Raw genomic sequence first — 69,371 nt, forward strand, 5'->3', positions numbered from 1 at the left:
CCTGAGCCTCTGCTTCTTTTGGTAGCCACGACCCACTGTGACCGGAGGCTCTTTTAGAACGTGTGTATAACCACCTTCCCTCCCCTACATGCTCACACTGGGTCTGGAAACTCCATCTTTCTGCTTCCCCTGACTTCTGCAGTCTGGGTCTGACTGTCTCGAGGGCCCTGCTTGCTAGAAGAGGTGGAATGGGATGGCTCGCCATAGCCTGAGGTGGCCGAGGAGCCAAGGTTGGTGGGGGCATGAGGGGTGTAGGAATCCCCCTCCCACCAGTGGTGCCCAGCCCAGGCACAGACCCCGTCAGTGTTGGATGGGGGTGTACAGTTCTAGGTCTCTGAATCGGACTTGGCTCTGCAGCCTCCCTCCTGGCTCAGCGCCCCCAGAGCAGAGCCTTCCCCCAGCAGAGAGGGTGTGAGGGAGGACAGTGACAGTGCAAAGGGGAGCTGGTGGCCCAGGAGTGGGGGGGGCACATGGGGGAGCTCCCCTCTCCTCCCCAGCCCCCACCTGCACCGGGCCTCGCAGCCGTTTGGTCCCTGAAAAGGCCTCCCTGCCCCAGCATGTGAATATGGATGTGTGCCTAAGGACTGGAGGTGCGGCCCTAATTAGAGCGTGATGACTGCCTCCCGCCGCTGCCGGGAGCCTGGGGCGGGCGTCAAAGGGGAGCAGCCCGCTAATCCCCCCTTCCAAGGGCAGCATCTGCTCCCCTCCCCTTGTCTCTCTGTCGGCAGCCGTGAGAGCCCTGGCTATTTAATTAGGACAGAAAGTTCCCCCAACCTTGGGAAATGATTTAATTTCAATATTTCCTTTGCTGAGCGTGAGATCCTTCCCCACTGCCTGCCCCGTCCTCAAAGGCCTTTCATCTGCAGCCCACCCTCCCCCTGCAGACCCTCGCACTCCCCTCTCATTCCGGATGTCGGAGCGTTTCCAAGGGATCGCAGGGAGGAGTGAGGCTGGGCTGGGGGTGCTCCCTGGCTGCGTGCCCGGCTTCAGCTTCGGCTGGGACCAGCTGCTCGAACCACCCCTCCAGCCTGGCCTTCCTGCAAGCACCACCCTCAATGCCGCCCGGAGTGCTAGGCAGGGCCCTCTCCAGGCATCCACCCAGGCAGGAGCCAGGCCTGCAAAAAGCCCCCATGAAGCCTTGGCCCCAGAGATTGCGCCTCTGTAGCTCTTCCCTGGACGTCGCCACCTTCACTAACGGGCCTTTGTTATCGTCTTTAATCTGGCCTGACTCATTCTGCCCCCAGCATGTGGGTGTCTGCATGTGTGTGTGAATGTGCACATGTGTGAAGGGGAGCATGCCTACGCCTGTGTGTGCATCTGAGTATGCTGTGTACACGCAAATGTGCATAGTTTTGTGAGTGCATGTGCCCACAGTCTGTGTCAATGTGCACAAATGTGCGTGTGTGCACGTTTGTGTGTGTGCATGTGTGTGCATGTGTGAGCTGAGAGTCCCCTGAAGTCTAAGCCTGCTTTCTCCCAATTCTTTTTAGACAAGTGGGCGCTCATGTCCTCAGCTGACACATCCAGGGCCAGCTCCAGGCTAGGCACATGGCAGGTGTGGGGTACACTGGCAAAGCAAACATGTACATGCTCAAATGAATGGAGTCAGCCCAGCCCAGGCCTGGCAGGTAGGCAGAGGGGGTGGGTGGTGGTGCTGGGGATGCTAAGATTGCTGGACTTGGGGACAGAAGGCCCAGTTGTAGTCACTCTGTCCCCTGCTCTTTCCAGACTCAGTGTCCCCATTTGTGCAATCACCTCAATCCCAGAGATCAGTGCCCTGTGCACAGCTGGGAAAGCCAGGTTAGCAAGGATTTCTCGTGACCCTGGGGAGCCGGCCCAGCCCCCAGGATGGTCCTCGGCCTGATTTCCTCCAGCAACGCCTCCTCACAGCCCCCTCCCTGAGCTGGTCTTCACCCTCACTCTCCAGCCACTCTCCTCCTTCGTCCTGTCCTCTCCCATTTAGGACAAAGATCAGCGTCATCCCAGCTCTCAGCTGGGAGGGCCTCAAGCCCAGGCACAGGAGGCGGCTAATGAGAGGTATCAGCTGGGCGGCTCTGCCAGGAAACTCGCCGCCCTGAGCAATTTCTTAAAAGGAAAATTCTAACCTTAAAGAGTCCTTTGAACACGTTGTGAATGAACAACGGACTCGGTGGAGTTGGTTCCTCAGAATTACTGGGAGATGGAGGTTACAGAAAAGAGAAGATTGATTTCCATTTGGTCTCCTGAATATATTTCCTGAGTTCTTAAGGAGCTGTTTATCACGCCTCACACTGAGGGCGAGGTGGGAATCCTTGGCTAACAAATTATGATCACTGTTATTCTCCCTCCCCTACCCATCCCCCACACGAGAATTTATGCATTTTCCAGACAAAACGTGCTTTCGCAGAGAGGCACTGGGTCGTCCTCACCGCAGTCAAGTATCGACAGTATTGATCAGACGCTCCCCGGCTAACAGGCACCAATGAGTCTGTGCCGCCCACGGTGATGTTCTGGCGGCTCGTGGGGACCCCACCCACCGTCAGCCTAGCTTATGGTCCCCGTGCCTCCTGACCCCACCTAAAGATGAGCCCCAGCAGGGGCCCTTTAGTGCATATTCATTCCCTGTTGGTCCACTCGCCAGCCAGGCGCTGTGCCAGCACGGGCTTAGAACACCAGTCACTCAGAGGACGCTCAATGCATGCGTGCATGAACGAGTGAGGGTGTGAATGAATGAATGAGTATAGGTGTAGTTTGAAATAGAGCTGGAAACAGAAAGCCAGGGCCACGTGAGGGGAACTGCTCCAGCTTGTTGGAGATGGCCCTTTTGATCCCCAGGACAGGAATCTGACATTGATCACCCCAGAGACCCCTCTCTGGGCCTCCTGTCAGGCTCCCGGAGGTCCCGTGGGCCAGGCGGGCCTCCTCTCTCTGTCCCCCCAGTGATGGCACTGGAAGGGCTCTGAGGACGGCTGAACAAGGACGCATGACTCTGCTGTCCAGAGGCACCGCTGGCTCCTGGTGAGGAGCTTGGAAAGCAAATTTGCATGGAACTTTGAGAATTGCTTTCTTTCTGTTTTATGAAATCCTTCTCTAAATGTCTGCATATTGCTCTCCTGAGGGATAGAGGGAGAAAAATAGCAATTAAAGTCTTGTCATCCGACTTGTTCAGGCCGTTAAGTTGTTCAATCTTGCATAAGAAATCTGCTAGTGTGCTTAAGTGGGAGGGAGCACCTGGAGCCGGCTGTAAATGTAAATCAATATGTAATGATATGCGCCCAGGCTGCACGGCCTGTCACTTGCGGGCGCAACCACCAGGGGCCCAGGTGTGTCCTCCGTGTGCGCCTGGTGGAGCCGGGCCTGGGCCCTTCTGCCCGCAGTGGTCTAAGCAGACGGAGAGAATGGTCCCATGTGGGCACACCCTGTGGCGCGGCCTCTGAGCCATCTCCCTCTTCACCAGTCTTGCTGGGAAGTCCAGATGAATCACATTTGGAAGAAGCTACTTGCTGGGCCATTGGCCTGGACAAACACAACGGCATTCCTGGGCAGCATGGCCAGGGCGTGGGGGCTGCGCCAAAGTGCCAGGCCGCCCCCTCGCAGCCCAGCAGGGTCGGGTGGTGGTGAGTCCAGGCCCCGGGCTCCGATGGGAGATCGGATGGGGCGGGCTTGCCACTGACAGACAGATGTAGAGCCGGGCAGGTGGGCAGGGGCAAGCCTGGGTCTTTGAGGTGCGGCAGATGTGAACATCCCATTTTCCAGAGGAGGAAGGGGAAGCAGAAGCGCCCTGTGCCCCTGAGGTCCCTCTCTGCTGCCTCCCGGACAGCTGTCCGTGGCAGGCTGGGAGCCAGGCCTGGTCCTCACTTTATGTCCCCATTTTATGGCGTCTCAGGAGAAGGATATAAAGCTGGGGAGATTCATCCCCTTTGCAAGAGGTTCATTTATTTTGACACTTGTGGTTTAGTTTCAATTATTTATCATAACACTAGAGAGGGCCCTGATAAAAGCACCCAAGTGTGTTTAACAGCAGCCACGGTGAGGGTGACCAGTGGAGCAGGCACTTGGGGAAGGCCCCTGGGGACCAGGGCAGGAAGGTGTGGGTGGGAGGGAGCCCCTGGTCGAGGGAGCCCGCATGGGCTGGACGGCACTGGGGTTTTCCTCTTGGCTGGAAACACAGGAGGTGAAGGAGATACGCTCCAGCGTGCTTGGAAATGACAACTTGTTCCAGTGCTGTCTGCAGAGCCAGATGGCAGCCAGGAACCTGGCGATGGGATTTTAGGAGCGAAGCTTCCTTCTCTTCAGTGGATACAGTTTTTCCACCTGCTTGAGCTTGAGCGCCAAGTGGGAAGGCCCAGCCCCTCGGCTTTGGTGAGATTCCCTCAGCCTGTGGCATCTGCACTATCTGGGCACCCACCTGCCCTCACGTCTGTCCATCTGCCCACTTACCTGTCCATCCGTCCACATGTCTGCCTCCACTGGTGACGGTGCCTGCAGCAGACGCCACATGGGGATGGCCGACATGGAGGCGCATCAGGCCTGGCACTGCCTGGGAGCTCCTGGCCTGGGGAGAGGTGCAGCTCCCAACACAGGAACAGCTAGTAAGCCCCTGCTGGGCCCAAGTACTGTTCTATGACCTGTCCACGCAAGGGCCATCCAGCTCCAGGGCAGGCCCATTGACCTGCATCCTGTATGCAGACAGGTTCAGGCCGAGCCTGAGGACGGACTCAAGCCAAGCCGCTGGGTGGTGTCCTGCCTGACGGGGCCTCCTCCTAGACACTCGCCCTCAGACATGGGGGCTGAGGTGCCCGCCTTCTCCCAGGGGCCATGCCTCCCGCCCTTCCCAAGGCTACACCCTTACTGCCTGGTTGTGGAGAGGTTCATTTCTGAGCCATACACAGCCCCTCCCTGGGTCACACCCATCAGCTCTGGGCGGAGGAAAAGTGGGCATAGGGGGAACACAGCCTGCCTGTTCCTCCCTGAGCGGCTGGGTGTGTGTGGCTCCATCTTCCAGAAGAGGCAGACTGAGTGAGATGGGCGTGCAGAACCAGCCAGCTCTGGCATTTCCTACGGCGGCTGGGAAATCGGAGGCTCCAGAGAGGAGAGGGCCTGCCCGGGGCACACAGCAAGGTCCCTGGCTCAGGAAGCACACACAATGGCTTCCTCTGGCCCCGGCAGGGGCTGGGGTGCTTGGAGGGCCCCTTATGCTTCATGGCCCCGCAGCGTCTGCCCCAAAACAAGCCAAGATGGATGAAAAATCGCTGGCGAAGGTCACTACAGGACAGCCGCGGACCGGTTGATTGCTCGGGGCGGCCCTCGCCCCGTCGGCGACTCCATCGGCAACTTCGCCGCGCTCTGATTTATGATGGGAAGAAAATGGTCCCCTGAACCGCCACCGGCTCTGGTTTGGGATTCTGTGTGACTCTCTGTGTGGCCGGCCCACCGTTTATTCACACCACTGAAGTGTGAATTCTATGAATAAATTTTATTATCTTGGGGCTTTGGGATGACAAAAACATGAAAGCCTCCGGAATTGGTGAGATGCCCGCCTCTCCTCATTACGTCGGCTGGGGCTGGGGGCGGGGGCCCTCCTGGGAGCCTCATTTAGATTTTAATTAAACTGACTTTTCCCAAACAATTTGCAATAAATTAGTGCCAACCAGGCTTGCAACATCCAGGCGCGAGGCCGTGCCAGGCTGTCACGGGGGACGCTGGCTCTCAGTTGGGGTCACCCGCATGGGAGGCCATGCACACTCTGGACAGGCCGGCGCTGGCTCACTATGCTGGCCCCAAGGTTTGCGTGGCCAGGGGTAGCCCAGGCACACACCAGACTCCCAGCTGACACCTGCTCCAGGAGAGGGGAGCGGCCATGTGCTGGGAGGGGCTGGCGTCTTTTCACTGAATGCCCACAGCAACCTGGTGACGAAGATGTCAGCATAGCGCTCAGTGGCACCCTCAGGGCAGAGGATGCTGAGCGCCCAAACCGCAGCTTTGAGGATGCAGTGTGGTGGAGGGTGGCCGGCACGGTGTGGGGGTGTCCTCAGCACCCTCCGCCCTGGACCTTCCTGTTCCAGGTGGACTGAGCATCAGTGGGGTGCAGGGTCCAGGACAGACGGAAAGGGAGGCTGGGCCCCGGGTGCCAGCCGAGAGATCCTGACATCCCAAGTTCCCTGAACCTCACCTTGTGTTAGACATGTGGGAAAAACCGAGGCTCAGAGAAAGGGAGGTGATTTGAACCCCGGGCTTCTTCCACTGCAGGCCCCTGTTGCCATCCCCAGCCTGCCCAGGGAGCACTCCCTCAGCCAGCACATGGCCAGCCTCCAGTGGCCATCCGTGGGAAGGAGCAGAGCTGCTCTGCTGATGCCCAGAGAGATGTGGGGGGAAAACCTGCTGCTCCTCGGCTGGGAGAAACCCCCAGAGTGGCTTGCCTCCCAGTGACAACACTCAAGGTCCCCAGGAAGAGGGCGTGTTCTTAAAACCGGAAAACAGCCCAGTGCAGCCCTGGTGTGTGTCTGAAGGCTTTAGGATACTGAAGCTTGGCCCACAGGCCCTGGCCTTCCTGGAGAGAAGGGGCAGGGAGGAAGGGAAGGGGCCCTGGAGGGAGGCTGTGTGACCTGAGGGCTGGGTTTGGCCAGGCTGGTGCAGGCTCCGACAGCAGCCTCTCTCCAAGGGCCTGACCCTGACCTCCAGGATGCGAGGCCCACCAGGAAGCCCCCACCTGCCTTGGCCCTGCCTGCTGCCCACGTCGGCAGCTCCCACCTGGCTTCACCACGGCCTCGGGGAAGGGGGTCCCTGCATTTGTGTGCCCCAAATCCCCGAACGGCAGGTATGGAGGTGACAGCCACAGATGACCTTGAGGTGGCCCCAGGGACCTCTCTCCCCATCAAAGGCTGTGCAGACAGGCATCCTCCTGCTTTCCAGCATCGACGTCTACGTCACAGGTGGAAGGCACATCACTCTTTCTAATATTCACACCGACAGTGGTCCCTTTGTTCTTGATTTTCCTGTCCCGTGGATTTGTAAAAATGAATCTGCGTCTTTTATTGTGGTCAAATATACATAACGTACAGCGTATCACGGTAACCACTCTCGGGCGTAGTCAGCGGCGTTCAGCACAGTCGCATTCGTGCAGCCGTCACCACCATCCACCTGCAGAGCATCTTCATCTTCCCAGTCAAAGTGCCGTTCCCATTCAACACTGACGCCCTGTTCCTCCTCCACCCCAGCCGGGAGAGGCGTTTATGTTTTATAAGAGGCTTTGGGGCTGCGGAGACGAACCCCCAGGTTTGCCAGGCCCAGCTGTGGTTAATTCAGGTCACATATTCCAAGTTCCCGATGAGGAGGATCTCTGTCCCAGTGAGGCACCGGGGACAGGGTGCAGGGGACACAGGCCCTTGCCAGGGGCTCGGGGAAGAGGTCGGCACAGGTAGCCACCGTCAAGGGCCACCGCAGAGCTCAGGCAACGATGACGATCCTTCCGTTTTGCTCAATGCTCCACAGTCGACAAAGAGCGTTCTGGTCCACACACGACTGTGTGCTCGTGCGAGAGCCTTGGGGATGACATTACACAGTGTCTGTCCATCAGGCCCACAGGTATCCAGCAAGGTGGCGTCTGCACATGCTGAGTGAGGGGAAGGTGCTGGTTGAGGAGGGAGCGAGGCTGTCCCCGGCCCTGGCCAGCTCCCAAAGCGTCCCTCAAGGCCAGCGATGTCCCAGGTCTTGGCTCCCTCGTGGCTGGATTGGTCTGGGGACTGGTGCATCCTCACTCTGAAAGGCTGCTGGGGCCTGGACTGGGCACCTGAGGATGAGAAAGTCAGATGCATCTCCCTGGGTGCCTGCTGCCGCCCTCCTGGGAGTTTGTGGTCATAAAATAGGATCCTGGGAAGAAGCGACTCCAGAGGGAGGGCTCCGGGAGAGCTGGTGGGCTGCTGTCATGGCCTTGTGGGGCTCTGCAGCTCTTGGGGCAGTTATGAGCACAGCGATATACGGGGCCACTGGGGCTCCATGTAGCTCTCGGAGACTCTGAGAGAAGGAGCTGGCCCTTTGGAGCTGGAGAGTAGAACCAGCCTGGCTCCCCAGTGTGCCGGCTCCAGGGAGGCCCTGAGGCGGGCCCAGCAGGCCAGTCGCTGCTGCCATGGGTGGGCGTGCAGTCGGTTCTGGCAAGTCCTGCCTGCCCGGGAGGCCTGGTGCACACACTGGGGATATAGGACAGCCTCACTGCTTCAACTGTGGGGTTGGTGGCGGGGGTCACCTTTCCTGCTTTACAGATGAGGGAGCCGAATTGCACTGGGGAGAGCCCTGGCCCCTAGTCTGTGTGTCCAACATTCTAGAGCCTGGGTTCTCGAGGCTGGTGGCTACAAGGTGGCTATTCTAGATTCCCTGTGTCTGGATGGTGTGGCCGCAGCACCCAGCCTGAAGGCTGATGGATCCCACTCAAGAACCCGGCCTCCTCATGCTATGTGCACACAGAGGGGCAAGGTTGGGGAGGGAGAGGGGCGAGTCCCAGGCTGCAGGTGGAGCGACCCCAAGCTCCCACCCCAAACAGCACAGTCCAGGACGCCCACCCGGAAGGAAGCTGCCAAGAGCTTCAGCACGTGGCTTTGAAATAACACAGTGTGATTTAACGGCCCGGGTGGTGTGGAACAGCGGCACGGTGGCTCCTCAGCAGTGGAGGCTCCGGTCCTGGCTGGTGCATCTGCTCCGGCAGCTGGCCGCCCCTCCATCCGCGGCCGTAACATTTCAAGACAGTTTTGCTTGCAAGGAGTCACAGTCCATTGGTTTTATGGAAACACTCTCTGAGTTTACTTCCCGCGCAGGGGAAAGACAGCTGTTTTATATGCACTTGGAGGAACACCTAAAGGGTTTTAGTGTTAATTAAGTTGGGAGGACGGTTCTTAACAAGCACCTTTTTGTAAATGTCAAGCTGCTCTGCTGTTTCACTGTTGTTATGGAAGGTGGAAATTAGGCAGCGCCCCCTACTCCCTCCTGCGGCAGGAAAGGGGGCACCACCTGTGTGTGCTGGGGCAGGTGTGCTGACACCGGCTTGCTCAGTAGAGCCACTTCCTGGAATGATCCGGAAAGTATAAGGGCAGCCCAAGAGGGCAGAAAAGCCGCAGCATCCAGAGAGTAATGGGGAGGCTCTGAGTGTTGGGGGCTGGTCTCAGGGACTGGCTCCATCTGGGGAGAGCTCACAATGTGAGGGCTGCAGACACAGCTCCCACCCAGAGCCCTGGCAGGACCCCCTCATGGGCAGGTCCGGGCAGCACATGGGAATCCCTGTCTCAGATGGTGGATGCCAGCTTGAAGCTCCCAATTTCATCTTTAGATTTGGGCCTGGACGAAAAGTCCGACGTGCGGGGCGGTCAGCGCTTCGGCTGCGGTGGGTTCCCGCCCCTTGCTGCCTCCCCAGGATGGGTTCTTGGCCTTCTGGAGCTCCAGGCCCTACCCGGTTTCCCCCTCTCATCAAAACATGCGACCAGGCCATGTTTGCGGGGAGGCCAGTGCCCCACAGCCCCTGACTGTCCCCGGTGGGGCCTGAGGTCGATCAGGAGCAGGGAGAGATGAGGCGTGAACACCTGGCTGTGAGCTGGTCCTTCCACGTGGAACACCCTGGATGGATGGGGGCTGCAGATGGGCCCCGGGGCACACGATGGGGAAGGGGAGGCTCCCAGGAGTATCTTCAGGGCCCACAGGGAACCCCCAGGGAAGGGGCTTGGACGGGTGGGGCTGTGGTTCCCGAGGGCCTGGAAAGCTGTGTGGACCTGAGGGTGTGCTGGGTCCAAGCCCAGCTGATTCCAGCGGGTGGGAAACCGTGTGTGAGGCTCTGGACGGCCTGTGGACAGGGCAGAGGCCCGGGATGTCTGGGAGGCCGGGTGGGGACACAGCCTTTCCCTGTCGGCTCAGGAGTTGGCACCGCTGAGGAAAGGGGGATGTTCAACAAATGAGCTTCAGAGAAACCCCCCAACACCACTACTCCTGGAGGAGGCATCCTGAAGACTGAAATGTTCCCGGGTCTCCAGAAAGGAATCCTGGGGCCAGCACTGTGTGGGGGCAGCTGACCTCCCAGGGCCACTGCTGTCGCTGCACCCACTGGCAGTGGGACAGGAGCCTGGGCCAGGACCCAGAGACCTGAGTCATGTCAACCCCACCCCCTACCCCCAATTTCTTGACCACCGGGGCCTTCACCAGACCTGCCTGGCTCCGGCCTCTGTCATGTGGAGACTGGAAGTTTCAGGGCTCAGCCTGGGTGAGCACGTGGGAGCCCTGCGGTGAGTGGGGGTGGAACCCCGGACTCCAGGGACGGCGCTCCAGGAGGGGTCTCAGGCACACCCCAACCTCCCAGCGGCCGTGACGGGCTTGGAGGCCTGTGTCAGGCCACAGCAGGCCAGGCCCGGTTTCCGGACCCTGCTGAGAGCCACAGACCCAATGACTTCTGCAGCTTGCCCCGTGAATGGAGCTCCATGCCAAAGCTTGGTCTCCAGGGTGCTGCTTCTCCAGCACCAGCGGCTCCCAGGCTTGCAGGGGCGGCGTGGCCTGGGCCAGCTTTCCCAGCCATTGTTCTCCCTGTGTGAAAACCCCAGGGCTCCCCAGCCGGCACCACCACACCCCTTTGCCTTTCCCCTCCTGCGGCCCCTCTGCTGGGTCACAGCCTTGGAGATGGGCCTGCAGAGGCACCCACACACCCTGGCCAGAGCTGACATCCTAAGCAGGCTGACAACCAGCCTGCAGGCTGAAGGACCCTGGAGAGACCTGGCCAGGCTGGACCCTGCAATCAGAAACAGAAGGCCCTTCTAGTGGGGGAAACTGAGGCCCAGAGGAGGGTAGAAGACTGCCCACAGCTGCCCGAGGGGGCTGAGTTCTGAGTCTGGGCTCTGGGTGGCCTGAGCAAGAAATCTGCTCCTGGGCACCCGCGGCTGTGACGGCTCCTGTGGCTGGGTCCTGGAACTCCTCCTGCCTCAATCATCGATTGGGCAGAAGGTCTGGAGCATGCTGGGCCTGGCTGCTGCCTGGGCACGAGTGGGGATAGCTTCAGTGTCACCTCAGTCACCCCAGGAGCCCTGCGGGATGGCTGCCCCACTTCACAGATGGAGTCTTGAGAGAGCTGATCAAGAACGGGGTGTGGGCCTCTGTGGTTTCCGCCTCCCGGATGCCCCATGCCTCTGTGTCTCAGAGGTGCCTGGGCCTCTGGGCTGCTGCCAAGTCCAGGACTAAGTGTTCTTCCAGAGCCCCAGATGCATCCTTCTGGTGTGTGTGTGTGTGTTTGTGTGTGTGTGTGTGTGTGTGTGTGGTCTCTGGGGGCAGTGGTAGGAGCCTGGGTTGCAGGGGCTGTCTTTGCTAGATCTCAAACTCAAAGGGGACCCTCTCTCTGGTTGCCTGGGGAGTCTGCTGCCCCGCCACCCCCCCGCAACAGTCCTGCTTGCTGCTCCTGTGCCTTCCTGCCCCCGAGCCCCGTCCCCAGCCCCTTTCCCTGCCCAGCCCTCTCTGCTGCCTTCCAGGCCTGCTCTCTTGACTTCAGAGGATGAGACTCGGGTCTGCCTTCAGGCTCCCAGGGGAAGGGTCCCAGGAGCTGCACTCTCCTCCCTGCCTGACAGTGCAGGAGGAGGTCGATGCCGTAGGAGGAGGGCAATGCCCCGGCAGCAGGTGCTCTCTGGCTCCAGCTCCCCATTCGTGCACCGCCTCAGCCCTGCAAAGTAGGTTGGTGCAGTCTTACGGGGGGATGTCTGCAGCCAGGCATCACCATCCGCAGCCAGGCAGAACGTGAGGCTGGTGCTGTGACCTGGGCCAGCACTTCCCTCACACTCTCCTTGTCCTTCCATGCCTGGCCTCAGTGAGGAAGGGTCCTCCTGGAGATGGGGCTGGGCAGACGTCCCTGGAGGGTCCCAGGAAGGCTCTGAAATCTGGCACATTCTGCAACCTATGTTCCAACCACTGACTCCAGGAACTGGTGCATGGGCTGAAGCAATGAAGAAAAGTCACCGTCCCATGAGGCAAAGCTGATTTAAAAGCTCACTTATTCTTAGTGGGAAAAATGGGGTTAGCAACCATAACATTTGAAAACCAACTGGAAATAGGCTGGTAAATAACTTTATGGAATTGTTGGTTCGGGAATTATGTTAGGAACTTGGAGTCTGTGATTATCAAGCAAAAAATGTCTCAGCATTTCAGGCCAGGGTCAGGGAGAGGGTAGGGGTGGGAATGGGGTCTATAGAGGTTATAGGAAAAGAAATCTGAGTGGTTGTTTAGGAGACTGAGGAGACTGAAAAGACCCTGAAACCCCACGGAGGTGATCAGGGACACTGGCCTGCCCTGAGATGCCTCTTCCAGTGTGCCTTCCTCCCCGCTGCCCTGCCCAGGCCAGCTCCCTGGAAACCCACTAAGAGGAAGGGTGTCTTGTGACCAGCCACATCACGAGATGTCCCACATCGCAGATTTCAGGTGCAAGGATTGAGGTGTCACAGCAAACAGAGGAGGGGCTGGGGTAGGTGTGGTTCTACAGCAGCTCTTAAAACAGAATAAACAAAAACTACAAGCGGTCTGCCACGGTGGCTCACACCTGTAATCCCAGCACTTTGGGAAGCTGAGGTAAAAGAATCACTTGAGCCTGGGAGTGTGAGGCTGCTCCCTCTGGTGAGCTGTGATCACACCACTGTACTCCAGCCTGCGTGACAAAGCGAGACCTTGTCTCTAAAGAAAACAAAACAAAAACCAAGTGTAATCAACCTTGCCCTTGAAAATGCGTTAGTCCACCCACCAGGTCATCTGGAATCTATCTTGGGATAGGTGGTGACCTGGTAGGACCAAGGGTCTTCCGAGGCACTGAAGAACTTGGGTTTTGCTGTAGATCTGAGTGGGGAGTTTTGGGAGGAAGGGGCGGGAAGTACCTTGATCTCACTGCCAGGGCCCCTTTGGCTGCTGAGGGGACAGCAGCTGAAACAGGACGGGCAGTGCACGTCCAGCGAGGACACCCTGGCCGCAGGTCTGCCCAGCGACAGGAGGAGGGCTGCATCTGGGGTCCGTGGTGGAGGTGGACACAGCGGCCAGCTTCTGGGAGCGTTTTAGAGTGAAGTCCACAGGACGTGTGTGAGGGAGTGAGCCGGCATCCAGGGCAAGGTCCTGAGATTCAGACGGTGGTGCTGTTTGGCAGTGACCCTGGGTGTGGGCGTCCCGGGTGCCGGGGAGAGCTCATCTTCAGAAATGAGGAGGCCGGGGGTGGCACAGACTGTCCACACAGGGGTTCTGTGGCCTGGCGTGCTGCCAGTCCAGAGATCCCAAAAAAACCTGTGTCCCGGCTGCTGTCCTTGGCCCTGCTCTGACCCCTGCTCTCCCCGCTGCTTTTCAGAATTGCTGCTCCGTGAATTTCTGAATTGCAGTACTCGCTGTGCACCTGTCTCTTCCTTCGGGAGCCATTGTCAGGTGGGATTGCGTAAATGTCCTCCATGGCGTGAGGCCCTGACTCACCTGAACAACATTCCCCAGTGAGCACGGAGCAGCAGCCCGCCCGGCTCAGCAGTGCCTTGCCCTGGCCCTTTCTCTCCTCGCTGGTTCATCTGCATTAAAGAAACAGAAAGCTTCCTTCGCTGGCCCGCTCATTGCCTGTCTTCTCTCCCTGCCTCAGCTGCGGTCAGGCTCCAGGTGAGCTGCACCTGGCCGTCTCAATTACACTGCTTCTCTGGCATCGGATAGGAACTCTATGGCCAACTTACCCACAAGGTGGTCTGCAATATCTTTGAATAAATTAATGATTGAATGAATGTCTTAGTCCATCCAGGCCACTACAACAAAACAACACAGATGGGGCAGCTTAACAGTGGACATTCATTCCTCACATTTCTGGAGGCTGGGAGTCCAAGGTGAAGGTGGCAGCAGGGTTGGCTCCAGAGAGGGCTGCTTCCTGGTCCCCGGACAGCCTCCTTCTTGCTGTGTCCTCTCATAGCAGAGAGAGGATGTTCTGTCACGGGCCCTCATGACCTCCTCTAAGCCTCATCAGCTCCCAGGGGCCTCACTTGCAAATACCATCGCATTGGGGTCAGAGCTTCCACATAGGAAACATTTGGTCTGTAGCAACGAGTGAATGAATCATTACAGATTTCTCTATAAGACCACCAGGTCTTAATGTATTCAAAGATATTGCAGACCACCTCTTGGGTAAGTTGGCCATAGAGTTCTTATCCAATGCCAGAGAGGCCGCGTAAATGAGACGGCCAGGTGCAGCTCACCTGGAGTCTGACCGCAGCTGAGGCCGGGAGAGAAGACCGACGACGTCTGAGTCGTCAATGTTGTGAAAGATCTCCAGAGTGATGAAATTAAGGGTATTTATTTCTTTAGTTGTTGCTTTTGTTGTAGCAAACAAAATGAAACAAACACACATGCACACAAAACGACCAAGCAAAAAGTGTCCGCTACTTGTTAAAGTGAACCTCTAGTAAAGTTGTCTCTCTTTTTGTCACCGAGGATGAGAAACAGAGATGGGAATTCTATCCTCATGGAAAACAGGAGGCACCCACAACTCTGAGCCCCTGAGAGTGTGAAGGCCTTGCCGAGTGACCTCGCTGCTCCAGGGCGAGGCGGAGGCCAGGCTGCGGGGCTGCACAGCCAGCCAGGGAAGCTCCCCGCCCCAGGACTGCCCTCCCACACACTGCAGACAGTTGTTTCGGGAAGAACTCACTTTATATGCACAAATAAACAATGACAGAAAGGAATGAAAATAGTGTCCACTGAAAACATTACAAGAAAAAGGAAGAAAATAATAGAAAAGGTAAAAAGCAAAGACACAAAAAATCCTCGCATTGGGGAAGATGATGGAAACCTTCTTAACAATCAGAAACTTAACGATCTAAATGAAAATGTCTTTCACGTAAAACAAAAGCCAAGACAGACTTCAATAAGAAACAAAAAGATGATAGGAGATTTCAAAAATAGGCAGGCAGAGCTCAAGAAAAGAAGCAGAATTTTAAAAATCACAAAATGAAGGCCACACTAGAATCAAAGAAAAAGAGAATAGATTCTCCTAAAACCATTGCCAGGGATGTGGAGTCAAGCTTGGAAAAAGTGAAAAAAATTCACCAGAAAAGAATAAAGAGTTGCGATGGTTTAGAGGAAAGGATAGAAAAGGAAAACACAAAATGCCGACACAACACACACATAATTGGTGGCCTTGCAGGAGAAAATCAAATATAAAAGAAAAATAATTCAAATAATTCAAGAAAATGTGGTGAAACTAAAAAAGATGAAATCTATGGATTAAGAGGGTATATCATGTTTCTACAAAAATTGGTGCACTTGATCAGCACTGAGACTTGGGGGTCAAACACGAAGAATTTGTTTGGCACCGAGGCAAAAATATGAAGGCCCTGACATGAGAAGAGAAGTCCAAGCTGGCTTCAGATTTTCTACGGCAACACCTCATCTTAGAGAAGAGGGAAATAATGCCTGCAAAATCTCCAGGAAAAGAAAGTATGAACCAAGAATTTTATATCAGAGTAAAATTTTAGAACAGAATAAAGCTGTTACTCATGCTGAATCATAAAAAAGCGCTTCTGAAAATATTCACAAATGGAGGAACTCTTGTCTACTGAAGTTCCTTTTAAATAAATAAATAGAGAATGAATTTTAGTCCACCAAAAGGCAAATGAACAGGCTGTGAAGGACTAGGTCAAAACAACTGAGAGACTTAGGCCGTGGAGCGTTAAGTAGTGTGGAGTGTGTCAGTGGAGACAGGCGGCAGAGCTTTGGTGGCCTGTGACAAATAAATCCGGACAGCTCCTCCTCTCCCTGTGGGTGCAGCCACTCACCCAGGAAGTCCACTTCCCTCCACCTGACTCTAGGCTGGCCTCATGGCTTCTTTGGCCAATCCAATGAGGCAGAAGGGGTGTCTTGTGAGTTCTGGAACCTGGGTCTTAGGGCGTGGTAGCTTCAATTTTCACTGTCATGGCAAATCCTGATGCCGGGGCGCCTTCTGATATGGTTTGAATAAAATCTCACCTGAAATGTGATCCCCAATGTTGGAGGTGGGGCCTGGTGGGAGATGTTTGGGTTATGGGGGTGGATCCCTCATGAATGGCTTGGGGCTGTCCCCATGGTAGTGAGTGAGTTCTCACTCTTAATTCACACAAGAGCTGGTGTTAAAAAGAGCATGGCACCTCCTCCTATCTCTCTTGCTTCCTCTCCCATCATGTGACATTCTTGTTCCCCTTCCACCTTCCATCATGAGTGGAAGCAACCTGAGGCCCTCACCGGAAGCCGAGCAGATGCCAGTGACATAATTCTGTACAGCTTGCAGAACTGTGAGCCAAATAAACCTGTTGTCTTTATAAATTATCCAAGCTCAGATATTCCCTTATAGCAACACAAAACAGAGTAAGACATCTTCCCTGCGCTGCTCCCGCCACCCCTTCTCCCCGGAGAGCAGCTTCTCGGAAAATCACCTGCACCTGAATCTTTGGCTCAGCATCTGCTCTGAAAAACTTGATCTAACACGGCATCTAAGATCCAAAGGAAGTTAGCTCAGCCTGACGCCAGCTTTCTCTCTAAAAGCACCCAATCCAAGCACATGGCCTGTGGCAGGATGTGGAAGCAATGCCCCTGGGTCTCAGGACACTCAGGGTAGGCAGGTGGAGAGCTCTTAGTATGGCAGGAGTGATGGGGGTGGGGGTGGGGATGCTGGAGGTGGTGCTGAGAACACAGGTGGCACAAAGACCCAGTCCACTCCTCCTGTGACCTTTGCCCTCCAGCTCCTGCCAATCAACTTCTCAGTCAGTGTCTAGGCCCAGCCCTCTATTGCCTCCGTGCTGCCATGGCCTCCCTGTCCATCTCCCAGGCAACAGAGGAGTCGGTCTGAGGCCTCCAGCCTCACAGCCAGTGTAGTTGCATGTTAGGTACCACTTCCATCCTCGGCTGTCAAAGAACAATGCTCCTTATCTGAAGAATGTGGTCTGGAGATAATTAGTTCTAACGGGACACAGCCCTGTGGCTGCTGTGGATGGGGCTTTGTTGTGGCTCAACAATGCCACCATCAGCCCAGATGTCGTGCACAGGCTTGGGCAAAAGGCAGGTGACTGCAGACTCACAGGGGCTCAAGAAGCACACCACATGGGAGAGCTGTGGAGATTCACTAAAGGATGGAACTAAACAGATCGACAGAGACAGACTAAAAAACAGCCTCTTCAGCCTTTGTCTGCAGTGTGCCTAATGCCTCCAGCCACCAGCAAATCAATAACAATAATAACAAAACCATCACCAGTGACGACAGGGGGCCCTCATCAGGCACTCCACCCATGAGGCACTCACAGTAACTCGATAAAGATGATGCAAATTACATATATCCCTATTCATAGGTGAAGGAAAGGAGGTGGGCAGTTTACCTGACTTGCTCCCAGTCCTGGAATTCTGAGCAGTGAAGCCGAGATTCAAACCCAGGATGCCTGGCTGCAAAGCCCACACATGTGCACAGCTGGCACCATACCCACCCGGTGCTGCCCACACATGTGCACCTGGCCCCATACTCACCCTGTGCTGCCCACGCAAGTCCCCACTGATATGGTTTGGATTTGTGTCCCCACCCAAATCTCATGTCAAATTATAATCCCCAGTGTTGGAGGAGGGGCTTGGTGGGAGGTGACTGAATCATGGGAGCAGATTTCCCTTTTGCTGTTCTCACGATAGTGAGTTCTCATGAGATCTGGTTATTTTAAAGTATGTTGCACCTCCTGCTTCCCAGTCTTCCTCCTTCTCTGGCCATGTAAAATGTGCCTCCTTCCTCTTTGCCTTCTGCCATGATTGTAAGTTTCCTGAGGCACCCCAGCCATGCTTCCTGTACAGCCTGCAGAACTGGGAATCAATTAAACTCCTGTTCTTTATAAATTACCCAGACTCAGGTAGTTCTTTTTTAAAAATTTTTTTCCTTTTAATTTTTCTTTGTCATCCTTGTACAGGGACCATGCTAATGTTCTCTGTACCATTCCAATTTTAGTATATGTGCTGCCAAAGTGAGCACTCAGGTAGTTCTTTATAGCAGTGCCAAAATTGGCACCAGGAAGTACCAGGAAGAGAAGAGAAGAGACCTGAAAATGTGGAAGCAGCTTTGGAACTGGGTAACGAGAAGAGGGTGGAAGAGTTTGGAGATCTCAGAAGAAGACAGGAAGAGGAGGGAAAGTTTGGAACGTCCCAGAGATTTGTTGAATGGTTGTGACCAAAATGCTGATAGTGATATGGACGGTTAAGTCCAGGCTGAGGAGGTCTCATATGGAAATTAGGAACTTATTGGGAACTGGAGTAAAGGTCATTCTTGCTATGCTTTAGCAAAGAGACTGGTGGTGTTGTAACCCTGCTCTAGGGATCAGTGGAACTTTGAACATGACAGTGATGATTTAGGGTATCTGGCAGAAGAAATTTCTAAGCAGCAAAGCATTCAAGATGTGGCCTGGCTACTTCTAACAACATATGGTCATATGCATGAGCGAGGAGATTATCTAAAACTGGAACTTATATTTATTAATAAAAGGGAAGCAGAGCATAAAAGTTTAGAAAAATTGTAGCCTGACCATGTAGTAGAAAAGAAAATCCCCATCAGGTGCAGTAGCTTATGCCTGTAATTCCAGCACTTTGGGAGGCTGCAGCGGGTGGATCACTTGAGGCCAGGAGTTTGAAACCAGCCTGGCCAACATGGTGGAACCCCATCTGTACTAAAAATACAAAAATTAGCTGGGCGTGATGGTGCACATCTGTAATCCCAGCTACTTGGGTGGCTAAGGCACGAGAATCACTTAAACCCAGGAGGCAGAGATTGCAGTGAGCCAAGATCACACCACTGCATTCCAGCCTGGGTGACAGCATGAGACTCCTCAAAAGATTTAAAAACAGAAAAACCCATTTTCTGGGGAGGACTTCAAGCCAGCTGCAGAAATTTGCATGAGTTGCTGAATGTCAACAGCCAAGACAATGGGGAAAATGTCTAAAAGGCACTTCAGAGACTTTGGCGGCAGCCCTCCGATCTCAGGCGTGGAGGCCTAGGAGGGAAGAATGGTTTCATGGGCTGGGCCTAGGGCTCCACTGCCCTGTACAACTTTGGGACACTGCTCCCTGTATCCTAGCCACTCCAGCTTTAGCCATGGCCAAAGGGCCCCAGATATGTCTTAGATGATGGCTCCAGAAGGTGCAAGCCATTCAGTGTTGGTGGCTTCCATGTGGTGTTGAGCCTGTGGGTACACAGAGGGCAAGGGCTGAGGTTTGGGAGCCTCTGGTTAGATTTCAGAAGATGTATGGAAATGCCTGGATGTCCAAGCAGAAGTCTGCAACAGGCCTGGAACTCTCACGGAGAACCTCTACTAGGGCAGTGTGGAGGGGAAATGTGGGGTTGGAGGCCCCACACAGAGTCCCCACTGGGGCACTGCCTAGTGGAGCTGTGAGAAGAGGGCCACTGTCCTCCAGACCCCAGAATGGTAGATGTACTGACAGCTTGCACCACGCACCTGGAAAAGCCACAGGCACTCAGCGGCACCCCATAAAAGCAGCCAAGGGGGCTGTACCCTGCAGAGCCACAGGGCTGGAGATGCCCAAGGCCTTGAGAGCCCACACCTTGCGTCAGTGTGGTCTGGATGTGGGACATGGAGTCAAAAGACATTATTTTGGAGCTTTAAGATTTAATGACTGCCCTGCTGCGTTTTGGACTTGCATGGGGCCTGTGACCCCTTTGTTTTGGTGGATTTCTCCCTTTTGGAGTGGGTGTATTTACCCAATGCCATTACCCTCATTGTATCTTGGAAGTAACTAACTTGCTTTTGATTTTCCAGGCTCATAGGTGGTAGGGCCTTGCCTTGTCTCAGATGAGACTTTGGATTGTGGAGTTTTGAGTTAATACTGAAATGAGTTAAGACCTGTGGGACTGTTAAGAAGGGATGATTGTGTTTTCCCATGTGAGAAAGACGTGAGATTTGGGAGGGGCTGGGGTAGAATAATATGGTTTGGATTGTGTCCCTGCCCAAAACTCATGTCAAATTGTAATCCCCAGTGTTGCAGGAGGGCCTGGTGGGAGGTGATTGGATCGTGGGGGCGGATTTCCCCTTGCCGTTCTCATGCTAGTGAGTGAGTTCTCAGGAGAGCTGGTTGTTTAAAAGTGTGCAGCATCTCCCCCCACCCTTCCTCCTTCTCTGGCCATGGAAGACATGCCTCCTTCCCCTTTGCCTTTCATCAGGATTGTAAGTTTCCTGAGACCTACCCAGCCATGCTTCCTGGACAGCCTGCGGAACTGTGAGTCGATTAAACTTTTCTTTATAAATTACCCAGTCTTGGGGAGTTCTTTATAGCAATGTGAGAACAGGCTAATACACCCACCTTGTAGCATGCCTATCTAGTGCTGCCCACACACATGCCCACTTTACTGTATGCCTGACTGGTGCTGCCCAGACATGTGCCCACCCTGCTGCATTCCCGCCCTGGTACCACTCAGACATGTGCCCACCTTGCTGCATGCCCACCTGGTACCAGGCCCATGCCGACCCTGCTGCATGCCCACCTGGTACAACTCAGACATGTGCCCACCCTGCTGCATGCCTGCCTGGTGCTTCCCAGACACGGGCCACGTTGCAGCATGTCTGCCCAGTGTTGCTCACACACATGCCCATCCTGCTGCATGCTCACCCAGTGCTGCAGGCACAGAGACAAAAAGCTCAGTCCTGCATTCAGAAGTTTCTGGTCCACTGGGGGCCAGTGTGGTTGCAGAGCTGTGAATAGCGCATGGGACCCACGGGGAGGTGGCAGCTCAGAACTTCCGTGGAGCCAGGGATGTGGGTGGGGATGGCTTCCCTAGAGGATCGCATCCAATCGTGTCCATGAATCTGAGCAAAGTGAGGGGGCCCCAGGAAGGGCAGGACAGGTGGGGGCATCCAAGCAATGCCAGAGCAGAGAGGGGACACAGGGCAGTTCTGAGGCACCTGCGAATGAGAAAGGAAGAAGGAAGAACCACATTCAGCCTGGGCGAGCACAGAGGTGAGAGGATTTGCTAACAGTGAGCAAAGGACATGGAGTCAAAAGGCCTTTGGTTTTGTTTTTCCTTCAGATGCAAAAGACTCAAGCATGTTTATGAATTGAGGGTAAAAGCCAGAGGAGTAAGTAAGAGGATGCTGGGGGAGCAGGGGCTTGGCACAGGTTCTGCTCCATGGCAGCAGGAGGGCAAGACTTGGATCGCATTAGAGCTCAACTGTGTGTTATTTACAAGGGACACTTAATACATTTTGATGTACGGCTTAAAAATAAAGGACTGATGTAGGCATTTGCAGCGGCAAATGTTGACAAAAAGTGCCAAGGAGTGACAATATTAGTATCCGCGGAAAATAAAGCACAAATCATTAAGAAGGACAAACAGACCAATTTATATTAATAAGAGTTATTATACCCCATAAAGTTGTGATGTCTAATACACAGCCGATACACACGTTAGATGTTTATGTGTCCAACATCGAATACCGAAATATATCAAGAAAACCTGTTAGATATATTAGGTAAATAGACAAGACCCAGCTGTAACGAGAAATTCAACACGGTACTGTTGATTCCTGTCAAATCAAGTGTACAAAATAAATAGGACTATCAAGAATGTGAATCATATAATTTGTAATGGAGATTCTATAAGTATTGTATATATGTCACACTTTACCCCTCCCTGTCATGAAATACTGCTTTTCCCCCATGAACCCATAGAATATAAGAAACATATGAAAAGTCTGTTTATCTCATTCGTTAGGGAAATGCAAATTTTTAAGAAATAAGCTATTGTTCAACTATCAGATAAGCAATATTAAAAGTATTCCAGTTATCAAATTTGGTGAAGATATGTAGAAAACATACTCCTCTCTCTGACGGTAGTGCTCATCACAGGCCTTCCCCCAGCCATGTGACCATGACTTGCTCTAATCAGTGATGGCTGAGCAGGAGTGGCAAGTGTCACCTCGTTACAGAGAAGCCAGCATGTGGTCCACTGTGCTTGCGTTTCTCCCTGTCACAGTGACCAACAGTGGCCCAGAGAGAGCGCCCTGCGTCTTCCGGGGTTCTGGAGTGAGGACTGTGTGGGGCAGAAGCACAGCCAACCACATGGACATGAAGCACGGGTGAAAAAAATGTCCTTGCTGTTGTGATCACTGGGGCTTGGGGGCCATTTGTCACCACAGCATCACCCAGCCCTTCATGATGGATACAGAAGACCATTGGGTGTTCCTATTAAAAGTCTAGATGCTTATAAAGTGCGACCCAGCAAATCTACTTCCTAGCAAACACCTTTAAGAACACCCGATGCGATTCTCCTCTGAGCAGCTAACTCCCATTGCCCACTGAGAACACACAGAAGAGCTAGTCAACACACAGAAGCAATCTGTTTAAAGGTGTCGGAGAACTGTGGAAGCAATGAGACTAGAGGGACTAAAGTTCAGAGAGCAGGGACCTCTGAGAGGTAAGGTGACGATCACAGCCACACTTTCCTGGGGCCTTTGCCAACCTCCCATGGCTGGAAGCTGAGGATCCAGGCATGGCCCAGCCAGAGGAACAGTGCTAGGGACAGGAAAGCAAGAAGAGCTTATAGCATCACTTGTGCTGGAGAGAGAGGGGTGGAGACTTAAAGAGCCCAGGCACACAGTCACTTGACATTTGCCAAGTTCTGAAGCTGCACCGTGTGAAAAGCTAAAATCTAAGCAGAAACCCTCTAACAGCAGAGCGGAGTGTCCCGAACACCACGTGTGCCAAAGAGACCAAGACCCTGGGCAGGAGGCTCCAGGGAGCCCGCCAGGCTCGCATTTGAACTCACTGAAGCGTTCCATGGTAGAGAAGAGGTGAGCCCAAGAATGTCCCCAGCTGTGGTTCTCAGCCACTCACTGGATCTGGAGGGTCATCTTCCCATTCTGTCTGCCTGCCAGAAGAATGGGTGAATATTTCCTGATGCAGGACATCATGTGTTCCTTGTATAGTTTGTGTTTATACATCATGTCCCACAACCAATAAAAAAAATTGCTAGGCATGCCAAAAGACATGTGGCTAAAAACCAAGAAGGAAACACACACACCAAGAACAGAATCAGTGGTGAGATAGTGGAGTAACAAATAAGGACCTAAAAATAACCAGGATGAAAACATGCAAAAAAATAAAGGAAAAGATGGGGAAAATAAATGACAACAGAAAATAATTTTACCAAAGAAATTGAATCCATAAAAATAACTAAATGGAAATTCAAAAGCCAAAAATTATAATATCTGAAATTAAGAACTCCATGGCTGGATCTAGCTGCACTTTAGATATAGCAGAACTCTGGGTTAAAGAACGAAATGAACAGTGAATTAAAAAAATCTAAACTAAAGCACACAGAGGCCACAAATGAACAGAAGAAAAGACACGTGACACCCCGTAAAAATGTCCATTCTATATGCAGTTGTACCCCCTAAAGGAGAGAAGGCACATTTGAAGAAAAGGGGATTAAGAACATTCCAAAATGAATGAAAGTCATCAGTCCACAGATTTAGAGAGTTCTGCAGCACCAAGCAAGATAAGTGCAAAGGAAACCACAGTTTGACACATGGTGGAAAAACTGTGGAAAAGGAAAAAGAGAAAACTTTAAGAGTGGCTGGAGAAAAATGATGTGCTGCCATCACAAAAGCAAAAAATAACATGGAGAGCTGAGTCCTCACCAAAACAGACAGCCAGAGACAGTGGGATGACAGTTCTAACGTGCCCAAATAAAAAGAGAAATGCAACTCAGGAGTCTATACTGGGGAACGTATGCCTCAGAAATGAAGACATTTCAGCAGAAATACTGGGAATTCATCACCACAGGCTTGAATGAAAGACATTCTAAAATGAGCACTTCCGATGGAAGGAAAATAACCTCAGACAGAAACATGGAAATAGAAAGAATGAGAAGGCGGGGGGATGTAAATCCTGGTGTAAATATAATAGACATTCACTATGTGCGACAGTAGCAGTGATGAGTACATTTAAATGCAGGGGGAGGGTGACGCACAGGCTGGCAGTAGCTGGAGCTCCGGCACCTCAGTTCTGGCAGAGCAGGAAATGGGCAAAGTCTCCATTCACATTGAACCCTTATATGCTAGTCAAGGATGAATGCTGAAATCTCTAGGATAACTGTGAAAAAAATAGTGAAGGAATGTATACCTAGCAAGATGAGAGGGGAAAAAGGAATAATGGAAAGATTTCAGTCATCTTAAAGAAGGCAAGACGTGGAACACGAAGCAGATGAGTCAAACAGAAAACAAGTAGCAAGGTGACAGCGAACCAAACACAAAGAAATTGTGTTAAAGACAATGGGTGAAATACCTTGAGGAAAAGGCTAATAATGTCAGATGGCATGCAAAAAATAAAACCTAGTTGTAAGGCACTTAAAAGACACAGTCCTTGATATGGTTTGGCTGTGTCCCTACCCAAATCTCACCTTAAATTGTAATAATCCCCATGTGTCAAGGGCAGGGCCCTGTAGAGATACTTGAATCATGAGGGAGTTTCCCCCATACTGTTCTCGTGTTGGTGAATAAGTCTCACAAAATCTGATGGTTTTATAAATGGGAGCTCCCCTGCACAAACTCTCTTGCCTGCTGCTATGTAAGACGTCACTTTGCTCCTCATTCGCTTTCCACCATGATTGTGAGGCCTCCTCAGCCATGTGGAGCTGTGAGTCCATTAAACCTCTTTCCTTTATAAATTACCCATCCTCGGGTATGTCTTTATTAGCAGCATGAGAACAGACTAATACACTCCTTATATACTTACATAAGGGTGTCAATGAGAAGAGTCAAACTCTGTAAAATATTTGAAGAGATTTATTCTGAGCCAAATATGAGTGACCATGGCCCATGACACAGCCCTCAGGAGGTCCTAAGAACATGTGCCCAAGGTGGCTGGGGCACAGCTTGGTTTTATACATTTTAGGGAGGCATGAGACATCAATCAAATACATTTAAGAAATACATTGGTTTGGTCCAGAAAGGTGGGAGAACTGAAAGTGGGGGGAAGGGTGGAGGGCGCAGGCTATAGGTAAATTTAAACATTTTCTAGCTGACAGTTGCTTGCATTTGTCAAAAGACCTGGGATCAAATGGAAATGTTCTGGTTAAGATAAAGCATTGTGGAGACCAAGGTTCTTTTAAAGTCTTACAGAGGCTGCCCTTGGAGGCAATAGATGAAAAATCTTTCCTGTTCGCCTTTAAAGGGTGCTAGACTCCCAGTTAATCTCTTCAGGATTGGGAGGGCCTGGAAGAAAAAGATCTAGCTATGTTAATAGAGATTCTTTACTGATGCAAATTTTACCCCCACCAAGGATGACTTTGCAGGGCCATTTCAAAATACGGCAAACAAACATGGTTTAGGGTAAAATATTTTGATTTTCTACTTTGTCATGTAATGTTATGCCAGAGTCAGATTGGAAAGTAAGTCACTCACGATATGTACGGTTAAATAAATTCCATCTGATGAGAATTTATGGTTTGTAGGGCATGACTCCCCAGACTCCTTAGATAGATAGGAATTTGGGCAAGTTAAAAAAATCAGAGCTTAGTCCTCAAGGGCACAAAGCAGGTTGAAAGGACAATAAATGGGAAAGGTAGAATATGTAAACACCAACCAGAAGAAAGCAAGTAGAGTGATAGAAATGTCAGACAAAACAGGTGTGAAGGTGAGGTGCCTTGCTCAAGACCGACATGGGCATGTACTGAAAGAATCAACACTCCAGGAAGCTATTACAGCCCCAAGTAAGCATCAATGCATACATTATGTGAAACAAAAATTGACCAAACTTGAAGAAGAAAGAAATCCATGTTCATACAGAGAGACTTTAACCTGCCTCTCAATGCCTCAATGGCTGATTTAATAAGCAGACAGAAATATCAGTAAGGATATGGAAGTTCTGAACGACGCAGTTGACAAACCTGACCTAATTGACAAGTGATTCAGACCGCTGCACTGGCAACAGCAGAACCCACGGTCTCTTCATTAGCACACAGGACATTCACCAAGATTGTCGCGTGCTGGATCGTGGAGCAAGTCCCAACACATTTCACGGGATTGAAATCATTCAGAGTTTGTTCTCTGTCCACCATGGAATTAAGCTGGATATAAAAACATAAATACAACTAGAAAATCTCCAAGTGCTTGGGAATTAAGCCATATGCCTCTAAATCATAGGCCACAGAAGAAATCACAAAGGAAATTAGAAAACACTGTGGACTGTTGGATAATGGAGATACAGCATATTGAAATTGACAGGTGCAGTTAAAGCAGTGCTTAGAGGGAAATTTATAGCCTAATACGCACATAGTTAAAAAGAAGAAGGCTGAAAATAAATGATCTAAGCTTCTATCTGTAGAAGCTGAGAAGAGCTAAGCCTAGTAAGAGGGGAAGGAAGAAAATAATAAACATATGACAAAAAACCCAGTGAAATGGAAAACAGATGTACATTTTGGGAAATTCACAAGCCAAATTTGGTTATTTAAAAAGATTAATAAAATGGATGTATCCCTAATAAAAGTGATCAAGGGGAATAAAAGAGAGAAAACACAGCCAGGCGCAATGGCTCATGCCTGTAATCCCAGCACTTTGGGAGGCTGAGGCGGGTGGATCACGAGGTCAGGAGTTTGAGACCAGCCTGGCCAACATAGTGAAACCCCATCCCTACTAAAAATAAAAAAAAAAAATTATCCGGGCGTGGTGGCATGCGCCTATAGTCCCAGCTACTCTGGAGGCTGAGGCGGGAGAATCACTTGAACCCAGGAGGCGGAGGTTGCAGTGAGCCAAGACTGTGCCATTGCACTCCAGCCTGGGTGACAGAGTGACAGAGTGAGACTACGTCTCAAAAAAAAAAAAAAAAAAAGAGAAAACACAATAAATAATATCAGGACTAAAAAGACATTAACAAAATAATGAGAGGATATTATAAAAATTTGAAGTAAATACAGTTGACAATTTAGATTAAAAGGGTAAACCCTCTTTCTCCCAAAAACACAATTTATCAAAAGTGACAGACAATATTTAATGTGAATAGTTTGATATTTCTTAAATAAATTGTATCCACTAGTAAAATGTTTCTCATCAGTAAAACTCAAATCTCAAATTTTATCAGTGTATTTTTCCAAACATTTTGGGAAGAAATAACACTGATCCTACACAAACCATTTTATGGAATAAAAAAATGAAAGAATGTGTCCTAATTCATTTTATGAGGCCAGTATAACCTTGATATGAAGGCCTCACACAGACACGAGAAGAAAGGAGAATAATAGGCCAATGTCCTTCGTGAACATTCACAGGGAAATATAGGCAAATTAAATCAAGTGATACATAAAAATAATAGTATATCGGAACCATGGAGGAGGGTTTAATATAAGAATGCAAAATTAATCAATGTAATTCAAATTATATAAAACAGAGACATTATAAGTCCATCCCAATAAATCCAGGATTTGATAAAATCTAATTTCATGAAAAAATTGTTTGCAATTTGGAATAGATGTCATTGATCTTCCTTAAACTGATAAGAGAATACGCTAAAATCTTACAGTAAATATCATGACAGCAGGAATGGGGCAAGAATGTCCACTATCGATATTTATTTCTCTTCCACATAATAGTGTAGTTTGTAGCAACTGCATTCAAGCAAGAAAAATAAATTAAAATATAGGAAATAAAAAAATCAAATTGACGTATTTTGCAGATGCCATGGCTAGTACATCGAAAAGCCAAACTAATGATACACTTTTTAAATTAAGAAGTAAATTTAACAGTCACTAGTTGAATTTTTATGTATTGTAACAAAAGTTGGAAAATTAAAAATTAAAGCCCACTATTTACAATAGCATTAAAAAATCTAACATCTATGACATCTATGAGTAAATGTAACCAGAGATGCATAAGACCTCTACACTGAAAATTACAAAATAGATTTTTTTTTTTTTGAGACAGGATCTCGCTTTGTCACCCAGGCTGGAGTACAGTGGCCCAATCACAGCTTACTACAGCTTCGACCTCCCAGACTCAAGAGATTCTCCCACCTCAGCCTCCTGAGTAGCTGAGACAATAGGTGTGTGCCACCACACCCTGCTAAATTTTTTTTTATTTATTGTAGAGAAAGGGTCTCTTCGTATTTCCCAGGTTGGTCTTGAACTCCTGGGCTCAAGTGGTCCTCCTGCCTTGGCCAAGGTGCTGGGACTACAGGCATGAACCACAGCGCCCAGCCTTGAAAATTACAAAATAGTTTTGAAAGAAATTAACAAAGACATAAATAAATGGGAAATTATATTATGTTCATAGATCAGAAGAGTAAATGTGAATTCTGAAAATAATTTACAATCAATGTAAGTTCTGATCAAAATCAAAGTTTTTTTCATAAATTGATAAGGCTGCATCAATCATGAAGAACAAAACTGAAGGATTTGCTCTACCAGATGTCATAACCTGCATTGTCAGTAGATAAAATGGCCAGTGTTTGGCACAAGAGTGGATTGATTTACCACTGTAATAAATTAGAGTCCAGAAAAAGACCTAAAGGTATACAGTCACCTGAATCGTGGGAAAAGTAAAAGTTCACTGAGTAGAAAAAAGGTAGTCTTTTCAACATAGGGTGCTAGATCAATAGAATTTTCATACTTTTAAAATATATTTTGACTCTAACCTTATACCATATGAAAAATGAATTTCAGATGGATGGCAGATCTAAATGTGAATGGCCAAACAAAAACCTTTAGAGGAAAACACAGGGGTACATTGTTGTGACCTTAGAGTAGGCAAATATTTCTTGAATAGGAAACCCAAAAACAAAATGATAAATGTTTGAGGTGATGGATACGCTAATTACCCTGATTTCATCATTACACATTGTATACATGTATTATTAAAATATCACGTACAATTATTACATGTCAACTAAAAATAAAAGGGGAAAAGAGAAAACACAAAAACGCTAACTACCAAAAAGAATGATAAAGTGAACCATATGAAACTTTATTTTTTATTTTTATTTTTATTATACTTTAAGTTCTAGGGTACATGTGCACAATGTGCAGGTTTGTTACATATGTATACATGTGCCATGTTGGTGTGCTGCACCCATTAACTCATCATTTACATTAGGTATATCTCCTGATGCTATCCCTCCCCCCTCCCCCTACCCCATGACAGGCCCCAGTGTGTGATGTTCCCCACCCTGTGTCCAAGGGTTCTCATTGTTCAATTCCCACCTATGAGTGAGAACATGTGGTGTTTGGTTTTCTGTCCTTGCGATAGTTTGCTGAGAATGATGGTTTCCAGCTTCATCCATGTCCTTACAAAGGACATGAACTCATCCTTTCTTATGGCTGCATAGTATTCCATGGCGTATATGTGCCACATTTTCTTAATCCAGTCTATCATTGATGGGCATTTGGGTTGGTTCCAAGTCTTTGCTATTGTGAATAGTGCCACAATAAACATATGTGTGCATGTGTCTTTATAGCAGCATGATTTATAATCCTTTGGGTATATACCCAGTAACGGGATGGCTGGGTCAAATAGTATTTCTAGTTCTAGATCCTTGAGGAATCACCACACTGTCTTCCACAATGGTTGAACTAGTTTACAGTCCCACCAACAGTGTAAAAGTGTTCCTATTTCTCCACATCCTCTCCAGCACCTGTTGTTTCCTGACTTTTTAATGATCGCCATTCTAACTGGTGTGAGATGGTATCTCATTGTAGTTTTGATTTGCATTTCTCTGATGGCCAGTGATGACAAGCTTTTTTTCATGTGTCTGTTGGCTGCATAAATGTCTTCTTTTGAGAAGTGTCTGTTCATATCCTTTGCCCACTTTTTGATGGGGTTGTTTGATTTTTTCTTGTAAATTTAAGTTCTGATATTAGCCCTTTGTCAGATGGGTAGATTGCAAAAATTTTCTCCCGTTCTGTACGTTGCCTGTTCACTCTGATGGTAGTTTCTTTTGCTGTGCAGAAGCTCTTTAGTTTAATTAGATCCCATTTGTCAATTTTGGCTTTTGTTGCCATTGCTTTTGGTGTTTTAGACATGAAGTCCTTGCCCATGCCTATGTCCTGAATGGTATTGCCGAGGTTTTCTTCTAGAGTTTTTATGGTTTTAGGTCTAACATTTAAGTCTTTAATCCATCTCAAATTAATTTTTGTATAAGGTGTAAGGAAGGGATCCAGTTTCAGCTTTCTACATACGGCTAGCCAGTTTTTTCAGCACCATTTATTAAATAGGGAATCCTTTCCCCATTTCTTTTTTTGTCAGGTTTGTCAAAGATCAGATGGTTGTAGATGTGTGGTATTATTTCTGTTCTGTTCCATTGGTCTATATCTGTGTTTTGGTACCAGTACCATGCTGTTTTGGTTACTGTAGCCTTGTAGTATAGTTTGAAGTCAGGTAGCGTGATGCCTCCAGCTTTGTTCTTTTGGCTTAGGATTGTCTTGGCAATGCGGGCTCTTTTTTGGTTCTATATGAACTTTAAAGTAGTTTTTTCCAGTTGTGTGAAGAAAGTCATTGGCAGCTTGATGGGGATGGCATTGAATCTATAAATTACCTTGGGCAGTATGGCCATTTTCACGATATTGATTCTTCCTATCTATGAGCATGGAATGTTCTTCCATTTGTTTGTGTCCTCTTTTATTTCATTGAGCAGTGGTTTGTAGTTCTCCTTGAAAAGGTCCTTCATATCCCTTGTAAGTTGAATTCCTATGTATTTTATTCTCTTTGAAGCAATTGTGAATGGGAGTTCTCTCATGATTTGGCTCTCTGTTTGTCTGTTATTGGTGTATAGGAATGCTTGTGAATTTTGCACATTGATTTTGTGTCATGAGACTTTGCTGAAGTTGCTTATCAGCTTAAGGAGATTTTGGGCTGAGATGATGGGGTTTTCTAAATATACAATCATGTCATCTGCAAACAGGGACAATTTGACTTCCTCTTTTCCTAATTGAATACCCTTTATTTCTTTCTCCTGCCTGATTGCCCTGGCCAGAACTTCCAACATTATGTTGAATAGGAGTGGTGAGAGAGGGCATCCCTGTCTTGTGCCAGTTTTCAAAGGGAATGCTTCCCGTTTTTGCCCATTCAGTATGATATTGGCTGTGGGTTTGTCATAAATAGCTCTTATTATTTTGAGATACGTCCCATCAATACCTAATTTATCGAGAGTTTTTAGCATGAAGGGCTGTTGAATTTTCTCGAAGGCCTTTTCTGCATCTATTGAGATAATCATGTGGTTTTTGTCTTTGGTTCTGTTTATATGCTGGATTATGTTTATTGATTTGCGTATGTTGAACAAGCCTTGCATCCCAGGGATGAAGCCCACTTGATCATGGTGGATAAGCTTTCTGATGTGCTGCTGGATTCGGTTTGCCAGTATTTTATTGAGGATTTTTGCATCGATGTTCATCAGGGATATTGGTCTAAAATTCTCTTTTTTTGTTGTGTCTCTGCCAGGCTTTGGTATCAGGATGATGCTGGCCTCATAAAATGAGTTAGAGGGGATTCCCTTTTTTTCTATTGATTGGAATAGTTTCAGAAGGAATGGTACCAGCTCCTCCTTGTACCTCTGATAGAATTCGGCTGTGAATCCGTCTGGTCTTGGACATTTTTTGGGTTGTAGGCTATTAATTATTGCTTCAATTTCAGAGCCTGTTATTGGTCTATTTAGGGATTCAGCTTCTTCCTGGTTTAGTCTTGGGAGGATGTATGTGTCGAGGAATTTATCCATTTCTTCTAGATTTTCTACTTTATTTGCGTAGAGGTGTTTATAGTATTTTCTGATGGTAGTTTGTATTTCTGTGGGATCAGTGGTGATAACCCCTTTATCATTTTTTATTGCATCTATTTGATTCTTCTCTCTTTTCTTCTTTATTAGTCTTGCTAGCAGTCTATCAATTTTGTTGATCTTTTCAAAAAAACCAGCTCCTGGATTCATTGATTTTTTGAAGGGTTTTTTGTGTCTCTATCTCCTTCAGTTCTGCTCTGATCTTAGTTATTTCTTGCCTTCTGCTGGCTTTTGAATGTGTTTGCTCTTGCTTCTCTAGTTCTTTTAATTGTGATGTTAGGGTGTCAGTTTTAGATCTTTCCTGCTTTCTCTTGTGGGCATTTAGTGCTATAGATTTCCCTCTACACACTGCTTTAAATGTGTCCCAGAGATTCTGGTATGTCGTGTTTTCGTTCTCATTGGTTTCAAAGACCATCTTTATTTCTGCATTCATTTCGTTATGTACCCAGTAGTCATTCAGGAGCAGGTTGTTCAGTTTCCATGTAGTTGAGCCGTTTTGAGTGAGTTTCTTAATCCTGAGTTCTAGTTTGATTGCACTGTGGTCTGAGAGACAGTTTGTTATAATTTCTGTTCTTTTACATTTGCTGAGGAGTGCTTTACTTCCAACTCTGTGTTCAATTTTGGAATAAGTGCGATGCAGTGCTGAGAAGAATGTATATTCTGTTGATTTGGGGTGGAGAGTTCTGTAGATGTCTATTAGGTCCACTTGGTGCAGAGCTAAATTCAGTTCCTGGATATCCTTGTTAACTTTCTGTCTCGTTGATCTGTCTATTGTTGACAGTGGGGTGTTAAAGTCTCCCATTATCATTGTGTGGGAGTCTAAGTCTCTTTGTAGGTCTCTAAGGACTTGCTTTATGAATCTGGGTGCTCCTGTATTGGGTGCATATATATTTAGGATGGTTAGCGCTTCTTGTTGAATTGATCCCTTTACCATTATGTAATGGCCTTCTTTGTCCCTTTTGATCTTTGTTGGTCTAAAGTCTGTTTTATCAGAGACTAGGATTGCAACCCCTGCTTTTTTTTGTTTTCCATTTGCTTGGTAGATCTTCCTCCATCCCTTTATTTTGAGCCTATGTGTGTCTCTGCACATGAGATGGGTCTCCTGAATACAGCACACTGGTGGGTTTTGAATCTTTATCCAATTTGCCAGTCTGTGTCTTTTAATTGGAGCATTTGGCCCATTTACATTTAAGGTTAATATTGTTATGTGTGAATTTCACCCTGTCATTGTCATGTTAGCTGGTTATTTTGCTCATTAGTTGATGCAGTTTCTCCCTAGCATCAATGGTCTTTAAAATTTGGCATGTTTTTGCAGTGGCTGGTACTGGTTGTTTCTTTCCATGTTTAGTGCTTCCTTCAGGAGCTCTTATAAGGCAGGCCTGGTGGTGATATTAAACTTTAAAAATTCCTGCTCATCAAGAGACATAATTAAGACAGGGAAGAAGCAAACCACAGAATGGGAGATGCTATTTGCAACATGTATCTGACAAACTACTTATGCCCAGAATGTGTTAAAACCCCTATAGATCATTAAAAGAAGGACAGATAAACCAATAGGAATATCAGTCAAAGATTTAAATAGACATTTCAGAAAAGAGGATATTCAAATGGCCAATAAATATATGAAAAATGCTCAATGCCACTGGTTGGTAGGGAAATGTAAGGGAAAACCAGTATTAGGTTAGCATTATACCCACCAGAATGACTGAAATGGAAAGATGAAAAACCACATTTTGACAAGGCTGTGATGCAACTGGAACTCTCACACACTGCTGGTCGGCATGTAAAGTGGTACAAAACTTTGGGGAAATATTTGACAAAGTCTGTTAACACTTGATGCAGCACTTACACTTCTAGGTATAGACCCAACAGAAATGGGTAAATATTTTTTACCAAAAGTATAAACAAGAATGACCATAGAAGCACTATTTATAACAACCCAAAACTGGACATTAAAATGCCACCCCTCCGCCAAACAGTAGAATGGGCAAATAATTGATGGAATGCTCACATGGTGGATGCTGGGTGTCAATGAGAGTGGTGAGCCACAACTACACACGACAGCACGTATGGACCTTACAAGCAAACTATTGAGTGAAAGGACCAGATAGGAAAGAAGGTATGTTGAATGATTCCATTCTTTAAAGCTTGAACCAGGCAAACATAGTTTAATATGTGCTGTTAGACGTCAGGATTACAGTTGCTCTTGGGAGGAGACACGGTGAGCAGAAGAAGATACAGGAGAGGTCTCTGGAGGAGGCTAGCAGTATTCTGTGACTTTATGTGAATACTGCTTTCACAAATGTATTTACTTTGTGGTGCTTCTGTGAGTTGTAACAGTATGATTTGTGCACATTTTCATTTGTATGGTATATTTCAAAAAAGTTTACCTGAAAAACATAGTGCATGTGCATGTGGAAGCATGTATGAGGATGTTCATTGCAATGCTGTTTACAGTAGAGAAAAATTGGGAACAGCCTAAATGTCCATCAACAGGGAAATGATTAAATCAATTACTATCTATTAATATTGTGAAACACTAGGTAGAACTTTTAAAGAATAAAGTAGATTTAAATAAACTGGCAAAAGGCAAATATGGAAGCTATGTTGACAGCAACAAAACCAGGCTGCAGAACAATACATATAATTGTTTAGACATATATGAGTCAAGTTATAGATTTTTGTAGGTTATATATTTATATGCAAACACATAGAAAAGTGCCCTAAAGAAAGCACAACTGTGCTATGGTTTAAACGTTGACATCCCCCAAAATTCATATGTTGGAATCTAATACCCAATGTGACAGTATTAAAGGGTGAGACCTTTAGAAAGTGATTAAGTCAAGGGAGCTCTACCTTTATGAATGGGATTAATGCCCTTATAAAAGAGGGTTGAGTGAGCTCCATGGCCCCTTCCACCAAGTGAGGACACAGAGAAAATGCCATCTGTTAGGAAGAGCAAGGCCTCACCAGACAATGACAATCTGCCAGCACCTTGATCTTGGACTTCTCAGACTCTAGAACCATGAGCAATACATTTCTGTTGTTTATAAATTACCCAGTCTAAGGTATTTTGTTATAGTAGCCCAATGGACTATAACAAACTGTAATAGTGATTTTCTGGGGAAAGCAGACTAAAATTAGGGGTGGAGGTCAAAGTTATTTTAGGTTTATTTTTGTTTGTGTTTTATTACAATGACAATATAATCATGATTACTTGAGTAATTAAAAATAATATTTCAAATGGTAAGTGAAAGATTTCCAACAGGACATTTCCTAGCAAGAAAATGCATACATATACACATACAACTTCAATATATTCAAAAAGTTAAAATTGTACAAGCAAAACTACTTTACCTTGAACCACTAGAACTAGAAATTATTAATAAGTCTAAATAAAAAACCCTTACCAACTGGTAATTTAAAGGTACTTCTGTAAACATTCGTAGAAAATGAAAAAATATTTTTCAAACTCTAGAATAGCAGAGAAATAATGAAATTGTTAAGAACAAATGGGTTTCAACAAAGCTGTCCTCAAAGATGAAGTCACATCTTTAAATGCTTTCATTAGCACAAAAAAAAATCAAAACTTTCAAGTCAATAAGTTTTTTAAGCAGTTCCAAGGAAGAACAAAATAGCAGATGATAGCAGAAATTATTGAATTAGAAAAGGGAAAAATGAGGATTAGTAAGTACATTAAGAGCTAAGAGATAAGTAAATTAAAAAGTTAAGTCTTTTAAAAATCTAACACGACAGACTCAACTCTGGCTAATCTATTAATAGTTACTACAAAGGGGAAAGCATAAGAAATAGCAATTAAGGAACATTTAAAATCCCATAATAAAGACAGTAAATGTGCATGCAATTTTAAAAATGAACAAGGCATTATTTGCATGGTTATATGATGATAAATCTGAATGGAAATAAATACATGATCAAAGTTAACATTAAAAGAACTGAGCAACATGAATAAAGAATTATTCTTGGAAAAATGTTTAAATAGAAAGGAATTACATCCAAAAGAGGTACCAGACTCAGGCGTTCTTGTTGGTGAGATGCTGTGAAATTTTAAGGCATAATTAATTCCAAAAGTATGTATCAGTTTTAGAAATGTGTAAATTTGGAAAAGTAATTTTATAAAAGTAGAGTAACCCTGAAACCAAAATCTGACAAATATAATCCACCATCTGTTCTTCAGTCTACAAGAAATAGCCATTACATTAAAAGAAGTTTCCACTATCTCATAAGATTTACCAAAGAATTAAACAAAGTCAATAGAATCTTTAAAGCAGAACTTCTCAGAGCCTTTGATATGCAAATGTGCATTGTGGTTCTTAAGAAGGGCAGGAATACAGCCTGCAGTGTTTCCCAATTTTATTCGTCCAAGCAAAAAACCATTTCTACCTGGAAGCATCTCTTGGGAGTGGTGATCTGGGGTACATCCTTTGGGAAAGCCTGCTATGGAATATAAAACTGCATGCAAAATCAAAAGTGAAATATAAGCAAGTAAAATTCAGCTGTGTGTTTAATCAACAATCTATGACGGTTTAACATGGGAAAGGAAGAATGGTTTAATATAACACATTGTATTATTTTATTTATAATACAAAATACCAATAGGCCTCAAAATAGAACCTGAATAAATGTTGAAATATTATTCAGAAAATTTAAAAATACATTTCTGATAAAACATTTAGTAAATAGTAAAGTCTCTTACATGCATAAAAGCATTGTCTACATAACTACCTGTTCCGTGTATCAAAATCATAAGCAACAGATTTGAAAAGCAAATAAATGGTGAAAATTTATGCAATGAATATCATGAACAAAGAGAGATCTCTTTAAAATCATCAACAAAAGCATTATTATCCCACATAAAATTGGCAAAGGTCAACTCATAAATGAAGGAATACAAATCACCAAAAATTATTAAAAAGTGTTCATATTATAATCAAAGAAATACAAGATTAAGATATTCTTATTTTTATCTTTCAGGTTAAATAACATATACATTGCAAAACATCAGAAGAGTATATATCAGACCAACATTTTTACAAATCACAAATATAAACTTAGACAAAATATTTTAAAAATCTATGTGAAGACACCAGAGAATAGCCAAAAGCAAACAGAAACAGAAAAAGATAAGAGTCCAGATACTAAACAACAGAGGTCCCCAGTCCCCAGGCCATGGACCAGTACCAGTCCGTGGCCTGTTAGGAACCAGGCCACACAGCAGGAGGTGCGTGGTGGATGAGCAAGCATTACAGAAAGAAAAGCATTACAGTTGAAAGAAAAGAACTGCGTTGATTGAGTTCATGTTTCTACGACCTTTTGGTGCAGAAAAATCCCCAATTTTTATGACGTATAGCAACTAAAACTTAAACAGAAAGTTGCAAACTTACTGGCTGAAGGGGTGAGAGAACAGTGTTTGGAACTTCCAGGCCAGCTAGAAATAGAAGAAAAATCCCAGAAAGGAGAGAGCCAGAGAGAGAGAATCCCCCAGATCTGCACACAAATGCTGCTCAAATTTTTGGCTGACAGCTGCACTGCACGGGCACAAAGGAAGCTCCAGGAAGCCCAGCACAAAGCTACTGCTGAAAGGCTGGAATAATCCAGCAGATAGTTCAGCAGAGGTCCACCAAAGGAGAAACATGGTTTGAAGTCTATGTCTAGCAAAACTTCAAATTTATGTTTATATTATGTTATGAAGTTTATGTCTAGCAAAGTTGTGGCTTTCAAGAACAAATAGCAACACACTTCAGAAGATAACAGTCCAGATACTATACAACAGGGGTCCCCAATCCCCAGGCCATGGACCAGTACCAGTCCGTGGCCTGTTAGGAACCAGGCCACACAGCAGGAGGTGAGTGGTGGATGAGCAAGCATTACAGCCTGAGCTCCGCCTCCTGTTAGGTGAGCAGTGGCATTAGAGTCTCATAGAAGCACACACCCTATTATGAACTGTGTATGCGAAGCACCTAGGTTGCATGCTCCTTATGAGAATCTAATACCTGATGATCTGTCACTGTCTCCCATCACCCCCAGATGGAACCATCTAGTTGCAGAAAAACAAACTCAGGGCTCCCACTAATTCTACATTATGGTGAGTTGCATAATTATTTCACTGTATATTACAATGCAATAATAATAGAAACAAAGTGCATGATAAATTTAATGTGCTTGAATCATCCCGCCAGCCTGCCACGGAGCACCTGTGGGGCTGGAGCCTCCGACGCAGCCTGGCAGGGAGGGGTGTTGGTGAAGAGTCAGACTCTGCCGGCCCCCCTGGTCCGGCACCCGCGGGCATCTGCCTGGCCAGAGGGCAGCTCCGTAGCCAATGCTTCTCTAAGCAACCTGTGGTCCCTGAATCCGGACCTGGTGCCCTTGGGTGAAGGGAGGTGACGTGCCTGTTCTCAAGATGCTGGATGCTGGGCTACCCCAGGCTCCCTGGGGGTGGAGGTGGGGAGGGCCACTGAAAATACTGAAGAGCATCCCCGGGGCCCCAGATGGAAAGAGAGTAGCGGTTGGGCCTCTGTGCATAGGATGGAAGGGGGCCCTGGGGCCTGTCCCCCACTCCATTTCTCTTTCCTCATCTGTGAAATGGAGGAAAGCATGTATTTCTCCAGCTCAGAGATGCCCGGGAGGACCAAGGGCCTGGGGGAGGCAGGGCTTGGCCAGGGTGGCTCGTGGCTGTGAGCAGGTCCCAGAGACTGGCCTGTCTCCCTGGGTCCACTGCAGCATGATGGGTTCCTGCTGATGTGAATAGGCTGACTGCTGCCCTCCCAGAGGTCCCCTTAAATGCCGTACCACACCACCCCGGGGAAGCCAGGCCCAGGTGCCCAGGAGCTGCCCAGAGCCAGGCCCACATGGATCCCAGCTTGCTTTCTGCCCCTCCTTGTCCTGAGCTACCTAAGCCCAGGTTAGGCTGAGCAGCCCCCTCCCCACACTCCCACCAGACTCTAGGGCATTGTGGGGGGTCCCTTCATAGAGCAGGCTTGTGGCTCCGGCCTCTGCAGCTGTCCTGGTTTTGAGACATTTTACTCCACTTAATAAAGATTATTTGTTGAAAGCAGAAATGAATGTGTCTCATTTGTGTGCTGCAGGAATTCATAAGCATCACCTCCCTGATCCCCCTCGCTCCTGTGGGACCTGGTGTTTCCCCACTGGATTCCAGCCTGCCCTCCTGGCACCACCCAGGCCGCCCCAGCCACCGCAGCCACCCTACTCCCTCTCCCTCTCCCTCTCCATCTCCCTGACGCAGCGACTGAGTCGGCTTTTGACTCTATGTGATGTCTCTCAGCTCCGTGGCCTCTAAATGAAAAGATTAATTAGTTCGGGGAGCCCAGCACAGGACTGCCAGGGGCACTCTGCTGTTCTGCAGACAGGGGGACCGTGTCATTGCCGTTTTGAATTGAAACAGGCCTCTTGGAGAGAACCATGCTTAGGAAAGTGTCGAGAAACCTCCAGCGCTTTGGGGCAATAAGGGTGTAGTGCTGTCAAGATGCTCATCAGAGCCTAGTAAGATCACCTAACTGCTAATAGCTGGTGGGAGCGGGAAGCCAGCGCCTCTGATGGAGCAGAAAGGCCCACGTGTGAGGAGGAGGCAGGAAGGGCTTCGCTTCCAGGAGGGCCAGGGCGGGAGGACTGGAGACTGTGTCCTCTGAGTCCCTGCTCAAGGACCGTGTGAGGAACTCCATAAAATTTTATGGAGTGAATGAACTCGCCGTGTTTGGCTCGAGCAAGTGACAGGCTTGCCAGCTCTGAAGGTCTGTTAAAAGGCAGATGGGAAGATCCGCCTCTATTCTGAGACAAACTTGCCTTGTGTGGTGCGAGGTGAGGTGTGGGGACCGGCAGCGGGCCTGCCGCGCTTCCCGGGCAGCGGAGCCGGACTGCGCACCCAGCGCCCCGCTCTGTGGTGTGGGGTGTGTGGTATCTGAGCCCGGGACGCGGCTCAGTGACTGTGATGGGGGCTGTTCAGCTGTTGTGGGACTGAGTTACACGCATCTCACTGGCAAAGCCACATCATCTCACCCCACAAAATACGGAATTTGGGGTGTCATGGGTCAAGAGGCTCTGCGCTGGACAGTGTGGGGTATGGTGGGTGTGTGTCCGTCTGGACGTGTGTCCCTCTGCCTGAAGGGATGCAGGGCCGTGAATGGACCCAGCAGCCCCCGCATCAGCCCTGCCCTCCCACAAGCAGCCGAGGAGGCTGGTCCTAAGCCGGCGTCTGCACAGCTCCCTGAGGGGGAACAAGGGGGAGGGTCTCAGAATGGGGCTGAATTTTTCTCCACATTCAGTCCCCGGCTGGACCTGCAGAAACCTAGGACGGCTTTGACCCTGGTTTACAGCTTTCGGGAACCCCAGGGAATGCTCTGGCCTCTAGGCTGGAACCCTGCCCCTCTGACCCCAGCCCTCCGGCCATTCCTACAGCGAAGGCCCAGGGATGTTAACCAGTGCAGAGGCCGGGAGCAGTCCCGGGAGGCGCCCCTGTTTAGATCTCATGGCTGGTCTCTGTCTCCACGTTCTCAGAGGCCTGGGAGGGGCAGGCTGAGGGCTCTGCCAGACCCTCCTGCCCAGAGCCCCTCCCCAGGGTCTGGCCCAGCGAGGGGATGGCATCACTCCCTGGGGTGGGTGCCGGGGATTACGGCAGGTTTGGGGAGGAGGCTGGTGGGGCCTGAGCACGGGCTGGTGTGGGGGCCAGGTGAAGGGTGCCCAGGTGTGTCAGGATGCGGCTGGGAGCTCACTCGGCTGGGGGGACGCCTCCCCAGCGCCCGGGTGGTGAAAGTGGGTTTCCCCCTCCAGCAAGTTCTTTCCTCAGCCCATAAAGCGGGAATCCTCCCATGTGGAAATATGGAGACAGGCCCCTCCCGCTGCCTGTTCTCCCCACGGCAGGTGAAGGGCCTCCTTGGAGGGCCTCTGCTTTCCAGTCTGTTAACACGAAGCCTGCCAGAAAGTCCCCAGGACCCCAACCCCCACTCCTTAGAGAAGCTGCTCTGGCCTGTCTTTGTCCCTCCCCGACACTGCCAACTCCAGGCCCCCGTTACCCCACTACTTATGGGCTTGGTCACCTGTCACCTCCCCCAGGAGGCTCCTTGGGCCCCAGGCTGCCCTCCAGCTGGGCCCAGCGGCTCTCCTGCCAGTCCCGCTGGCTGGGGACTGCACCTGCTCCCCAGGCGTGGCCTGGTGCCATCACCCGGACACCCAAGGACAGGTTTGGACTGCCCATCCTAGGCTCCCATCCAGGAGAGGGTTTGGCGGGGGCAGCCTGGACCTGCCCATTCCTTGCTGTCCTAGCTGCCCAGGACTGTCCCAGTTCTAGCCCCAGAAGCCCTCAGCCCCAGAAAACTAGGGGTGACTTAGGCTTGGCGGGGCGGGTCAGGATGTATCCCCACTAGGGAGACAGTCCGGCCCCCCAAGCCATGTGCAGAGAAGCCCAGGGCAGTGGGATGGAAGGAGGGGTTCGGGGAAGAATCCTGCTGGGGGGGGTGTCCAAAGGACAACCCGAAGGAGAGGTTCAAGGAAGTCCTGGCTGAGCAGAGATGCTGGCGGGCAGCGGGGGCAGTAGGGGAACCGGTGGATCGAGGGCTCTTCCTCTAGGACCTAGTGCTTCCAGGAGCATCTCAGGAGCTGAGGGGCATCTGAGGCCACAGACGGGAGGCTGCATGGGTGGCGGGGGAGGCGTCTGCAGCAGCAGGCGTGGGAGCCCCTGAAAGCTCTTGGCAGGGGAGGGACGGGCAGCTGGCATCCACGAAGCCCCCTGGGCTGTAGCCTGGAGCCCAGCCTGGAAGGGCAGCTGGGTGAGAGGAGGCTGGGCACACAGATGCACAGTATGGGCAAATGGCCAGGTGGGGCTGTGCCGCCCCGGACCGCAGGGTCCCACTTGGCTTCTGTCTGTCACAGTCACCGCCCCCACTTGGAGAGCGTTTGCTGATGGAGCTCAGCTCCAGAAAGTGCTGTTTAAAGATTGAAGAGCTCCAGGCAGGCGATTACAGAGCACGTGGGTTGACTCTCTCTGACCCACAGCTGGTGGAGGGAGGGGAGGAGCTGGGGGCGCCACAGCTGGATGTGCTCCTCCCCCACGAGAAGCGCCCAGGGCACGTGGAGCAGAGGGAGGTGCTGGCTCTCATTTTCCTCCTCACTGGAGCGAGGCGCTGGAAGGCCACTCCGAGGGTGGGGGCGGCACGCTGCCTGTTCCCCACTGGCTCTGCCCTTGGGGCACCTTAGCTTGGGTCCAGCCCACCTGCCCCAATACCCCTTGCCGGACCCTGCCCTGCTGCCTGCCCCTGCCTGAACCCCACCCCCCACCCAACAGTGCTTCCCGCCCAGTCTTTCCCAGTTGCAGGCTGAAGCCCCCCACTCCCTGGGCATCCCCTAGGAGCCCTCCCTAGCACCGCCTCCCACACCCATTTCCCAGATAAGATTCTACCGTTGAGAACATACCATGGGGGGGCCACCCAAGGCCCCTGAGCCACACGTCCAAAGCACAGACACCTTCGGAACAAAAGCCTCTTGGTGCAGGGGATGGCGGCGGCCGAAGTTCACCCTGCCCAGGGCAGGACACCCTGCAGCACCGGGAGGGTCTTGGTCTGTGTTTCCAGGACTGTGAGCGGGGCCTCTTTGGCCTAGTGGGGAAGAGGGCACGTATGGGGCCCACGACCTCTCCTGTGCCCAGGGGCTGTGGTCAGGGCACTCGTCCTGCAGCCACAGACAAGTAAGTGACCAGGACCTGCGGGGAAGATAGGAGATGAAGCCCCCCCGGACATCCCCGGCCCTCCCCAGGAACCAATTTACAGTTGCTGAGCTCTACTCTGGGCCAGGATGAATCAGGGACACGACCTGGGAAGGGGCGGAGAAGAGGACCTCACGCAGGTGCCAGGACTGGCCCTGCCCCCACTGCCCCAACCTTCATGATTCTGCCCCAGAGTCACCTGCCCTGGGCCTCAGTGTTCTCACCTGGCGGCAAGGATGTTCCTGAGCATTTATTTCTGAGTGGGTTTGTGTGTGAGGTCTCTGCATGGGGGCTCTGTGTGTTGGCACATGTGTTTCGGCTCAGAGTTTGGGTAGGGGGCTTCTGTATGCACATGTGGGTCTGTACACGTGTGCGTGTGTGTGAGTGCATGTATGTGTATGCACAGGCATGCATGGCCTGTGTGTACGTCAGAACGTGTGAGTGCACATGTATGCATCTGTGTGTGTTGCATGTGCGAACAAGTACACACGTTTGTGTGTGTGCACCTGCACGTGTGTCACTTGCGTGCCCTTGCCTGGGTGGGAGAAAGGACAAAGGCGAATGCTCTTGTCTCCTGCTGCTGGGTAACAGCTCACCACAAGGCAAGGCCTTGGACAGCACCACATTCGTCAACTCAGTTTCCCTGGGCTGGGGGCAGGCTTTGCTTAGCTGGACTCGCTGCCCCGTGTCTCACATCCGGGTGCTGGCTCCTGCATTATTCCAAGAGCATCCAAGCTGGTGGCAGAACTGGGTGCCTCTGGGTTGGGACTGAGGCCCTGTTTCCTGGCTGTTGGGGCCCCTCTAGAGCCCTGGGCCTCTCAGGATGCCTCACGCACACCCCTCACTCTCCAACTCTCTCTGCCTCTTTTTCTGCTCTCGGCTTGTAATGGGCTCACCTGACTGGGCCAGGCTAAACCCATGACCTCCACGTCATAAGGGGGCCTGACCTGGGACCATGACTCCATCTGGAGAGTCCCCTCACAGCAGAAAGTGGATTCCTGTTTAATTAAAAAGCTAGGCCAACATAACGAACCCCCGTCCCTACTAAAAATATAAAACTTAGCCAGGCATGGTGGTGCACGCCTATAATCCCAGCTACTTGCGAGGCTGAGGCAGGAGAATAGCTTGGACCTGGGAGGCAGAGGTTGCAGTGAGCTGAGATCATGCCACTGCACTCCAGCCTGGGAGACAGAGTGAGACTCCGTCTTAAAAAGAAAAAAAAAAAAAAGGGCCAGGAGGCAGGAATCTTGGGCGGTAACTGCTAAGCTCTGCCTGGGTGCACCCATCTGAGCCCCATCTCTGTCAGGTGTCTGCTGCACCCGCCGGTGACTGTACCAGGCATAGCAGCAGCACCTACCCCTCTCCTCCCCGCCCACCCTCCTCCTCCCCGCCCACCCCTCTCCTCCCTCCCTGCTGCCTCTGGCCTCTGGCATCCCCAGCCCATGCAGTCACCGAATCCCCTTGTTCCTGGACATGGTCCAAGGGAGATTTATTACTCAGCCCATCCTTAGTGTCGAGGGAGCAGCCCCAGACACAGCCTCTGCTCCTGGGAAGCCATGGAGGGGGATAGGGGAGCCTGTGGCTTGGAGACGGAGCTCTGGCTGGGACGAGCTCCTTGCACAGCATGGTGGACCCTCGCTGAAGTGAGGAGGAACCCACCTCACCGATTGCTGTGACCTCCCAAGATGAGTCGGGCCACGAGCCTGGCCTGGGGCTCCAATCACTACAGCACGCTCCTTCCCCGAGTCGGCCTCCTGGGCCTCACTTTCCCCAGCTGCACAACAGAGAGTGAGGCCCTGAGCGTTGGGAGGTTGGAAGCCAATCTACAGCCTTCCTCCAGTGCACCCTCCCATCTTGGGCAGAGGCCAGCAGCACACACGGGCTCTGGAAGATGGGACTGCCCCGTCCATGCAGTGCCCACCTCCCATACAACCAACCTGGGCTGCACTGCGGGCTGCTGCACCACTGCCCAAGTAGCTGACTAGGGAGGCACCACCCCCGGCCACGCAGCCGAGGCCATCGTCTCCCTGGAGGTCGCCTGGTGGTTTTCTCAGGTTGTGCCCCCAAATGACCACGAACCCAGGGCACCTTCCTCACTCCCCCTGCACCCCAGGGCCTGGCCTTCCCTCACACCAGGCCCCAATTTCCTCCTCCTACGGGAAGCCTTCCCTGATGCCACCAACCTGTTCTGTTCTTCCCAGACATGTTCTTGGGCCGAGCCAGCCAGAGGGTGGGGACCAGCACTCAGGCCATGTGTGTAGCTGGGGACTTGGGTATAGAAAGATAGGGTCTCTGGCCGGGCACAGTGGCTCACGCTTGTAATCCCAGCACTTTGGGAGGCTGAGGCAGGCGGATGATGAGGTCAGGAGATCGAGACCATCCTGGCTAACATGGTGAAACCCCGTCTCTACTAAAAATACAAAAAGAAATTAGCCGGGCGTGGTGGCGGGCGCCTGTAGTCCCAGCTACTCGGGAGGCTGAGGCAGGAGAATGGCGTGAACCCGAGAGGCGGAGCTTGCAGTGAGTCGAGACTGTGCCACTGCAGTCCAGCCTGGGCGACAGAGCAAGACTCCATCTCAACAAAAAAAAAAGAGAAAGAAAGATAGGGTCTCTGACTGCCATGGGAGGACCCCAGCTCCCACATTCTCCAGCTATGTGACTTCCTCCAGTCTCAGTTTTCTCATCTGTAAAGTGAGGTGCCTGATTGATGCCAGGTCATATGTGGGGAATTAGAGAAGCCAGCCTGTGAGAGGCGCCCCTGAGGCCTGGCGGCTTCGTTCCTGCAGCCCCTTCTCACCTCCCTGAGTCTCTGCACCCCCACCCTGGCCTGGGGGCTCCTTGAGGGCGGGGGCAGGGGTGGGCCAATGGGAGAACAAGTAAGGGCTGAGCTCACCTCCCAGCTGGGACTCCCAGAACCTTCCCTTAAGAGCAGTGACCCTGCACCACCCACCCCATTAGCTGTGTCCTAAGTGATCCTTTAGAAACCCCGCAGGAGGCGGCTGGACAGAGCACCTGGGTATCAAATGTCCTGCAGCCATCACACAGGTCACACATGGGGTCTCACCACCCAACCAGCCAGGCCCCGAGACCCGCCCCTGCAGCTGCCCCTCCCACCCACTTGCCGACCTCTCCTCTCTATAAAATGGGAAGGGCTCCAGGGTCAGCGGGTGGATGTCAGGGTGAGACAAGTATTGTGACGCAGACTCCGTGTTCAGCACGGCCGTCGGGTGTGCCTAGGGGTTCCCAAGCACTGCCTTGCACAGCAAGCCCATGTTGCTTATGGAAATTTCAAACCCCCACGAAAGCAATAAGGACGCACAATGCACCTGCACACTCAGCACCAGCCGAACAACGACCCTCTGCAGACCTTCCTGTCATCTGCACCCACACCCCCAAAGCATTTGTTAACATGCTGCTGTCTGGAACAGTTTTGGATTTTTGCAGACAGCACAGAGTTGCCACGTCCCCACAGGTGGTTTCCCTGTTGCCACCAACCTGCATCAGTGTAAGCGTCTGACAACTAAGGAGCAATATTGACATGATTCATGACAACATCACTTTATTCAGATTTCCTGGTTTTCCCTGATGTCTTTTCCTCTCCCAAGACCCCATCCAGGATCCCAGGTGACATCTGTTTTGTTTTTGTGTTTTTGTTTTTCCCCCGTTCCTACGGTGTTGACCACATGGCGTTTGGTCGTTGTGCCTCCTTGGACACCTCCTGGCTGGGACAGTTTCCCACTTTCCTTGTTTTGATGACCTTGACAGTGGTGAGGTGCCCTGGGCGGGCACTTTGAAGGATGCCCCCGCGGGGATGCGGCTGGTGTTCTTCTCACAAGCAGCCTGGGGTTGTGGCCGTGGGGAGGAAGGGCCATCTGCTCACACCCTCTCCAGGGTGCACGCCGTCAACACCACCCCGCTGCTGGCGCTGACTCCACCCTCCTCATGTTTCAGGAAACTTGACTGACAGTAAATCTTCATGGAAAGCACATTGGGGTGATGGCGCCCGGACAGCCAAGACATCACCGCCCTGAGACTCCTCCCGAGCCCCTGGAGCTGCTACAGCCCCCGTGGGTGCTCCCTGGCCGCATCCTTGCCCCGCTCCAGCCTCTGTAACTTAGCACGCGTGCTCGTCCAGCGGCCTTTGCTCTGTGTGTGACTGTCCGTGTTGCTGCTCAGGTTGCCCTGCGTTTAGGCAGCACCCTATCCGTTCATCCGTCCCACTGCGGGCGCAGCACCCTAGCCAGTCATTCGTCCCACTGCGGGCGCAGCACCATATCCATTCATCCGTCCCACTGAGGAGGCAGCACCCTATCCATTCATCCGTCCCGCTGCGGGAGCAGCACCCTAGCCAGTCATTCGTCCCACTGCGGGCGCAGCACCCTATCCATTCATCTGTCCCACTGCGGGCGCAGCACCATATCCATTCATCCGTCCCACTGGGGAGGCAGCACCCTATCCATTCATCTGTCCCACTGCGGAGGCAGCACCCTATCCGTTCATCCGTCCCACTGCGGGCGCAGCACCATATCCATTCATCCATCCCACTGCGGGCGCAGCACCATATCCATTCATCTGTCCCACTGCGGAGGCAGCACCCTATCCGTTCATCCGTCCCACTGCGGGCGCAGCACCCTATCCATTCATCTGTCCCACTGCGGGCACAGCACCATATCCATTCATCCGTCCCACTGGGGAGGCAGCACCCTATCCATTCATCTGTCCCACTGCGGAGGCAGCACCCTATCCGTTCATCCGTCCCACTGCGGGCGCAGCACCATATCCATTCATCCATCCCACTGCGGGCGCAGCACCATATCCATTCATCTGTCCCACTGCGGAGGCAACACCATATCCGTTCATCCATCCCGCTGCGAGAGCAGCACCCTAGCCAGTCATTCGTCCCACTGCGGGCGCAGCACCCTATCCATTCATCTGTCCCACTGCGGGCGCAGCGCCATATCCATTCATCCCTCCCACTGCGGAGGCAGCACCCTATCCATTCATCTGTCCCACTGCGGAGGCAGCACCCTATCCATTCATCCGTCCCGCTGCGGGAGCAGCACCCTAGCCAGTCATTCGTCCCACTGCGGGCGCAGCACCCTATCCATTCATCCATCCCACTGCGGGCGCAGCACCATATCCATTCATCCATCCCACTGCGGGCGCAGCACCATATCCATTCATCTGTCCCACTGCGGAGGCAGCACCCTATGCATTCATCCGTCCCGCTGCGGGAGCAGCACCCTAGCCAGTCATTCGTCCCACTGCGGGCGCAGCACCATATCCATTCATCCGTCCCACTGCGGAGGCAGCACCATATCCATTCATCCATCCCACTGCGGGCGTAGCATCATATCCATTCATCCGTCTCACTGCGGAGGCAGCACTCTATCCATTCATCCATCCCACTGCGGAGGCAGCACCCTATCCATTCATCCGTCCCACTGCAGGCGCAGCACCATATCCATTCATCCGTCCCACTGAGGAGGCAGCACCCTTTCCATTCATCCGTCCCACTGCGGGCGCAGCACCATATCCATTCATCCGTCCCACTGCGGGCGCAGCACCATATCCATTCATCCGTCCCACTGCGGGCGCAGCACCATATCCATTCATCCGTCCCACTGCGGGCGCAGCACCCTATCCATTCATCCGTCCCACTGCGGGCGCAGCACCATATCCATTCATCCGTCCCACTGCGGGCGCAGCACCATATCTGTTCATTCATCTCACTGCGGAGGCAGCACCATATCCATTCACTAATTCCACTGCGGTGGCAGCACCCTATCCATTCATCGTCCCACTGCGGGCTCATCTGGGTCTTCGTGGAGCCACGGTCCTGCTTCAGTAGATCCAATTTTCCAAAGCTGCTCTGTGGATTTTCAGCCCCTCCCACCGTGTGTGGGGGCCACTGCCTTCTCTGTCCTAAAGCGGCCCTGCCATCGCCGCTCTGGAGAGCAGGATCCAGAAGCTCAGTGGGCTGAGCGCATCCGTAGGTGCCCCACCTCCACCCCAGGATGGGCCCAGTACCCACCTCAGGCTGCGTCTGCTGCAAGTGGACCAGCCAGCTCCAGGTGGAGAGAAGTCCCAAGGACCCCACAGCAGAGGTGCCTAGGGTGAGGGACATGGGGGGTGCCCCGTGCCAGCTTCTGCCTGGGCCAAGGGAAGGGGCAGTGGCAGAGCTCTGACAGCCTCAGGAGTTTGAGATGGGTCCTCCTGCAGCTCCAGAAGCAGGAGGGCTTGGGCAGGGGTGGGGCTGCCTGCCGGGCTGAAGCTCCTGAGGTGGCGGTGGAAGAGCACACTTCACCCTCACAAGTGTCTTGCAGAAATTTCCAGAGACAGTGTCCTGGAACGGTCACCCAGCTCTGCCTGCCCCATGGTGGTGGGATCTGCCTGCCCAACCTTGGCTCATAGCGACATTGGAGGGGCCGGGACAGCCAGACCTCACCTCCTCGAGGAGCTTCCTCCTCCAAGGAGGGGCTCAGGTGAGCATCCGGTCCCCAGAAGGGCCCTGGCCTTCCAGTTTGCACACTAAACTCTCCCTGCTGTCTGTGGGAGGAGCCGGCTCCTGTGGGAGGAGCACAGGCTCCTCTCCCTGCTGTCTGTGGGAGGAGCCGGCACAGCTCTGGAGCTGCCCCCACAGGGCACAGCCTTGACCTGGGCTCAGGGAGGGCCAGGGGTCCCTTCTGGCCACCCCATGTCTCCAGAGGGCCTTGTAGCCCATCCTGGGGTAGGGGCTCAGTCTGGGCATGGTCCTTGCACGCTCCAGTGATGTGGAGGGTGGTCCCTGGGGCAGGCCCCAGCTTGAGGTTGGGCCAGAGTGGGGTGAGGCCTGAGGAAGGGTCTGGGCCACACCAAGCCCGAAAGGAGCGAAGAGAAATGGGTCCCCATGCCACCGAGAGCAACCACTTGCCTGGCCCTCTGCATCTGGCCAGGCTGGCTGGGCCTCCCCATACCTACGGTCCCCATTTTACCTGCACTCTGTGGCAGGGCTGGTGGAGACCAGGGCCTGCCTGGGACCCACAGCAGCCAGCCCACCAGGGCTCTGGCCAGGGTCACCACCCTGGGTTCCACCAGGGTCTGGGACCAGGGACCAGAGAGACCCAGAGCTGGGGACACAACCAAGGAGCCTCGGAGTCTATGAAGCACCAAGGGTCAGCCCTGGGGACATCCTTGGAGATGCCCAACCGGCTCCTGGCCCAGCAGTGGGGAGGCCGATCCTGAAGGGGCCGGAGCCCGTGGAACACACGGACGCAAACAACGCTGCACAGACCCCTTTCCCAGCCTAGGATGTGGCCGCCGGGAGGGTATCTCTGAGGCTGGTGCTCAAGCACCACCCACACCTCCTCATCCCCCTCACCTCACCTCCCCTAATCTGCAAGCTGCGGCCCGAGGCGCACCTGGCTGTCCCAGCCCTCCCAGCAGCACCTGGCGGCTCCCTGAGCTTGTCCACAGCAGCAGTCGTCTTCAGGGTGGCTCTGCACTGGCAGGCCCCGGGTGCCCTTCCCACGGGGGTGGCAGGGAGCCGGCTACTCCAGACGGGCCCCGCACTGTGGACAGGCGCTGATGCTTCGGTTTCCGTGGTTGCCCCGGCCCCGTTGTTTGAGGGCCCCGAGCCTGGCCCACCTGCCCACACCCGTGAGGAGGCCTTCAGGAAGGTGGGGCACAGCAGCGGTGCCCAGTTTGGAGCAAAGCCTGGACTTGGAGCTTGCAGAAGGAGCTCTTAGCCCACACAGAAGGAATCACAACTGGGACCAGAAGCACCTCCTCCATCTTGTGGAGTTGCTGAGGACAGATGGTCAGAAACTGAGTTTGCTGTGGTGGCAAAGTGTCCCTGCCACCCCGGCCCCTCTAGAGAGGGCAGCGCCCGCCCCCTCCAATCACGGCATCCACAGGGCTCCTGGAGCCCCTCCAGCCAGTCGGGCCAGCCATGGGGGCACCCTGTGCCTGCTCCGCTCCGAGGTGACCTCCACCCACAGCTGCTCTGAGGAGCACGGCCGGGGTTCCCCGAGACTTCCCTGGTCCACTTTAGAGCCACGGGGCTAACGGGTTTTGTTTTCAGTGGTATCTCTTCCTCGGTGATGTCCTGTGGGCCAGGTCTCAGCCCAACCCCTCCTTCACAAGCTGGTAGCCACCCTGGAGCCCGCCAGTCCCCAGCTCCCGGATGCTCACGGTGGGCTAGGCACGGTCACCACACCCTGGGCTGCCTGTCACAGAAGTGGCCCCAGCCTTTGAGGATCACGGAGAGACCAGGGTGACAGTCTCTGTCAAGAGCACCTGTGGCACCTGAGGTGGCCCCTGCTACCTCCCTGGAGGGTGAGCTTCAGGCAAGGCCTGAGGGTGTCTAGAGGGACCCTGTGCAGGGCCACCCCGCCTGAGCTCAGGCCCCGTCCTTCCTGCCCTCCAGAGGGGGAACCAGCCACAGAGCCTCGGCCTAGGGCTCACGTGGGCCCGCGCCTGCAGTGAGTGGCTGCCCTCTGCAGACAGAGCGGGCTCAGGCGCCCCGGAGCTGGAGGGGTCTTCTCTGTAAAAGTGACCTCAGGAGGTCCGGGTCCTGCATTCTTTCTGTCCCCAGCCCAGAACCTGATTTCTGAAACAAAGTTTCCTGGGCCTCGGGGAGTGAGGTTGGGGCTACTGGGAGTTCACAGGGCTCATCCCTTCCCCTGGAGTCTACCAGCCTGAGCTTTCCTGCCCCACACTGTCCCCGAGGGGCCTGGGATGCTGACAGAAGTCTCACGGCTGCTAATGTAAGGTCAGGGCTTTAGTGCCCTGTGCCCCTGCTTGTCGCCACCCGCCACCGGCCTCCCCACACCTTTGGAGCAGGTGGGGACCAGCATGGATGGCCCTCTGGACTGGTGTGGGGGGCCCCTGCTTTGGAGGGGCTGCTGGCCAGTGGCAGGGGTTGGATTGGAGCCAGGCGGATCTCACCAACCCCCATCCTTCAACACAACAGAAAGGGGCGGGTGGGAGGTTGGAGCCCCGGCCGTGTTAGCTGCTGTGGTGCCTCCAGCCAACCCTATTCCATCCCCAGGACCACCTGCTCAGGGGTGCCCTGATCCCAGCAACCAAGGACTCCAGAAGGTAGGTATAAGTTCCATGGGCTTTGCAGGGAGGGGCTGAGCAGTCCCACACAGGCACTCATTTGGAACCAAACAGAGGGCTGGGGACTGAACAGAGGCATTCTGACCCCACAGCAATGGGGAGCCATGGCGGGTCCTTGAGCAGAAGGGTAGGCTCTGGAATGTGTTTGAAGTTGATGCTGACAGCAGGTGTGGGGTGGACTGAGGGAAGATGGAGACCAGGGGTTGCCAGGGCAATGCCCAGGAGCAACGTAAGGAGGCCCCCAGGGTGCAAGGGAGGGCCAGGGGCAGGGCAGGAGGTGGGAGTCTTGGCCAGGAACATGCTGTAGGGCTAGGAACTACCCGGAAAAGGGTGAGTCTCAGGGGCTTGGACCCCCTCCCGGAGCAGAGGACTCCAGGGTCCCCAGCTGTGTGCCCTTCACTGTGAGGCAGTGTGAGTGCTGGCCCACTCACGACATGCCCAGACCTGCAGAATGGGAAAGGCCTTCCTGGTAACGGGGCCTCCAAGAGCAGGCAGGTGGCCTGTGAGCGGCATTTCCAAACATCAGACTTCGCAGGGCTGACTTGATGGCTACCAGCAAGCAAGTCCCACCATGGTTCCTGTGGGGCAGTCGGGGTGCTCAGGGAGGTGGGCTCCAGGCAGGGGACCTGGCCCAGCCTCACTGTGACCCCCGGAGGCCCAGCAAGGGGTGACTAGTGGGCACAGTGCCTTGGAGTGGGAGGAGGAGAAACCCTAAAATGAGGCCCACGCCCCACAGCCGAGTGGCTCCCTGGAGCCAGCCCTGGCCCCGTCGTGCCCCAAGAAGGCCTGGCTGGCCAGGGCCTAGGGCTCCTGTGGGGTTGCCAGCACCACAGGGTCAGTACAGGCTGTCATCAGGCAGTCCAGCCACCCTGAGGGCAGGTGCTGGGGAAGGACCCTGTCCCACTCCCTCCATCACCTGTGCTGGGGCCACTGGCAGTCATAGGAGAGCAGAGCAGGCCCAAGGTAGGCGCCAGACATGGCGCCCTTGCAGCCAGCGTGTCCACGCCCATCCTCAAGCCGAGCCTGGTCACCAGCAGTGAGAAGGGAGGGTAGGCCCACGGCCCTGGCTCCCCTAAAGTCCTGTTTCCACGGAACGATGGCCCAGCATCTACTCCTCCCCAGGACCCCCGCTAACTGGGAAGGGTCAGCCCCTGCCCTTTGCACTCTACCCCCAAGACATGCGGCCTCCTTGACCTCTCTATGCTCAAGCAAGTCTTGCCAGAACTAGGAAAATCTGCCCCAAGCTATGATCCCAGCTGGTGCAGATGGTCCCAGGCTGTGGTGGGCCCTGTTCTATTCCTCCCAACAACCCTGCAGTCCATCCCACAAATCGGGACAATGCGCTGGGACAGCTGACATTCCAGAGGTGTCCAGGGACGCACAGTGAATCCGTGTCCACTGGGGAGCGCCCACTAGGAGGGAGGAAGCCCAGGAGAGTGGGCGCTCGCAGGAAGCCCTCTGGCCTGGCCCGGTAGTCCTGGCGGGCTTCCAGGGGGAGGTGGAGCTGAGCCTCCTGCAGATGGGCGGAGCTGAGGGAGGCAGGCCTGGGGCAGTCGGGGTGAAGGCTCCAGGACTGCCAGGGCAGGAAACCACACAGGATGTTATGGAGAAGCAGGACGGCAGCAAGGGTGTACAGCTGGGCCTGGTCACTCTGCCAAGCCCCTAGCCCGGCGGCTGCCTCCCCGCAGTGGCCTGTTTTCTCCGCGGCCATGCCAGGAGACGTGCCGGGGGCTGACCGTAAGCTTCCCCCAGGAACTGCTGACACAAGCTCCTCCCACTGCATGCCTGTGTCTGGCTGGCCAAGCTCTGTCCCAGGACTTCCCTCCCACCAGGGCCCTGTTCCCATTCCCACCACAGGACCAAGGGGCCCTACTTAGCCTCCAGCCTCCCGGGCACCCCCTGGTCCTTACTGCAGCTGCGCTGGTGTCATTCTCCGTCCTGTGGGGTGAGCTCCAGCATGGCCGTGCGTGCTCTGCTGGGCAGTGCCAGGCCCGTCTCCACTGGCCTCAGACACGGCAAGGCTGGACCCCTACCCAGGGTCAGAGCTTAGGTGTGGGAAGGAGGGCGATGGAGCAGATAATGAGTCAATCAGACCTGGAGACGCTGGGGGCTGGTGAAGCACCAGGCAAGGAGTTTGGGGCTGCCCCTGGTACAGGAGCCGTATGGTCCTCACCCCACACCCCAGGGAGTCACCCAGCCAGGGCCAGGGGAGAGGCAGGTGACTGCCGTGTGCGGACTCTGCACTGGCTACTACACTGCCTGTGGGGCTGGAATGGGGGCTCCCAGAAAGGGGCTGGACTCCAGCCCCTGGAGGACAGGGTGTTAGGCAGCCAGCAGTGGGTGAACCCAAGGGCCAGGCCAGCACAGCACGGGGGCAGGGTGAGGGTCCCAGGTTGTGGCTCAGCCTGACGGGCCTTGCTGTGTAAGCTGCTCTCAGAGAGGGAGGTGGCTGGTCTCTTTCTTCCCTTGTGGAGATGCAGCCAGACAGGGGCCAGAGGCCCAATGAATTAATTATGGAGGGAAGGCAGCCCTGCTCTGAGCAGCGGGGCTCTGGATGAGGCGGTGGCTCCAGCTGCTGCAGGGCCCTGAAAGCACACTGCCCACCTCTGCCGGCCCCACCCAGCTGCAGGAGGCCCAGCCCCACCTGCCCTGGAAGCCTTCCAGGACTGTCAGGCAGGGGGATCTCCTGTAAGCGCCCACTCTCCTGGGCCTCTCCCCTCTGACAGGGCACTCCTGGGGCAGGTATCGCAGAGGGGGAGTTCCTGGGCCCTGGCCAGCTGCTCAGTGGGCAGCTGTGGGCCCTTCACTGGCTTCAGGTTCCTCTGAGCTGGTGCCCTCCCGCCTGCCTGTGGGTGGTGACACTGGGCTGGGACACATGAGTCCTCCCCACACTGGCCCCAGGGCACAATCAATACCCAGTGAGCCTTTCATTACCTGGCTGTTAATTATTCAGCGCTCACTGGGAAGGCCACATGCCACATCCGTGCCCTCACCCCGCCCCACCCCATGGGAACACAACAGAAAGTGCCTGGGAGTGGGCAGGGAGGAGACGCTAAGCACACAGTGAGGAGACCACCCCTGGAAGCCCCCAGACCACAGCAGAGAGAAAGAGAGAGACAGAAAGAAGTCTTCCCTGGTGGGTGAGAGCCCAGGCTGTTCTTCCAAGGGCAGGAGGGAGGGAGGCAGGGAAGGAGGAAGGAAGGGGGGCCTGACCACCCAGGCCAGCCCCGGGGGCCAGCTCCACTGGCATCACAGCACTTAATTTGCACACAGCGCAGGAGGTGAGGCCTGCCTGTCTGCTCCCTCCAGGCCCAAGGTCACAGTGAAGGGACGCAGGGGATCCAGGGCAGTTGGATGCCCCGCAGGTGGGGGATGAAGACTTGGCCAAGCCCCCTCAAGCGCCAAGCTCTTTTACTAGGCAGTGTCTAAAAGCCCCTTGTGAGTGTCCCACCAGCCACATCCATTCTGTATCCTCTAAGAAAGCAAAGCAAAGGAAAGAAAGAGGGGAGGGGAGGGCAGGGGCAGGTCCTGAGGGCTGCAGGCCCCCGGGTCCCAGGTGAGTTTGTGGGTCAGCTCTCAGAGGTGTGAACACAGCCTTGGTGGGGCACCCAGATGCAGACTCTGGCCTCAGACCAGCCCCCACCTTGTTTGCGTCCCCCAAGTCAAGTAGCCGTCCCCCTGGCATGGGCCATCCCATGGCAAAGGGGTTGCAGGGAGGAGGTGTCCCTGTGGCCTGTGTCGGGGGTACACGCCAGCACAGAGGCTGAGCAGCCCAAGCCACCAGCTCCAGATGCTACAGGTGGAGTTTGGATGTCGAAGCCCGAATCCCCAGTACACAGAACGTGATCTTATTTAGAAATAGGGTCACTGCAGATGTGATTAGAAAAATGAGGCCACCCTGCAGCAGGGCAGGCCCCTCATCGGACATGACAGTTGTCCTTATAAAAAGAAGGAATTTGGATACAAACACGTGCACAGGGCAAACACCGAGGGGGTGAGAGCAAGGGTCGGGGTGATGTTTCCACAAGCCGTGGACCCCAGAGACGGCCAGCAACCTCCAGAAACGAGGCAAGAGCTGTGGAACAAGTTCTCCCTCACAGCCCCGGAAGGACCCAGCCCTGTCAATGCCTGGATCCTGGACTTTCTGCCTTCAAAACATTGCGGGAAAAAATCTCTGTTGTTTAAGCCACCCACGATCTGGTACAGGCAAATCTCAGAGATATTGTGGGTTCCATTCCAGACCACTGCAATAAAGTGAGTTTTACAATACGGTGAGTCACATGAATTTTTTGGTTTCCCGGTACATATAAAAGTGACATTTTCACTGTACTGTAGTCTATTCAGTGTGCAATAGCATCGTCTAAAAAACAATGTACTTACCTTAATTAAAATACACTTCATTGCCAAACAATGCTAACGACCATCTGTGCCTTCAGTGAATCATCTTTTGCTGGTGAGGGTCTTGCCTCCATGTTGATGGCTGCTGTCTGATGGAGGTGGTGGGTGCTGAAGGCTGGGGTGGCTGTGGCAATTTCTTAGGACAACAGTGAAGCTGGCCTCATCAATAGACTTTTCCTTTCCTGAAAGATTTTGCTGTAGCGTGCGATTCTGTTGACAGCATTTTATCCACAGTAGTTCTTCTTTCAGCAGTGGAGTCAATTTTCCCAATCCTTGCCACTGCTCCATCAACTAAGTTTTGATGGAATATTCTAAATCCTTTGTTGTCATTTCAACAGTGTTCACTTTCTTTTCTCATCCGTAAAAAGCAACTCTTCATCCATTCGAGTTTCTTCATGAGACTGCAGCAATTCAGTCACATCCTCAGGCTCCACTTCTAATTCTAGTTCTCTTGCTATTTCCACCACATGTGCAGTTCCTGCTTCCCTGAAGTCTTGAACCCTCAAAGTCATCCATGCGAGTTGGAATCCATTTCTTCTAAATTCCTGTCAATGTTGATATCTCAACCTCCTCCCATTCTTCACGGCTTCTAGAATGGAGAATCCTTTCTGAAGATTTTCCATTGACTTTGCCTAGATCCATCAGAGAAATCACTGTCTATGGCAGTTACAGCCTTACAACATGTATTTCTTAAATAGTAAGACTTGAAAGTTGAAATGACTCCCTGATGCGTGGGCGGCCTGATGGATGTCGTGTGAGCAGCCATGAAAACAACGTTCGTCTCCTGCGAGTCTCCAGCAGAGCTCTTGGGTGACCAGGTCATGTCAATGAGCAGTCATATTTTGAAAGGAACCTTTTTTTTTTCTGAGCAGTAGGTATCAACGGTGAGCTTAAAATATTCAGCCAATCGTGCTGTAAACAGATGTGCTGTCATCCAGGCTTTGTTGTTCCATTTTCAGAACACAGACAGTCGACTTTGCGTAATTCTTAAGGGCCCTAGGATTTCAGGAATGGTAAATCAGCACTGGCTTCAACTTAAAGTCACCAGCTGCCTTCACTCCTAACAAGAGAGGCAGCCTGTCCTTTGAAGCTTTGAGGCCAGGCATCGACTTCTCCTCTCTAGCTATGAAAGTCCTAGATGGCATCTTCTTCCAATGGAAGGCTGTGTCTTCCACGTTGAAAATCTGTTGTTTAGTGTAGCCACCTTCGTCGATGATCCAAGCTGGATCTTCTGGATAACTCGCTGCAGCTTCTCCGTCAGCACTTGCCGCTTCACCCTGCACTTTCATGTTCTGGGGACACACATTAAGCCTCACGAACCGACCTCTGCCAGCTTCCAGCTTTTCTTCTGCAGCTTCCTCATCCCTGTCAGCCTTCACAGAACTGAGAATCAGGGCCTCGCTGGGGGTGAGGCTTTGGCTTAAGGGGAGTGTGATGGCTGCTTGGATCTATCCAGACCACTCGAGCTGTCTCCACATCAGCATTTTTAAAATTTTTAAAATTTCCTTATAGAACTTTTCCTTGGCATTCACAACTTGGCCAACCGGCACCAGATGCCCAGCTCCCAGCTTTCGGCCTGCATGGGGTCTCCACCTGCCTTCCTCACAGAGGTGAATCACTTCTAGCTTTTGATTTAAAGTGAGAGATGTGGCATGGTTCATGGTTTCCCCAGTTACACTAGTAACATCGAAGATCACTGACCACAGATCACCATAACATACAGTAATGATGCAAAAGCGTGCGATGTTGTGAGAATTACCAAAGTGTGACACAGAGATGTGACATGAGCAACGTGCTGTTAGAACAACAGCTCTGATTGACTTGTTCAACACAGGGCTGCCACAAACCCTCAATTTGTTAAAAAAAAAGTACAGTATCTGCAACGTGCAATAAAGTGAAGAGGAATAAAACAAGGTGTGCCTACACCTGGGTACGGCAGCCTAGGACACTAATGCCACAGACGTGGGAACTGAATGGTGGGGTTTCGAGTAGTGTTTTCTGGGATTTGTACCACCAACCCATCCCTTTCTGATTATACAAGGCTTCAGTGACAGATGGGGAAACTGAGGCATTGAGATTGGAAGAGATTCACCCACAACACCCACAAATCCATGGTGGGGCTGAGCCAGAGTCCCTAGCTCCCCTACCCCTGCCCATTCCCTATTCCGGGCCCTGTCCTTCCTTCCAGCTGCAACACAAAGGTGGTGTCCACCTTATTGATGGAGGGGCTGAGTCCCAGAGTCACCTGGTGCCTGCACAGAGGGAGACGGAGCTGGACCCCTGCCGGGGGTGGAGGCCCTGGACAACGGGCACAAGTGAGGCTCCAGACAGCATGGGAGACAGCCCAGTGGATGGTGGGTCAGGGAGGCTTCCTGGGGGAGGGTGCTCCAAGGGGCTGGAGGATGGACATGGTTTAGCAAACCTCGCTGGGGCAGAGACAGGAAGGACACGGGTGAGTTGGGAGCTGAGCAGGCAGGCACTGGGCATGGGGCAGCAGCTGGAGACGGAGGGCTCAGGGCTCACTGGCACCAGGATGCCTCAGCTGGAGAGGAACAGCCAGCAGGATGGTAGGCCAGGAGGACAGCAGGACAGCAGTGGCCACACCACGTGGCCCACCGTCTGCTGGATGCCTGGGTGGTACACAGGCTTCCACTCCGCGGTGAATGCCCAAGGCCCTTTTATTCATGTTCGTAATTACAGAATGCAGGGCGCATTATCCACAATTTGCTTCACATGAAAAAGCAGGACCATTTGCTGAAGCCCTTCCCCGTGAAGCTCAGCACGCTGCTATCAATGAACCCGGAATCCTCTCCCGGCTGGCAAATGGAATCTTTTCTGCTCCTGACAAAGAGGAATGTCCTCAAGGTGAATCTTTTCATTCCTGCTCCTTTCAGCCAGCAATTTTGGTGGCTGACAGATTCTTCTGTGAGAAATGGCGATTTGATAAAATGCAAAGTGGATGCTATCGAGCTCACGGGCTTTTCAGAGGAGTTGGGAGCCATGGCCCTGGGCTCCTTTCCGCCCTCCATCCGCCTCCTCTTGCTCCTCCAAGCCCAGCCTGTGCATCCTGGAAAGCCAGGAGCAGGACTCCAGCCCCAGCCGCCACAGCAGGCAGCAGCTGACCACTTCGAAGCTACCCGCCCCGACCCCACGAGGCCACACAGCCTCCCTCACCGGCTGGGCCTGGCTGAGACCCCGGACTTGGAGCAGGAGCAGACCTCAGCCAGTGCCCAGGAACTGCTAGGTGAGGCCTGCACTGGGCAGCAACACCCCCTCACGAGGCACAGGAGCAGGACCTGGGCCTGGGCAGGGCTGGGGGGCAGACACCTCTGTCCACAGCACATACGGCTTCTCCCGGCCACCCCGGGGTCCGTCGGAGAACCTGGGATCACGCAGGGCCCAGAACACGGCCAGCCAAGCCTCCTCCGAGCCCTCCTGGGAGTGCCCCCACCCTTACACCGGGCACGAGGCGACCAGAGTTTCAGGCCAGGGCTATGGAATGCTGTGGAGTCAGGCGAGTCTTGGGAGCAGGGATGAACACAAGCCTTCCAACCATGTGGCTTTGGGCAAGTGATCTCTCAGAACTTCTGTTTTCTCCTCCATAAAACTTGCATGGGTTTATCTGCCGCTCCCAGCCAACCACATGGCCAGCTCTGTGCTCCAGAAGCATCTGAAAACAGCAGTGGGATGAGGGAATGAAAGAGCAAATGAGTGAATGACGGGGAGCAGCCATGGTGAGGGATGAGAGCCTGGCCTGCCCTTCCCCCACTGACCCCAGGACAGGATGGAACTAGCCGTGGAAGGTGGATTTGGGAAGACCCAGCTGTAGGGGCCTGGCAAGGGCTCTTCCGGCAGTATCCGCACGGGTGAGGGAGTGTGGATGGTTGTCATTCAGGAATTACTCAGACTGCAGGGTGAGGGATCACAGGCAGCTCTGGGACCCTTCCACAGAGGTGGTGCCTAATCACTGGGCTGAGGCTGTGATTTGCCTGCCTGCAGGGGAGCCCTGCCTGCTCCGACTTAAGACTCTGCCTCAGCACTAACTTTTAACGAGGGGGTGCCCCAGAGGGCCCCACCCACCCCAGAGTCAGAGGCCCGGCCGCAGCTCTGTCTCAGCACATTACAGGGAACCCAGGAGTTCTGATCCTGATTCCAGGCCAGCCGCCCCAGCACTGTCCCCCACGAGAGTCCTCAGGGGACAGCTCAGCCCAGCCACTCCGGCCCTCCCCACTCTGGACCCTGAGGGTCACCTCCCTGCAAATGAGGCTTTCCCAGGCAGCAGGCCCCTTGCTTTCCGGGGCCCAGTGGCAGCTGCAGAGCAGGGCAGGCTCAGGCTGGTCTGGAAGCCCCTGCCCCTCACCTGCTGGAAGGCTGCTCTCCTCCAGAGCAGATCTGGTCCTTCCAGAAGCCTCCTCCTCCCCACCCAGCAGGGCTCTGCAGGCCTCCCCCTGCCTCAGGCTTCCCTCACTCCGCGCCACACTCCACTGTGCCACCCCCTTCAAGCCTGGCCCTGCTCGAGGCTGCAGCCGAATGCACCTCCTGGAGGGGCGCTGCTGATGCCCCTATTCCCCTCTTGTTCCTCGAGCCCTCTGCTTCCCTCTGCAGCAGCGTCTGCTGCTGGATGTGTGGTGTGTGGTGCATGGTGTACGTGCTGTGTGTACTTCCCATCCAGCTCGGGCACCGCTGTGGGGATCCAGGCCAAGGATGACCTGTCCAGTCTCCCACATGTGGCTCCAGCAAGTCCGTGTTTGAGGAAGAAAGGCCTGAGAATTCCAGTCTCCAAAGCAGGGAACCCTGGGCTCGGGGCTGGGGCTCAAGATCACTCACTTCTGGGGCATGAGGCTGATCCCAGAGCTTCATGGAGCTAAGCAGCCTCCACAGTGGGTCAAAGTGGCAGTGGGGGCAGGGAGAGGAGCCAGGGACGTGTCTCATCCCCCCCAAGGGCCTAGAGAAGAGCCCAGGGGCCTGGAGTAGATGAAGCCTTACCAGGTTTGCCCAGGCCCTGGGGGAGGAGGGGCTGTGGCTGACCAGCCAGGACACCTGCCTGATGTCTGGGCCTCTGGTGGCTGATGAGTACATCAGTGCATTTCACACTGAACTCCTAGCAAGGTGCGTCCACACAGGGAGAGTCCTCAGGCAGCTGGAACCATGCACCTGTGGGAGTTGAGAAAGCATTCACCCACTCACTTACTCACCCACTCACTCATTCACCCACTCACTCACCCACTCACTCACCCACTCGCCCACTCACTCATTCACCCACTCACTCATTTACCCACCCACTCACCCATTCACTTATTCACCCATTCACCTATTCACCCATTCACACATTCACTCCTTCACTCATTCACCCATTCACCCATTCACTGATTCACTCCTTCACTCATTTACCTGTTCACCCATTCACTCATTCACCCACTCACTCACTCACTATCTCACCCATTCACCATCTCACCCATTCACCCATTCACCCTTTCTCCTGCTCACCCATTCACCCATTCACCACTTACCCATTCAACAGTTCACCGGTTCACCCATTCACCCACTCATTCATTCAGCCACTCACCCATTCACCCACTCCCCCATGCACCCATTTATCCCCTCACCCATTCACTCCATCAATTCTTTGCACATTCACCCACTCGCTTACTTACCCACTCACGCATTCCGACATTCCCACAGCAGGCATGTACTGAGTGCTCATGGCATGGTGTGGGCACCTGGGCTGTTCAAGTGCACAAGGAGGAAGCTTCCCATTTCCAAGGCAGCTGGGTGCGGGAGAAAGGGGGAAGAATGAACCCAGGATCAGAGAGATGGGGCATCCTTCAAGACAGTGGGATGGGCATTGGCCCAGAGGAATCAACCCCAAAGGTGTATCAAGGCCCTGCAGACCGGAGCTCCTGTCTGTTCCCTGTGCAGAGGAAAGCCGGGCAACCACCTGCCTCCCTCCACGTCAGAGGGAAATGTCTTCATTAAATATTGATTGGTTTGCACAAGCCTTGGGTTGTCTGGAGGGAAGGATAGAGAGACTTTTGCATGTAAATTACATTTTTTTTCAGCCCTTCTTTAATCCTTTCCTGCCTAGGCACCTTGACACCTGTTTTGATTCCCCACAACACCAGCAGGAGGTCCCTGTGGGCTCAGGGCAGCCCCCGGGACTTGGGACTGGAAGCATCCAGCATCTCTTCTCTGCCATGGCCTTGAAGGTCTTCCAGGTCCGCTCTGCCTCTCTCCACACTGGGCACTGCCTGCTCCCTCTTCTGCTGGATTGGAGATGCAAGGATGCCAGCACCCCCATCCCCTGGCCCAGGCCAGGGCAGTTGATCTCTGCAGACACAGACTCTAACCACTCCTCAGCCAGGCCTTGGCACCAAGTCTTCTAGGAAAGAGCTCACCTCTGGGACCACCAAGAGCTTCCATCTTGACTTTTAAATGTTATAATCCTGCCTTGCTGAGCAAGCTAAGACCCACAGAGGCACCTTCCAATTGGGTTCCAGCACTTGGGATCTGTGTCCTGGGGGACGGTGGGCTGGGGGGAGGGGAGAACAGCTGGCACCACGAGCCTAGGTTTCCACATTTGTAAATGGCAGGATTATTGTAGCTTCCCTTAAAATTGTGACCAGGATGAAATAAAGCCATGTGTGGCTAGCACAGTGCTGGGCAGATGACTGGTCAAGAAGCAGCATTTTCCCGACTGTGTGTGGAGAGAGGGAAGGATAATAAATGAGTGAGTGAGTGACAGATGAGTGGGTGAGGAGTGGATGAGCACGTGAATAAATGAACGAATGAACGAACGGCCCAGTGGTCCTGCATGGCCTTGGCTTTCCTGCAGAGGCTAATGAGACTCCTTCATTCAGGAGCCCTGGCCTCCAGGAGCAGCTCTGGCTCTCTTTGGCTGTCCCTGGGATGCTGGCTCCGGGTCGCTGCAGGTCCAGCCTCCTGTCCGGCTCCTGAGCTCCCTCCGTGCTCCTGGTTCTGCAAGTCACTCTGCTCCCTCTTGAAGGTCTGAACCTATCACAGGCCTGTATGTCCCTGGATGCCCTGCTGTGCTTGGGGCCCCTTCCCTTCCTACCCCTCTGGCCTTTTTGACACCCTCACTGATACCAGGGGGGCTCCCAAAGCTGCTTCCAGGGATGATGCCTCCTTCTCACTCAGTGACGTGGACCCTCAGTAACCCGGGAAGTAGGCAGTACCTGCCCCGCCACCACTGTGCAGTGCATGGGGGCTCAGGGCAGTCACAGCTGGGAGGCTTGCTAGCACCTCCCAGCCATCTGTCCATTGTCCATCCACTCCTGCCTCCACTGCCTAAACTCAGCCTGGACTCCCCCTGTGATTGGATTTGACTGACTTCTGGAGTCCTTTGCAGGACTTTGGTTTGTTTGTTTGTTTGATCTGCAGTATCTAGCTGAGATTGCCTTGGAATGCTACAGGTTCTGGTCTATTCAACAGGCACAGTGAGATTGGAGTAAAACGAGTTCACACCCACTCTGTCAAGATGTTAATTCTGCAGCTCCCACGGGCAGGTAGTGAGGGAGGCCCGGGCCCTCTTGTTCCTGCAAGGGACTAACAATAGCCAGACACGCTGACCATCATCCCTCACCTCTGTTCTGTGTCTGTTCTGAGAGCCTTGGCCTGTTCTCACTTCCTTCCACCTTGTTTCCACCACACCTGCCCCTGTCTACAGCAGAGGCCCTTGCAATCCTGCCAGGGCTCCCAAAGCAAGGCCAGGACATGGATCTGAGTAGAATGCTGTATGTGCACACATGTACGTACACATGCGCAGACTCACGTGCCTACATGCACACGCATGCATGTGCTCACACCAACTCTGGCTGACTGGGTCACCAGATGGTCCTCTCCGGGTCAGTCCAGTTCCCTTCCTTTTGTGGTAAAACTTTGGAGGAAATCTTAAATAAGGTTTTGGGGAGCAAGAGCTTTGCAACTTCTTATGTGTGAGCTCGGCTGAGCCCTCCCACCCTGGGCTTCATTTTTCCCAGATGAAAAACGGAGGACTTGGACCCAATGACCTCTTCTATATCTTCCAAGTCAAACTTGCCAGGAGCCTGGGACTGCTGGGTTATCTTGGGCTTCAGCATCAGGTTCTGTGGGTAACAGGTGAGTGATAAGTGTCACTTCTAAAAGCAGTTCAGATGACACAGTGGGAGGAATAGAACTGTGCAGGATGACCTCTGGGAGCAGGACTTAGAAGGCTGTAAGTGACAAAAGAGGCCATTCCCTCTGTGCTCCCTCAAACCTACCACCCGCCCACCTATCCATCCATTCTTTCATTCACTCATTCAGGTGCCAGGCACCAGGCATGAAGGAGGTGAGGAACACACAGACTTGCCTTCGGGAGCCAACCCCAGAATATGGCAGCTCCGCTTTTGGCTATTAAGCTTTCTGTTAATAGTCCTAAGAAACTCTAAATAAACAACACAAGCCTCCATTTCCCAATTTCTTAGCTTTAGACAGAAAAAAATATCACTCCTCACTATGGAAGTTGAAAAAGATGAATACCCCCAGCATCCACTGACCGCTCAGCTCCTGAGGCCCATGAGCGGTCCTTCTGCTCTACACGGACAAGGTTTACGGTGTCCAGTTCTGTTTCGTAGTTACAATGAAGTCTTTCATGCTTTGTCTCTTTGCTGAGTTTTAAAATGGAAAACAAATAAATAGCATTCCACTAAAATGCAAATATTATACAGGGCAGACTTCTGCTTCTGCTTCTGGCCATGCTAGAGTAGCAGAGACTGGATTTACCCTCCCATTTGAAACAACTAAGACACCAAGTAAAATGTATAAAATAATGATGTTGATATGTTGAAAATCAGGCAGTGCAGGAGAGTGACTCCTGAGAGAGGAAGTGAAAGAGATGATGCCTGTGATGGTCAGCTTATTGCCTGGAGAGTATTTAGGGCTCAGCCCAGAGCCAGTGGTTACCTGAGTTGAGGAAGCAGAGTTGAGTGTTCAGAGCGTAAGGCATCTAGAATCCTGGAGCAGAGGATCTGGGTGGAGAAAATGCATAGAAAGGAGAGAGCTGCACAGAGAAAGAGCTCCAGATTCTGCACCAATTTCCCTGACAGCCTTCCTGGTCAGTACATGTATATGTAGAAGGCATCAAGACCAGGGAAAGATCCACCAGAAAGGAACAGGGAGGAAAATCTCTGCAGTTGACACAGGGCTAGGAGTAGCTCACGTTTCCACCAGCCAGAATGGCAAAATCTCATAGTACACAAAACACGGTTAGAGTACTTGGCAGGGCATGTCTCAGATGGGGCATAATTAGCTCTCCTCTAAAGGCTGCTGTGGTCCCAACTATCAAAACTGACGTACAAGCCTCAAAAAAGAATAGTCAAAATAGTAAAACTAACAGTGCCCCATAACAAAGTCCAAGCATGTTTACAGGAGTAAAAAAAATACCCAGCAACCAACAACATAAAAATCACAATGTCTGGCATCCTGTCAAGGTCACCAGACATGCATACAAAGAAACAGGAAAATACCAGTCAAATGAGAAGAAAAAATCCATCCATAGAAACAGACTGAGAAACAACACGTGATCAAATTAGTAGAGAAAGAAATTAAAACAACTATTTTAAGTATGTTCCATGTGTTAAAGAAGATAGAGGAAGGCATGAGCAGGTTAAGGAGAAACATGGAGGATGTAAAAAAAGATTGATACAAAACTTCAGCTGATGAGAATGGCAATTCTTGTGATGGGAAAAGCACTGAGTGGGATTAACAGGATATTTGACACTGGCAGAAAAGATCTGTGAACTTAAAAACATAGCAATAGAAACTTTCCACAATAAAACACAGACAGAAAAAGTGACCTGCAGGAGAACCACAAATGGATTAATGTATGTATAATTGGAGTCCTGAAGGAGAAGTAGGGGATGTAAAATATTTGGAAAAGTAATGGCTGAAATTTTTTCAAGATGCTAAATAAACCCCAGGTAGAGGTAAACCATGAAGAAACGCCAACAAGGCACACCACAATCAAGTTATTCAAAACCAGTAATCAAGGGAAAACCTTAAAAGCAAAGAAAAAAAGACATATACACAGAACAACTGTAAGAATGATACCAATTTCTTATCAGAAACAATGAAATCCAGAAGATAGTGGAGAAACACCTTTAAAATACAAAGGGGAAAAGCAAATTGTCACTCTAGAATTCTATACCCAGAAAAAAAAAACTTAAAAACCACAGCAAGATGAAGACTTTTTGAGACATAAGAGAGGTAAGAGAATTCATTGCTGTCAGACCTGACTTATAAGAAATGTTAAATAAAGTCCTTTATGCAGAAGAAAAATAATAGCAAATGGAAATCTAGATTTGTTCAAATGAATGAAGAGCACTAGGAGCGGTAAACTTGTGGGTTTAATCATGAATGCACATAAAATATAGTCAAGTTCTTTAACACATAAATAATTGACTAAAGGAAATGTGATAACAACATTGTGGGGCTTATCACATGTATAGAAAGAAAATGTATAATTCAAGAACACAGACCCTGGGACAAGGGAACTAGATTATTACTGTTATAGGAATTTTATGCTACACATGAAGTGGTGTAATATTACTTATAGGTAGAACATAAGCTAAAGATGTATCCTATAAAACCTAAAGCACCCACACACAAAAATGATGTATAGCCAATGAGCCCACAAAGAAGATAAAACTAAATCATAATAAATACTCAGTTAATCCAAAAGAAGTTGGAAAAAGAGGAAAGAAAAAAAAGCAGATGAGGGAAAAAAAGCAAGTAGAAAACAACAAAGTGGAAGATTTAAACCCATCACATCGATAATCACATTAAAACTAAATACTATACTTGAAAGGCAAAGATTGTCTTATTGGGACAAAAAGGCAAAAGCAACTATATGCTAACTACCAGAAACCCACTTTAACTGTAAAACTATAAACAGATTAAGTGTAAAAGGCTAGGAAAAAATGCACCATGCTAATACTGATCAAAAGAAAGCTGGAATGACTATATTAATCACAATATAAGTAAATTTCCTGGCAAATAATATCAGTGATAGGTAATTTCATAACAGAGGGTCAATGTATCAAGAGGGCATAATAATCCTAAATTGTATCCACATAATAACATATATTCAAAATACATGGAGCAAAAACTGATCACCCTGCAAGTAGAAATAAATAAATTGAGAATTAGAGGTGTCAACTCCCTATTCTCAGTAATTATTAGAAAAATGTAGATAGAAAATGGGCAAAAAAAAAGGAGGCTTGAACAACACCATCAATCACCTTGACCTAACAGACATTTATAGAGTCCTCCACCCAATAACAGCAGAATACACAATCTTTTCAAGGACACACAGAACATTTACCAAGATTGACCATATTCTAGGCCATAAAACAAGTCTCAACAAATGGACTAGATTCATATCAAATTCTCAGCCAAAATGGAATTAAATTAGAAATCAACAACAGAAAGATATCTAGAAATTCAAAATATTTGGCAACTGAACAGCACACACCTCTAAATAACCCATGACTTGATGTGTTAGTCCTTTCTCACGCTGCTATGAAGAAATACCCGTGACTGGGTAATTTATAAAGAGAAGAGGTTTAATTGACTCACAGTTTTGTACGGTTGGGGAGGCCTCAGGAAACTTACAGTCACGGTGGAAGACACCTCTTCACAGGGCGGCAGGAGAGAGAATGAGTGTCAGCAGGAGAAATGCCAGATCCTTGTAAAACCATCAGATTGCGGAAACTTCCGAGCTCTACTCTGCGTCTGCAGCCGCCGCCGTCCTGCAGAGGAGCACGCAACCCAGGCGAGGCCGGAGGACGTGTCCATAGAATGCCCAGGGGTGACGAGCTGTCCTGAGCCCCTCTGCTGCAGCCACCTGCCTGTCCCATACACCCTGCCCACCACGGAGTCCAGAGGGAAATCGGCCAGCAGCCCCAAGCCCGACACCAAGGTGACCCAGGCCACCACCGAGGCCAAGGTACCCCCGGCAGCCGATGGGAAATCCCCCTTGACCGAGCCCTGGAAGAAGGAAGCCCCGGCAGAGAAGCAGCAGCCACTGGCAGCCCCCACCATGGCGCCTGCCAAGAAGACCCCGGCCAAGGCAAACCCCGTCCTTCTCAACAACCACGGCAACCTGAAGCCAGCCCCCACAGCCCCCATGGTGCCCAGCAGTCCTGATGCAACCCCGGAGCCCAAGGGTCCTGGGGACGGGGCAGAGGAGGACGAGGCTGCCAGCGGGGGCCTAGGGGTCGAGGTCCCTGTTCCTGCGAGAACTTGAACCCCCTGCTGGTGGCTGGAGATGTGGCTGTGGCAGCCATAGCCCTGATTCTCGGTGGGGCCTTCCTGGCCCAGAAAAAATAATACCTTCGGGCCAGGCGGGGGTCACAGAGCCACTTCCTGTGCAGATCTCAGGAAGCCAGCGCATGCAGAATTCACCCTTATCTACGTGTACACACGCACATTCATTACACATCTACATATGCCCCCAACACACGCACACAGTGGAGAAGATGCTCGAGCCCACCCTTGCTGATCCAGGACTTCCCCAACCTCCAGGGCAGAAGGAACCTAGGCTCCGGGGCCCACAGCGCCGGACTGGGGGAGAGGGTCTAGCTGGGGGACTGCAAGAAAGGAATGGACCCTGTGTGTGGCCCTCCAACGGCTGGGTGATCCTGGGCCCCCAGGGCTGGTCTCTGAGTGTAGGTGGGGGTGCTGGGATGGGTTCTGCCTGGGCCCAGCCCTCTTGGGGAGATTAAAGGGCGGACATTAATTGTTGAAAAAATAAAACACACCAAAAAAACGTCAGATTGCATGAGACTCACTTATTATCAAAAGAACACCATGGGGGGAACCACCCCCATAATTAAATTACCTCCACCTGGTCCCACCCTTGACACCTGGAGACTATGGAAACTGCAATTCAAGGCGAGATTTGGGTGGGGACACAGAGCCAAACCATATCTCTCAAATAAGAAATCAAAAGAGAAATTGGAAAGTTATTTGAGCTGAAAATGAAAACACAACATACCAAAATCAGGGAGATGCAGCTAATGTATGCTTGGAGGCAAATTTAAGCACTAAGAACCTATGTTATAACAAAAAAGAAAGGTCTCAAATCAGTGACTTACATTTTCACTTAAGAAACTGAAAAGAGAAGAGCAGATTAGACACAATGTAAGCTGAAAAAGAAAATAATAAAAAGAACGGAAATCAATGAAAGAGAAAAGTAAAAATTATAAGAAAAATCCAAGAAAGTAAAAGCTAATCATTTTAAACAATCAATTAAATTGTTAAACTTCTAGTCAGTTGATAAAGAAAAAGGTAAAAAGGCACAAATTACCAATATCAGGAATGAAAGGGTGGGTGTCACCAAATATTCTGCAGT

General features: G+C 51.6%; 2 pseudogenes, besides 11 other annotated features; one reads left to right on the top strand and one right to left on the bottom strand.

Moving 5' to 3' along the window:
• Positions 3,994–4,495: an enhancer, noted in NCBI's record as "H3K4me1 hESC enhancer chr14:104853417-104853918 (GRCh37/hg19 assembly coordinates)". NCBI's record gives its function as "activates a minimal SCP1, AML or CMV promoter by ChIP-STARR-seq in primed H9 embryonic stem cells {active_cell/tissue: H9 hESC(primed)}" and the evidence as "EXISTENCE:reporter gene assay evidence [ECO:0000049][PMID:30033119]".
• Positions 10,784–11,053: an enhancer, noted in NCBI's record as "active region_9114". NCBI's record gives its function as "activates an Ori minimal core promoter by ATAC-STARR-seq in GM12878 lymphoblastoid cells {active_cell/tissue: GM12878}" and the evidence as "EXISTENCE:reporter gene assay evidence [ECO:0000049][PMID:35858748]".
• On the bottom strand, positions 17,857–17,962 carry RNU6-684P (RNA, U6 small nuclear 684, pseudogene; annotated as a pseudogene).
• Positions 19,987–20,553: an enhancer, noted in NCBI's record as "H3K27ac-H3K4me1 hESC enhancer chr14:104869410-104869976 (GRCh37/hg19 assembly coordinates)". NCBI's record gives its function as "activates a minimal SCP1, AML or CMV promoter by ChIP-STARR-seq in primed H9 embryonic stem cells {active_cell/tissue: H9 hESC(primed)}" and the evidence as "EXISTENCE:reporter gene assay evidence [ECO:0000049][PMID:30033119]".
• Positions 20,554–21,120: an enhancer, noted in NCBI's record as "H3K27ac-H3K4me1 hESC enhancer chr14:104869977-104870543 (GRCh37/hg19 assembly coordinates)". NCBI's record gives its function as "activates a minimal SCP1, AML or CMV promoter by ChIP-STARR-seq in naive and primed H9 embryonic stem cells {active_cell/tissue: H9 hESC(naive and primed)}" and the evidence as "EXISTENCE:reporter gene assay evidence [ECO:0000049][PMID:30033119]".
• Positions 37,126–37,355: an enhancer, noted in NCBI's record as "active region_9115". NCBI's record gives its function as "activates an Ori minimal core promoter by ATAC-STARR-seq in GM12878 lymphoblastoid cells {active_cell/tissue: GM12878}" and the evidence as "EXISTENCE:reporter gene assay evidence [ECO:0000049][PMID:35858748]".
• Positions 41,778–42,397: an enhancer, noted in NCBI's record as "H3K4me1 hESC enhancer chr14:104891201-104891820 (GRCh37/hg19 assembly coordinates)". NCBI's record gives its function as "activates a minimal SCP1, AML or CMV promoter by ChIP-STARR-seq in primed H9 embryonic stem cells {active_cell/tissue: H9 hESC(primed)}" and the evidence as "EXISTENCE:reporter gene assay evidence [ECO:0000049][PMID:30033119]".
• Positions 42,398–43,017: an enhancer, noted in NCBI's record as "H3K4me1 hESC enhancer chr14:104891821-104892440 (GRCh37/hg19 assembly coordinates)". NCBI's record gives its function as "activates a minimal SCP1, AML or CMV promoter by ChIP-STARR-seq in primed H9 embryonic stem cells {active_cell/tissue: H9 hESC(primed)}" and the evidence as "EXISTENCE:reporter gene assay evidence [ECO:0000049][PMID:30033119]".
• Positions 44,268–44,768: an enhancer, noted in NCBI's record as "H3K4me1 hESC enhancer chr14:104893691-104894191 (GRCh37/hg19 assembly coordinates)". NCBI's record gives its function as "activates a minimal SCP1, AML or CMV promoter by ChIP-STARR-seq in naive H9 embryonic stem cells {active_cell/tissue: H9 hESC(naive)}" and the evidence as "EXISTENCE:reporter gene assay evidence [ECO:0000049][PMID:30033119]".
• Positions 48,944–49,717: an enhancer, noted in NCBI's record as "H3K4me1 hESC enhancer chr14:104898367-104899140 (GRCh37/hg19 assembly coordinates)". NCBI's record gives its function as "activates a minimal SCP1, AML or CMV promoter by ChIP-STARR-seq in primed H9 embryonic stem cells {active_cell/tissue: H9 hESC(primed)}" and the evidence as "EXISTENCE:reporter gene assay evidence [ECO:0000049][PMID:30033119]".
• Positions 51,902–52,767: an enhancer, noted in NCBI's record as "H3K4me1 hESC enhancer chr14:104901325-104902190 (GRCh37/hg19 assembly coordinates)". NCBI's record gives its function as "activates a minimal SCP1, AML or CMV promoter by ChIP-STARR-seq in naive H9 embryonic stem cells {active_cell/tissue: H9 hESC(naive)}" and the evidence as "EXISTENCE:reporter gene assay evidence [ECO:0000049][PMID:30033119]".
• Positions 57,943–58,725: an enhancer, noted in NCBI's record as "H3K4me1 hESC enhancer chr14:104907366-104908148 (GRCh37/hg19 assembly coordinates)". NCBI's record gives its function as "activates a minimal SCP1, AML or CMV promoter by ChIP-STARR-seq in primed H9 embryonic stem cells {active_cell/tissue: H9 hESC(primed)}" and the evidence as "EXISTENCE:reporter gene assay evidence [ECO:0000049][PMID:30033119]".
• CEND1P1 (cell cycle exit and neuronal differentiation 1 pseudogene 1) lies at positions 67,747–68,748 on the top strand (annotated as a pseudogene).

The sequence above is a fragment of the Homo sapiens genome, chromosome 14, assembly GCF_000001405.40.
Source record: "Homo sapiens chromosome 14, GRCh38.p14 Primary Assembly".
Classification (NCBI taxonomy): domain Eukaryota; kingdom Metazoa; phylum Chordata; class Mammalia; order Primates; family Hominidae; genus Homo; species Homo sapiens.